The sequence below is a fragment of the Danio rerio genome, chromosome 4, assembly GCF_049306965.1.
Source record: "Danio rerio strain Tuebingen ecotype United States chromosome 4, GRCz12tu, whole genome shotgun sequence".
In the NCBI taxonomy this organism is placed as follows: domain Eukaryota; kingdom Metazoa; phylum Chordata; class Actinopteri; order Cypriniformes; family Danionidae; genus Danio; species Danio rerio.
Window position 1 is genome coordinate 37,281,582 of NC_133179.1, and position 72,089 is coordinate 37,353,670.

At 35.7% G+C, this 72,089-nt stretch overlaps 3 protein-coding genes and 3 long non-coding RNA genes across 17 annotated transcripts in view; 3 read left to right on the top strand and 3 right to left on the bottom strand.

The window, feature by feature from the left end:
• Positions 1-5,600: 5,600 nt before the first annotated feature.
• si:dkeyp-44b5.2 lies at positions 5,601-11,323 on the bottom strand. Of its 2 annotated transcripts, none has more exons than XR_012402329.1 (3): positions 11,294-11,323; positions 9,663-9,762; positions 5,601-6,079 (listed from the first exon to the last, which is right to left on the bottom strand). It is a non-coding gene; the product is annotated as a si:dkeyp-44b5.2 (long non-coding RNA). The 2 variants fall into 2 exon arrangements; XR_224185.6 differs by having other exon boundaries at positions 9,663-9,782.
• On the top strand, positions 9,717-27,061 carry LOC108183846 (uncharacterized). Of its 7 annotated transcripts, XM_073947645.1 has the most exons (18): positions 10,276-10,381; positions 10,478-10,503; positions 12,105-12,141; positions 12,384-12,444; positions 15,676-15,888; positions 16,003-16,093; positions 16,538-16,680; positions 16,756-16,812; positions 17,161-17,235; positions 19,021-19,104; positions 19,222-19,266; positions 22,455-22,511; positions 22,598-22,675; positions 22,763-22,813; positions 23,882-23,929; positions 24,022-24,224; positions 24,563-24,714; positions 26,855-27,061. In XM_073947645.1, the coding sequence occupies exons 5-17, from the start codon at positions 15,696-15,698 to the stop codon at positions 24,671-24,673; spliced, it is 1,236 nt and encodes a 411-aa protein (XP_073803746.1). In that variant the 5' UTR covers positions 10,276-10,381; positions 10,478-10,503; positions 12,105-12,141; positions 12,384-12,444; positions 15,676-15,695; the 3' UTR covers positions 24,674-24,714; positions 26,855-27,061. The 7 variants fall into 7 exon arrangements, with proteins under 7 accessions (XP_073803748.1, XP_073803746.1, XP_073803749.1 ...); XM_073947647.1 differs by lacking the exons at positions 10,276-10,381; positions 10,478-10,503 and adding an exon at positions 9,717-9,795; XM_073947649.1 differs by lacking the exon at positions 12,105-12,141 and having other exon boundaries at positions 10,290-10,381.
• LOC108183853 (uncharacterized) lies at positions 13,042-26,261 on the bottom strand. Of its 5 annotated transcripts, XR_012402293.1 has the most exons (10): positions 26,210-26,261; positions 25,492-25,677; positions 24,549-24,680; positions 24,012-24,153; positions 22,578-22,667; positions 19,186-19,314; positions 19,039-19,092; positions 15,989-16,074; positions 15,702-15,875; positions 13,042-13,250 (listed from the first exon to the last, which is right to left on the bottom strand). It is a non-coding gene; the product is annotated as an uncharacterized lncRNA (long non-coding RNA). The 5 variants fall into 5 exon arrangements; XR_012402294.1 differs by lacking the exon at positions 25,492-25,677 and having other exon boundaries at positions 24,549-24,657; XR_012402295.1 differs by lacking the exon at positions 25,492-25,677 and having other exon boundaries at positions 24,012-24,198; positions 24,549-24,657.
• Positions 27,062-30,617: 3,556 nt separating the features above from the next.
• Positions 30,618-32,243, bottom strand: LOC137491152 (uncharacterized). Its single transcript, XR_011011131.2, has 3 exons — positions 32,172-32,243; positions 30,813-30,918; positions 30,618-30,688 (listed from the first exon to the last, which is right to left on the bottom strand). It is a non-coding gene; the product is annotated as an uncharacterized lncRNA (long non-coding RNA).
• Positions 32,244-33,277: 1,034 nt separating this feature from the next.
• On the top strand, positions 33,278-47,753 carry LOC137491098 (uncharacterized). The gene is made up of 3 exons (XM_068220189.2): positions 33,278-33,320; positions 33,793-33,942; positions 42,421-47,753. The coding sequence occupies exons 2-3, from the start codon at positions 33,858-33,860 to the stop codon at positions 43,413-43,415; spliced, it is 1,080 nt and encodes a 359-aa protein (XP_068076290.1). The 5' UTR covers positions 33,278-33,320; positions 33,793-33,857; the 3' UTR covers positions 43,416-47,753.
• A 19,645-nt stretch (positions 47,754-67,398) lies between these two features.
• znf1034 (zinc finger protein 1034) overlaps positions 67,399-72,089 on the top strand; it is an 11,982-nt gene continuing 7,291 nt past the window's right edge. Inside the window, exons 1-3 of the mRNA XM_068220165.2 lie at positions 67,399-67,427; positions 67,878-68,027; positions 68,736-68,882. Coding sequence (XP_068076266.1) covers positions 67,943-68,027; positions 68,736-68,882 — 232 coding nt within the window. The 5' untranslated portion in view covers positions 67,399-67,427; positions 67,878-67,942. The remainder of the gene's footprint in view (positions 67,428-67,877; positions 68,028-68,735; positions 68,883-72,089) is intronic.

Genomic DNA, 72,089 nt, shown 5'->3' on the forward strand with positions numbered 1-72,089 from the left:
AAGCAGCACCTAAAAGCGAATTTATCCTCAAAACGTGGCATGAGAGCGATGCATGTCATGTGTCGCATATTGCCTTTTTTTCTGATCTTTTTGCATAAAGGTTTTAATCAAAAGACAGGTAATTTAATTACTTTCGATGTGCTAAAATATTTGTTAAATAAATGTTATTTCAAAAAAAGCATATGCAATGTGCTCTGACAGGTAAAATCCGATTCTTTCTCTCTTTCAAGTTCAAAGCAAATTTGAATGCCAACGGATTTTAGATATGCATATACAAGACTATGTAGTATATTAACATCAACAAATTAATAAAATAAGTAGCAAATGAGAAATAAATGACAGACAAGTTGATAAAAACAGACATTATCTCTAATTATCAAAGTTGCAAGATTAAAACAGCTAAAATATAGGCCTAAATAATCTAGAAAGCAACTACTGCGCGCTGATATTTATTCTTCTTTTTTTCCGAATAACGAACAATTTCAACCGCGGGGAGATACCGACAGCTTGATTTGCAGTATTTTCTAACATGTTAGAAGCGGGCAGCGGACATCAGCCAGCCGTAGAGACGGGCCGGCACAAAAAAAAACATGGCTGCCGGTGGAGAAGCGGCTGTGCCCTCAGCAGCTGATTGAGACGGAGCTGCATATCCTGAGTGCACTAAATACTCCGAGATCCGGGAGAAATTCTACCCGATAATCCAACACATACAAAACAACTTTGAGTCCCTGTCGAACAGAACCCATCTTACTGGGGGAGTGTGTGTGCTGCTGTGTGTTCACCCAACAATACCTGCTCCTGTCTCCAACACACAAATACTGGAACTCTTTATGTGGACTTACTTTTGATAATAGGCTACTATTAATACCTTTATTCTGTTTAATGTTATCAAAAATCTATTTTTATTTTTATTATTATATTTTTATTTTTTATTCTATTTTTATTTTTATTCATCATTTTTTATTATATGTTATTTTCATATTTGTTTGCACTACTGCCCTTTTTGCACTGTCTTGTTTGTGAGACGCGAACTGCTTTGGCAAAACGAATGTACAGTTACTTGTCATGCCAATAAAGCACCTCAAATGTGAAAATAGCCTAGGCAACAAATAACAAATAGTAGTTTAAATAACAAAAAATGCCCTTTTCATTTTCATACAATAGGCCTATGTGTGGGTTTTGACAATATGTGTTTAATTAAGCTATAAAGATCAGATGAAATGCATAGTGAAATATGAAATAAATGTCTCTTTCTATTTATTATTTTAAAAATCAACTCATTTTTGCCCAGAGAAAGAGGCGCGCGGCACTAGCGGACATGGGGTGCTTTTCCAAAAAAAAGACGTACAGTAACTTGCAGCTGAACTATGCACAGTTTGGGGGAAAAAAGGATATAGTGATGCATGTCCCCTAAAACCCCTAGTTTCTCTGTCGCAGATCCATCATTTGAATCAGGTTAGTTATAAGTAAAACGCACATAATGATAAAGCACACCATCATCACGAGGGCAATTAAATAGACAACCTAAACATATTTTTAATTGTTTATTTATGTAATGTGAGTTTTTATTACTTTGTTCTTTAAATTATTTATAACTTAGGCTATTCTATCGAGATGACACCATAAAAGGCCTTCAATGCACTGAAATAGGTAATAGGGATACAATGAAAAGCCGATTTCACTATTGACCCTGTTTTTATTCATTGACGGCTTCCCAACGCCGCATTTCTGTTGCGCGAAAAAAAGCTGCTGCAAATAAGCAAATTTATGACAAAACAATTTTAATAGTTTCATAGTAGCTGGTGTGCTTCATCTGCGTGATTCTGATTTGACATTCTTCCGCTAAACTTGCACTGTGTTGATGTGTAAATGGGCTATGATCTTTGCTATTGAGGCTAGACATCAAGGTGTAAATGAGCTATAGTTCTCTTTGCAACTTTCAATTTCGAGGTGGGGGAAGTGGGAAGAGGTAATTCAAATGTACCATCTCTAAAAAAAAAAAGGCCACTTACGAGGCATTTGTGTTTATTATTACCTTATTTTTATTTTATTATTAATAATTTATTCATTCATTCTTCATTCATTTTCTTTTCGGTTTAGTCCCTTTATTAGTCTGTGATCGCCACAGCGGAATGAACCGTCAACTTATCCAGCATATGTTTTACGCAGTGGATGGCAGGAGGGCCAGCTGGGGCTTCGGGACGGAGTGAAAGGAAAGGCGGAATTTGCCCCGAGTCTGGGAAAGATGGCTTGCCGTAATTACACTAGTTTTCCTATCGCACACATGCGCCAAACAAATAAACAAATAAATAAAAAAGGAAAAGAAAACATCTAGACTTATAGGCTGAGGTCTTTTTGCTTATAATCGCCCTTATGTTTCCGTTTTAAATGTAAGGCTGTTGCATAGAATAATACAATTTTAATTTATAAGTGATTTTGCTGCGTCCCCCTTGATGTTTCAATAACGCATAATAATCTACACACCATATTAAAGACACAGCAGACATAAAGGTTGTGTGTGAGAGACCGAGCAAAAGAGCGCTCTCTTCACAGCTCTGTGGATGCTGCTAGCGGCTTCTTTCTTTTTGTTATTTATTTTGCAGATAATACACCATATGAATACAACAGAAAGACATAACACTTTACAAATTACCTTTTGTAGACTCAAAACAAGTGTCATATCTTGATAAGCCTAAGCCACATTGAAATATAATTTAAAGAATTACATTATCGGATATAATAAAATCGCATTAAATAAATAAACCAATATAAAACAAGCAAAAGCAAGCTATAACAGTTTAGGTAGGCCTATACATAAATAAAACCGTTGAAGCCAAATCAAACTTTTATTTTACAAGATATTTTCTTTTAAAAGATTTTAGATATTTTCTAAAAACAATAAACACCAGAGAAGGTTTAGAATATTATTTATAAAGTATTTGGATATGATGATAATAATCAAATCGTGCAAACAGAGCATTTTTGGGAACACGTTTCAGGTCTCTCCAGTGCATTTGGGCTGAATGTTTGACTGTGTCTAAATGAGGATGTTATAAAATACATTTTCTACCGAGTTATTAACGGATGCACGATGCCAACAGTCGGTGGACGTTCTAGGGGCTGGGTTTGCGTTACGCGCTGCGAGCTATAGGCCGACAGTGGAAATGCGACATGACTTCGGTCTCACGATGTCCATTAACACCTGAAAGACAAGCTTTTGGTTATGAGATGGGGGAAGGGGTATGTCTCCTCCCTCAAGTGTTTTCCACAAACATGGTTACACAAAATCCAAAACTCCCGAGGACGGATGGCGTAACCGTAGCAAAACCTATGCGTTTTAAAACCAAACCGCATATGGGGCCTTATGAAAATGAATGTTTCTATGCACAACAACTTCTAGACTGAACTACTTGTTATTTAAAATATCTCTATTATGCTCTAGCATTCGCCAAAACGAATTTGTACATAAAACACCTAGCTGAATAGGGTGTTGCCTGCTGAGCCATGACAGCAGCAGACAATTCCGCACGACCATAAAGCCTTCACCCGACAGTTATTTTCTAATATTCACAACGCGAGCCACACCCAGATAGCACAGGTACGTCGCGGAGACGTCTTTGAAAGATCGTAACATCTGCTAAACATCGCATTCGATTGAACGTTTTTATTTGTTTATGAGCCGTCTTCCTTACCTCTATACGACGTCTATACGATGAATTTTAAACTCCTGAAATTACCGTGGCACGGAAAGCTCTGGTAAACAGACGTGACCCGCTTAAACTAGAACGAGGAGCTCTTTTCACTGTCAGAGATGTCGCAACGCATGGGGTGCAAGGCAATGTCACTGATAATGTATTTTGCATTCATGACGTTCAAAGTTTGTGCTTGATTATCTTTTATGACGGTTTTAATGAGTACATTTTATGCACACTATTTCTTTTTAGTTAAAATAATAGAAACTGTAGAAATATGCTCTAAAATTATAAAAACTTGAAAAAATTATATAATTTTCATAAGAAAAAACGTACAGCACGTACATGCAAACACACACACAAACACATTTTGGACCACATCATGCACTTTTTATTTGTATTTTTTTTAGATTATATGATCCTTCAATAGGTTAAACAAAACGTATGCAAAAAATAAATAACAGCAGTAATCTTACCTGCTTTATTGGTCGACGTTTACTGTCTGTTATTTTGCTAAAAGCATAATATACTGTATATACATCATTTTTGGTTGCTGCTATTTTAAGTCCAATATACAAGCTTGATCATTTGAGTAACAGTTCGGTTTATATCGAGGGGGATCCAAGGCTGTGTGTCATTTAGATTTGACCCATGCCATGGATTGAACTGGTATATTATACCTAACCCTTTATATGTTTTGTTCAAAATGATTAAACCTCAAATAAACAAGCCAAAACCGACAATTCCAAAAATAAACCTTGATAATATTACTGATTTAAGGAAAAGCCTATGGAGGAAATGCACTCTACAAATGTTAATTTAATTTACACTGCCTCACGAAATTGAGACTAACTTATGGCAGTTTATACATTGTTGCAAATGAAAAGATAATTTAAATTATCATGGTAAAAAACATTTTAAAGTGTTATTATTTACAAGAGAAAAAAATAGGCTCTTATAAAAGGATCCACAACACTGATCAGTGAGCACATACAATTTATGAACATGTACAGATGTATTTGGTGTCTGTATTGTATGTAGAGATGTGCCAAAAAATTTTAAATGATGAACATGACTTACAACACTTATTTAATGAAGCTTTTAAAAGGAAAAATCCTCCATTTAAGATACACTTTATGTTCAGATAATTGTTCATTTAGAATCACTGTTGTAAAAGCTGACCGCAATGAATCAAACATAAACATTTAAAATTAAGCAGAACAGTTTGTATACGTTGCTGACTGAATTTTGGCTTTTCCCATGCCATAACAAAATAAAACATGTTATGCGATCATAAGGCAAATAACTACAATAGAGTCTTATGCAAATTCAAGGGACTTAATTTTAACTCAATAAGATCATTGACCAAAAAAGAAAATTTCCCTCATCATTTACTCAAACTCAAGTAGTTCTAAAGTTCTGTTTCTTTTTTCTGTTGAACAAAACTAAAATATTCTAAAGAATGTTGGAGAGAAAAAAAAACAGCCACTGACATCTATGGGAATAAATAATAATAATAATAATGTGTGTATATGTTCTGGTTTTATAAACATACTGTATTTACTCATCTGAATATAACTATATAATTCATTAATAAATATAATAGCAATAATCTTACATGTAACAATTTTAGTAATTATACTTTTTACAGTTTCTGTTATTATAATCTCAACAAAACTATAAATTATAAAGTATAGATTTTAGTAAAATGTAGTTATTAGAATTACTGTGCTCCATTCTCTTCTTAACATCACATAAGAGCACAACCATCAAATACATAGAAGAGAAACTGGTTCCACACAACTGTCCAAGCATCAGACAGGGAAAACCACAAACTGCTTGATTATTTGGTGCATTGTCTATGCACAGTTCAAGTTCAAAAAATAAATAATTCCAAAAAGGTTTCAATTTAAACAACCCCATTTACTTTATGTATAAAAGCTGCAGTTGATACAACTTTGACATGGTCAGACCTTAACTGCACTGTTGTTATGTCAATTGTTATAAGAATTGTGTGGTAAGGAAGATGCAGTAATTATGCATAACAGTCACATTCTAAAATTGCTTGACATTAGTTGAAATGGTGTTGAATAACTTGTTTTTTTTACAATACATAAAATAACATGGCATTTCATACAATTTCAGTTTAAAATGTATTGTTGGAAATTAAAATAAATGGCTGCAGCCTAAAACAATTAACCATTCATATGTTACTATTTTAAAAGGTATGGTGGTGGAAAGGCCATCACTCAAAAATTGACCAATAATTTCCAATGCAGATGCACCAAAGGGTTGGGGTGAGATGGTGGCATTTAATCCTTCCTTGAGTGAATCCTTATCTTGTGGTCAATGGAAGTTTGCAGAGACCCCCTAGTAGTCACTGGACCCTGATAAAAAGAGACACAAAAACTTTTATAGTTGGACTGTAATACAATATACAGCTGAAGTCATAATTATTACCCCCCTTTGAATTTTTTTTTCTTTTTAAAATATTTCCCAAATTTTGTTTAACAGAGCAATCATTTTTTACAGTATGTCTGATAATATTTTTTCTTTTGCAGAAAGTCTTATTTGTTTTATTTCGTCAAGAATAAAAGCAGTTTTTAATGTTTTTTAACAGCCATTTTAAGGTCAAAATTATTAGACCCCTTAAGCAATATTACCTTCTGATTATTTACAGAAAAAAACATTATTATACAATAACTTGCCTAATTACCCTAACCTGCCTAGTTAACCCTTTAAAAGTCACTTCAAGCTGTATAGAAGTGTCTTGAAAAGAATCTAGTTTAAAAAAAAAAATAATAATAATAATTAAAAAAAAAAAAAAAAAAAGTATTTTTGGCTGGATTTTCTCTTTTTTTTGGGGGGGGGGGTAGAAAAACGGATAAACTACTTAAATTCATTATACACATATAGGCGGTGCTGAAACAGCCAATTTCCTTTGACTCAACCAAATCTGACCTCCTGATGCCCCCTAAAAACGATAGTCCTCTGAGTACCAGCACCCAGACTTTTAATTATTATTTAATTATATATATATATATATATAACTAAGTTTACATATTCTATTGTTTGATCAGTTAGCAGGCTTACATTCATTGCGTATGCATAAATGTAATAAAAAATGTAAATTAACAGTATTATCAGACATTTGTCATTAAAATCATAGTTCATGTCTTTAAAATCATCATAGTTCGCTGACAAAAAATAAAAATAATATATGCCTATAGTTCACCGCCAAACTTGTTGCGGTGCACCTGATGCTGAGCATAGCCATTTCCCAGCAGCACCAGGTTTGCTTGATTGGTGAACTATAGGCATATATTATTTTTATTTTTTTTGTCAGCAAACTATGATCTTATTTTAATGACAAATGTCTGATAATACTGTTAATATATATATCATTAAAAGTATGGGTGCTGGTACTCAGAGGACTATCGTTTTGAGGGGATATCAGGTGCTCAGATTTGGTTGACCAATCAGAGGAAATTTCTGCAAGTTTCAGCACTGCCTATATGTATATAATGAATTTTAAAAGTAGTTTATCCGTTTTGCTACCGTTTGCCTTTTGTATTGAATAGATGTATTAAAAACATTAATGCCATAGCCCCTTAAAATAAAATTTCCACAAAAATCTAAGAAAACAAACACGAGAACTGCTGAAATCTGCTGCTGTTTGCCTTGTGTTGCCTAGAATTCAGTCTCCACTGTTTGCCCTTCGGGTCAAAAATGGGTTTGCTTTACTAAACTTCTAAATTAATGCAGTTAAATTAAATTCAAGTCTTCAAATTCAAGTCATTTACAACAACAATATCTTCATCATAAACTGTAAATGTCTAGGTTTTCCCTCATCAGTGTGTAGTATTTCATCAGTGTTTACTCGGTGGGCAACACCTTTTTGATTACAGTAAAGAGTGGATTTTTAATGCTAAAGGTACCTATGCAAGTGTGACAGTTTTTAGCAAGACAGTATTCATAAAAGTTAAAACAGGAGATTTGGTAACACTTTAAAATAACTACACAATTCAGTGAATCATTTATTAAACATTAGCAAATAGTTAATTCATTATTTGTTGTATAAACATCAACTCTACATTAGATGTTAGTATCAGTTAATAAATACAGCTACAATGCTGTTTTTTTACTTATAAGCACACGTATAATCTGCTTAATGATTTTGTTTTCATGCTATGTTAATGATTAATTTTTTATTACTAAATTAAGTATTGCATTATTTACAAACCAGTTATATAAAATAGTTGGTATAGCTGCATAATTAAACAATTAATAAACTTGTGTGTGTGTGTGGGTGTATGTATGCATGTATATATATATATATATATATATATATATATATATATATATATATATATATATATATATATATATATATATATATATATATACATACATACATATGTGTGTGTGTGTGCTCTATATGTGTGCTCTTATAAATAACAATTAAAGGCATTGTATCAAATAAACAATAAATCATTTCAATTTTATTTAAAAAATAAAATGACTAAAGTTTAAACTTTACTAATTATCAGGGGTGTCCAAATATAACATAAAAATGGGCAAAACAACAACAATATAATGATTTAACAATATATTATGATAGAACATGTGAATGTTATTTAGCGATGTTTCAACAGTACCATGATTTTATTTTAGTTAAGACTGCAATTTCATTTGATACAGCTTCATTTGTGCATCTTCAAATTAATAGAAATGAATAAGTAGTTTATTTTTTCCTAAGAATATAACTGAGCTTTTAATTGTTGTTTATAAGGGACTTACAAAGCATAAATAGTACATATAATGGTTCATAGTGTGCAGTTATAAAGTGTTACTGCAGACTCTTATTGTGTGTGTTGGGAGTGTTCGTGTGTCAGTAGGTTTTGTGGTGTGAAAATTGTTTTATAGCTGATGGGTCAAAATTACTCCGAAGTACAACCGTTCTACATAAATGTGTATAACCTTAATGAAAACAGAAAATGAATAATCTTTTTTTAATGTTAAGGTAATTTTAAAAATAGATTACGGAAAAAATATTGTTTAGGGTATTTTAGCTTTTTTGCTGTTAAAATGGTGTTAGTGTCATTTTTTACCCTTAAGTCAAAAGGAGGGTTAAAGCAAAGAAGAAAAAAAAGATGTTAATCATTTATTTTAGCAAAAGAAAAAAACTGTTTCTGACAAATTTAAGCGTTACATTTAAGACAGAATTATTAGTGTGTAAGAACAGCTGTTTGGTGCGTTTTTGTGCCAAGATGATGGAGCAACATTTTAAGAAGTGCTGTTGGCAAATATTGCAGAGCTTTGTTGCTTGGCTACTTTTCTGCTGAGAATGGGCATTTTTAGATAATTTTTTTATTTATTTAATGAAAGTTATTTTGTATAAATGTATATATGATGTGCAATCTATTTACCAGCGTAAAGCAAAGATAGGTTATTGGATACTTTTTACTTGTGTACATGTTTGAGGCCATCTCTTTTCTTTCACTTGAGTACAAAAGTATAATCAGTACTTCAAATTTTACCTGTCATTTTAAACATGAGTACTTGTGCTTAAGGATGCATGCACTTTAGTCATATCTGATATCAACTATGAGCATATTAACCTAGAAAATGGAGCCATATAAATTTTTGGTTCAGGGTTTTTACATTTGATTCAACAAAAAAGGCACCAAAGTTTTTTTGTTTTTTTACAGTTATCTTTCATCCTAACTTAGCTTATATTTACTTTAACGAATTCCAAATGTTACATATAAAACAAACAAAACCATAAATAAATAAATATCTTTTTATATAACTTTGCAGCTCTAGTTCAAGTAATGTTCATAAACTGTCACACAGTTTAAGTCTTATAATGAACATTGAATATGGCATTATGCAATGAGTTATAATGTTATACTAAATCACATATTGAAAAATAAGATTAACATTGTTGGCCAAAAAAAAAAAAAGTACCTGATGGAAGTGGAAGAAGAGACAAATAGATCTTTATAGAGAACGGTGGATTCCATACAAAGACTGGTTGCTGAGGAGTGTCTGGATCAAGGGACCACAGCTAAACATCAGAAGAGAATTCTGCATAAGACAGGTGAGAATTTTATTGTAAATAATTTTATTGTAAATTATTTTTATTGTAGAAAAATAAATAGAAAAATAAATAAAGTATCTAGTACATGACCTCTCAATAAAAAATCTGTCCATTAATTTAATGTAGGAATTTAGTACATTTCATGCATTTTCACAACATTGGGGGAATGGGGGAAACATATTATACTTGTGAAAAAACTCTTTCAAAAACACCTGAAAAAATTACAATACAATTAACAAGTAATATTTTTCCAGAGATTTGTGCCCCTAAAAAACAACAATTAGTAAATAAATTTACAACATATGACAACAGAACAAACCTTATGCCAGTGTGATAGAAAGTAATTATTAATAGTAAAAAATAAAATAATGAATATTGTTAAATAAAAATAATAAATATATATAAAATTAACTAATTAATTAATTTCTTACAATTATAGACAATGACATTTCCATTAACCCTGTCTGAGTGACACGTCGTGAGGCCATTACGTCACATGATCAACGGCTGTTTGTCAACAGATGACATTGCACCCTCAACGTTTGTTTTTTTTATAATAGGTTGATATTTAGCTCAAGAATTATCTGTAAATACAAAATTTGTACATATAACAATCCTGTTCATTCGTAGTTATCTGTTTGTTTACATATTAACTTTTTTGTTGTTGTTTATTCGGTTTTAGGCTTAAGGTTAATTTGTCCGTTGTTGGTAAGTACCGTTATTCCATTAAATAACGTCAGCCTTGCAACATCGTAAGATTATTTATTAATTTAACGTTATTTGTTAAGTATGTGCTATCCAGTTAAGGACTTTTTACCGTAAAACCATGATTTTTGGCGCACTGAATAAAAATACACGTTACCTAAAATACTTAAAATATGTTTCTATTAGCAAAAATAGGTAAATCTATGATAACCATGGCACAACTATATTAACACACTTTTATTAAATATTTGTGTACTTATTTATCTATAGTAAAGCAGGGTTAATAACCGAAAGGGTTGACTGACGTGGTCAGGCACGCGTAGGGCGGGAAAAGTTATGTCGTAGATTAGTTTGGTCAAACAGCATTTAGAATAGTAACACGTGACCTATGGTCTATGCTTCAGTGACCTGTATGAAATCGAACTGATAGGTTTAATAAGCACGAAACTGGTTAAACAGGCTTTATTAACATACTATAATCATCAGACTCACTCGATCCTGAAGGACTACTGTCCAGAGTTTGCACAACCTCCAAACGCAACCATAAATGTTAGTTATGCCTAATAAAGTATGTGCCGGATTCAAAATGGTATTAAAAGTTTTTTATGTGGAAAAACAGTGGTCAGCACCAAATATAGATGAAAACGGATTATAATCCGTGTTAACAGTGACCATTTTTATGAACTTTTCTCGCAATACCGAATTCCCTGCTCTAATGCTATCCCGTGACTAAAACCACATAAACTATAGGAAAATAACACCATGTCATGAAACACAAAGTAAATTGTTTTACCTGTAGAGCCGTGAACCTCGTGTTGGTTGTGGTCATCGTATCGTTGTCTTCTTCTAGACATTGCCGTTTTGCATACAGATTTATTTATAAGCGTATTACTGCCACAGTGCCACCTATTAATTAGGACCTCTTTCAAAATCGGGATCACTAACTACCATTTAGCCCACTAAATTCTATCATATAAACCTTAAAAATATCAATAAAGATTTAAATCTATTATCCTCTAGTTCTTTTCCAAAAACAAATAAATCTCCTTACAATTTTTGTCAAGTTCAGAAAACAGAAACAAATCTTTAAATAGTATATAACCCACTTCTTGTTTCTTCTTGTTACTTTTTTAAACTTTATAAAAACCACCCTCATTTCATAATCCATATTTACAGTAGCATTAGCAACAGTTTAAATAAAAAAAATCAGCATGGTTTTAAATCCATAACTCTCCATAGTCCACTGTTTTGAAACCCCTCAACTTAAACCATAGTCGAAGAAAAAAAAACCTCAAATAAATATATAAATAAAATAATCCTTAGCCCTTAGTTTTTTAGTTTCACCTTAATTTTTTTCCAAATTTGTTCTCCTGAGATTAAAGGACAATTCAATCAAAAATGAAAATTCACTCAACATTTACTCTCCCTCAAGGGGTTTCAAACTTTTATGATTTTCTTTCGTTTGATGAATAAAATATAAGACATTTTGAAAAAACCTGAAAACCTGTAACCATAGACTTCCATAGTAGAAAAACAAATACTATAGAAGTCAGTGGTTACAGGTTTCCAGCTTTCTTCAAACTATCTTCTTTTGTGTTCAACAGAGAAAAGACAGCCAAACAGGTTTGGAACAAGTGAATGGTGAGTAAATGGTGATAGAATTGTCATTCTTAGACGAACTGTCCCTGTAATTTTGGGTAGGATAAAAAATACATTCAAAGGAGTAGCAGAATATAGGCATTCTTATGGGTTTAGTTCTAGTTCAATTAAACAAACATTTTATAAAAAGGAGTAATCATACATTTATTAAGCTTTTTATACTGTTTCTAGGCATGACAATGACAAAACTGACGTTACCTGTTTTATCTTTTCCCTAATTACAGAGTTCTCTACAGTCAACTGACAACTACATAACACTTACACATTCTGTCCCTCAAAAATAAGGTACGTGTAATTATTGTGACAGAACTACTGGTCATCAAGAAAGTGGTTCTAAAATTTCAAATCTTGGAGACTCATAACACTGCACATTCTGGATGTCTCCCATCTAATATGCACCAATTAGTTTACCAAGCTTCAGTTTTATAAAGTTCAATTAAATGTAAGCGTACATGTAAGCAGTGTGATGTAAAGCAGGTCGCACACCAGAAGCGCCGCGACACAGCGCGCACATGACAGTTTAAAGCATCACACACTAGATGCGCACATTCGAATGATATTTAACATTAAACTAATCAGATGCCGCTTTGTGGCGAGGCTGAAAAATGAACTTCGTCCTGTGCCGTGGCGCCGCCGACTTGCAGCACCTGTGTGTGTATTCTGATCGAAACCTATGTTTAGAATTCTAAAATGCATGGCGCTGCGTGGCGCGCTGCGGAGCGGCGCTTCTGGTGTGTGACCTGCTTAAGGGTCTTAAAGTACTGAATTTCAAAACCAATGCAGGCTTAGCATGTTAGGGCAATGCATTGTGTGTGTGTGTGTGTGTATTACGGATTGTAAAAAAAACAATCTTACTGGACACAACAGGAGAAAAGCCAAAGCCAAGGTGGACAAACAGCTTTAATCAATGCATGTGTTATAAGCATCACTATTGAGGGAACAGTATGGTGGCATTGACAAGCAGCACTGTTGAAGACGGCACTGACTTCTTGGACTGTTTGTCCCATGTTAATGAGACTGAATGCAGTATCATCCTGGCAAGTGCTTCATAAACGAGTCAATCTGACTAGTTCAAGTCCCCTCAATGATGACTTTGACAAGATGGGAAACAGAAAAAAAAAAAAAAATTAACACATGCATCACTAAATGAATTACTCATAATCATTCACAATTACAATCCGAGTCTGCCAAAAAATACAAGGACAATATTAGGTAAAGTGCGTTCAAAAAGAATAGCCTTCTTTTTGCACATGAGTTCTCTTTGAACGCACAGGACCAGTAATATACTTTTGGTTCAATGGCATCCATTTCAAGGGTCCTCTATGACATGTACATTTTAAGGAAGATACAAATTTTAAGTTCCAGGTGAGCATTGATGGTCTTCCTCTCTACAAGAGTTCATTTGCTCAATGCTGGCTCAGTCTAGTAGAAGTTTAAAACTTGGTGCAGGGGGAACATGTGCCAATAGATTTATTGTGGGCTGAAGGTACTGTAAAACTAGCTCCCTGAATGAGTATCTCGAAGACCTAATCTCTGAAATCAAAGAGTTAAAAAAAATGGCTTTGAATTTGAATGACTAAAGTTAACATTCAAGTTTTCTCTATGATCTGGGATGCACCTGCACATGCTTTTCTAAAATGGCCAAGCAGGTTACCATGGGTGTGAAACCTGTATTCAGGATGGTGTGCACCTGGAGAACAGGATGGCATTCCTCAGAAATGTACCTAGAGTGAGTATGCCCATATACTCTGAAACTGGACCAGGCAAACCATTTGTCTATATTGGCAGAAAGGTTGCAAAGCTGCAAAACATAATTTCAGAAAAGCATGGCATTTACATGGTCTACACTACCTTCAGCAAACATTAACTCCTTTTTGACTATCCCCACGCTTCCATCCTCCACACTTGGCATCTACCTACTGATGTCATCTCAGGACCAATTCATCTCTGCAAGATTGAAAATATTGAAATGAAAGCTTTTTTTAGTCCCTTGCAGAAATTATTTTGTTTCAGTTTAACCTTTACACACATAGTATCTATCTATTTCCACATTTTTGTTTTTTCACATATACTGTATAGTGCGAGTATAATTATTGTGCAAGTTGATATTCTGATCATATTTTTTCCTAGAGCATTTTGAAAATTGTAAACCTTAATCACTACCTGGGCTTGATATTGACTTTTTTTGATCACCAGTCACTGTGGCTTGTAGTTTCCAAGGTTACTAGCCACTTGCCTTTTTCACTAGCCACAATTTTGTTGTTGGGAAAATATATTTTATATGCAGAAAATTGACTTGCAAGCAAAAGAAAGCAGGTGAAAAACAAACCATGTGTGATAATGAAATATTAATCATGTGCACACAGTTAACATTAGGCACATTAATAATCTGTTCAAACAATGGTTAAAGTGGCAATCACTGCTGCTTACAAATACCTGTTTTTAAATCTAAAGCTCTTGAAAGCAGAAGGACTGTGGATGCACGAGAATTACTTTTGTCCAGTCTATTTCAAATAGAATCCATCACACCAGTTTCATTTCCAAGGAGGATTGCTACATGCAAGGACACGGTAGTGCACAAGTATTTTAAACACTCGGCTCTCAAAAACATCTCTCAGTGAGTAAGAATAGCCTGTGTCTCACAGTGTGTATGATCAAGCTCTCATTTGGTATTTATCTGCTATCTTTTGTTTTGCATAAACACAGTTGTTTTTGTCAATCATGCTGCTTCTTGATTCTAAAATCTAATTTGCTGTTCCACTCATTACTGTGTATACCACTAATTTTGAAAAAAATAAATATATAAATTTTTTTTTATCACATTTGCATGCATATTGATAAACGGTAAAAAACTGAAATTATAATATTTAGTGATAAGCCAGCACTGGCCTGGTCAGGACACTGACAATCCTGTCTACTGTCCCAAAAACTGGACCATCCTTATTGTTGAACCCTGCTTTTAAGAAAACTAAGATTAAAAAATTATTTTCAACCAGCCAAAGTGGCTAGTGGAAATGGCAGTCTTTACCCGCCACAGCTGAAATCTACCTGCATTTGGTGGTTTGGCGAGTATTAATGTCAAGCCCTAATTACAACTATAACCAATATGTAATATTATATGAAGGCAGAAAGTGAAAATAGCTCGATTCAAATGATCCAAAATAGTTGTCATTACTTTATTTTGCAATTTCTAGTATTGCCTTCTTTTCACCGTCATTTAATAATTTTGCAACTTTTCAGTCCAAGTTATATTTTTATCAGTAAAACACCTGAATTTAAAGCATTTTTTACTTTGAGTGTTGTCAGAAAATTATATATCAATAATGAATGATGAATACAAAAGTAGTAGTGGTTCTTAAGATTGATGTGGTCTGGAATTGGTAATATGTGCTTGGGAAAAAATTTCTCAATATTAACTTGCATCATTATTTTGCATGAAATGTATTTTGTGTATTTGAATCATGCACATAAACAACCAAAATTTAATATGTGTCTTTCAACACTATGGGGCTCTAGGTTCTTGCAGCTTAAAAAAAATGTACCTGATAGTGGAGTTCATTCACGAAGGGAGTACCGGACCTGTCGCAAAGTCTTGGTACTCAGAGGGTCACTCGTGGTGGCCTCCATACAAGGAGATAGACAGGGTGTTGAAGAGTGTCCGGTTGATGGAGGCACCACAACCAGATAAAGGTTGGACCAAGCATCAGGCCAGAATTCTACACGAGTCAGGTACACAGAAGTACATTGTAAATAAACAATATTAAACAAAGGATAAATTCAATAATATATGACATTCCATAGACTATTGCATTCATGAATTGTTACATACTTTATTTCTTTCAGCATCTTTTGACAAGATTTCAAAGAAATGGAAACAGGCATGCTACACATCTGACATCTCGGAATCTGAAATGCCTGCAAAAAGAATTCCGAAGTAAGTTGTCAAAACACACATTTTACTTTTAACAACAATATTCAGTCTTCTGAAGCTAAACAAAGTTCATGTGAGTAACAAAGGTAAATATATTTAATTATAATATCAAATTCAGCCGTAGTTTTTACATCTCAATCACACTTATCAGGTAAATCAGGTATATTTAGTTTTAAATGTATCATCAACTGTTTGTTTGCATTTTTTGCAACACGCAAATACACAATTATGCCAGATTTAAACAAGCAAAAGGTTTTGTTATTTTTACTATTATATTTTGGCCATTTCCTAACTTTCCTAAGAATGATGGAAAGAAAACTTTTACTAGAAAAATTATATTGAACTTATTTTTAAGTTTGTGTTTTTTTCTTCTTACATTTAAAAAACAAGACATTGTTATAATCCAATCATGCTTTGTATAATTAACTACCCTGATTGTGCTCATAGAAAGAAAATATACACATCAGATGATGAGCCTTGCGATACTCCCCACAAAAAAAAGAAACTAAATAAAGAAAAAAGTCTACCAACACCAAGGGTCCCACCTGCACCAAAAGCTCCAACACCCCCAAGACATATCAGGGCAAAAGGTAAAAATACACCACTTATATTACTGCCAGTCAAAAGTGTATGTATGATCACTGAGCAGTTTTTTTCTTTTTCAGGTCCCCTTGTACGACCTCAGCTAACATCATGTAAAACAATTAACAGTTTTTGCAATTGTAAGTTTTAATTAGTAAAACAGATATTTGATGTTTTAAGTACTTTGTGATATGCTCAAGAATGTTCCTTAATCACAGTAAATTAAATGTAATGCACAAGCTCTTGTGACATGTTGCTTTACCATAATTTTTTCAGCTGAATCCAGTAATATTGTTCTTTTAACATTTTGCAAAAAACTACTGTTATTACATTCATAAATTGAGTATTACATTTTAAGAGGCACAAATAACTTTTAATTGCTAATTAGAAGCAACAGCACTCTCAAGCTATAAAGATCTGTGCAGTACAATGTAATTTTTGTTTGTGAGACAGATATAACATCTGTTTCATCTGTAATGTTTCAACAGCATTTGTCCGCGACCAACAAAAAGCTACAGAAAAGCAACAGCAGGCCTGTTTTGAAACTCCCTCCACTAGTCAAGGTAACTCGCTTTACATGAATACTGTAACTACAAACTGTAAAAGCTGTAACTTCACAGCATCCATGACTCAAAAGGCTGACTCAATGACAGGCTGGTTCATGATTCTGATTGCTGAATAGACAACACTCACCTACAGTTTGTGCACAAATATAAATAAATGTAATATTCCGATCCTATTTTTAATAGAAGTACATTGTACCTCTATATATATATATATATATATATATATATATATATATATATATATATATATATATATATATATATATTTAGTTGAAGCAAAAGTGACTTGAATATATATACAGTTGAAGTCAGAATTATTAGCCCCCCTGAATTATTAGCCCCCCAGTTTATTTTTCCCCCAATTTCTGTTTAACAGAGAGCAGATTTTTAAAACATATTTCTAAACATAATAGTTTTAATGACTCATCTTTAATAATTGATTTATTTTATCTTTACCATGATGACAGTAAATAATATTTGACTAGATATTTTTCAAGATACTTCTATACAGCTTAAAGAGACATTTAAAGGCTTAACTAGGTTAATTAGGTTAACTAGTCAGGTTAGGTTAATTAGGCAAGTTATTGTACAATGATGGTTTATTTTGTAGACTATCAGAAAAAAATAAAGCTTAAAGGGGCTAATAATTTTTACCTTAAAATGGGTTTAAATAATTAAAAACTGATTTTATTCTAGCTGAAATAAAACAAATATATAGACATAAAAATATTATCAGACATACAGTGAAAATTTCTTTGCTCTGTTAAACATCATTTGAAAAATATATATAAAAAAAGAAAAACTAATTCAAAGGGGGGCTAATAATTCTGACTTCAACTGTATATTATATGGCTAGGAGAAAGTGCAACACAAGCTAATTTTTAAATTGAGTCCACTGGACAAAAAATGCTCATAGGGGAAACTGACATTATTTAAACATAAAGAGTCACAATCAACTGGCCGAGAAGAAAATAATATTATAAAATAGGTTTTCAGTAATTAAGGTGAATAGTTTAGGAAACCCAGTTTGCCAGAGCCAAAACAAGTACAATGTGTCAGATTCTGTGTCAAGAATAACACAATTTGACTCAATGTATCGATTGTACCCACTTAAGAATCACACGCAGAAATGTTGTAAAATGCCCAGAGACTTTTATAGGCATAGGTTGAAAGGACAAGCACCACTCCCTTTGTATTGGTTTAAAGAATTTATCTTCCAGAAGTTTTCAGTGTTCATTTCAAAATTAATTTCCTATACTGAAAGATTCATCCGGTTCATCATTGAAAGAGTTTGAAAGCATCAGGAACCCTTTAGTCACTGACAAGTACAATGTGTCAGCTTCTGTGTCAAAGAATGACACAATGGGATACAATGTCTCAAAATGTACCCACTCAAAAATAACCACAAGCTGAAATACTGAAATACACGGAGAACTTCATAGGCATAGGTTGAGAACTGGTCTAGAAGGACAGGACCACTTCCTCTTGTAACTGTTAAAAGATATTATCTTTCAGAATCTTGCAGTAAGTCATCAGAGTTTAAATCCTTCTCCTATCCTTAAATTTTCATTGTTACTAGCAGTTAAAACCATGACTCCCTTATCACAGTCAATATAACCAGATATCGACTTTCATAATAATTGTGCACAAATTGTATGTTTCATGATCTGCTTATTCTGCCAAAAGTTGAAAGCCTCTTTAAAGACTGAATCTTCTCTGAACCAGGTATTACAATTAAAAATGTCAAATAACATTTCATAATTGCAAAGAAAATAATTGCAGTTTCAGCTCCAGACGTACCTGTGAGGTTCTGCCAGGAAGTGGAGCACCAAGACACTTGGGATAAACCCCAACCTGAAAATCAAGGTAAAAAACAAAATAAATAATAACAGATTCATTGGTATTTGAAATAAGAACTGAAATAAGAAAATTGCTCCACATACTCACACTAGGTAACTCAACATTTTCTGTACAATCCAACAGAGGACACATTTTCTGTGCTGCGGCCTTTACAAGACAGAGCACCACGTAAGTTGTATGTCTCACTTCAGGTAATTACGGTCACATTTCATTTAGCTGTATTGTAAAAAAGAAAATGTTTGATTAAACAAGGCTGTAAAGCTAAGACTAAAATACAAAAAAGAGAACACAATTCATCTACAACAGTAGAAAGCTCAATAAAGACAGAGCTTCTCATATGCAGATCACCAATGCGATACCTGCCCATATTGAAATCTGTTGCATTTAAATTTATGCAAATTACATATATGCCATGCAAGTTCCTATTTGGATTTTACAAATAAAATATATTTTATTTATGCAATATACATTTTGAAATATTGCAAAAATGGCTGTGCTGCTTACAAATATTATCTTTCAACGATTGGAATAATATGTACAGATATGTTCACACACACGCACGCACACAGACACACAGACACACACACACACACACACACACACACAAACACACTCTGCTCAGCACATATGAGTACACCTCCTTTTGAATTGGAATATTGTCATCTATTTTTCAGTAAACAGAGATAATATTTTTGTTCATTTAAATAAAAGATGTTTATTAAACAGTTATGTGCACTAAAATACAAGTTTGGCCACATAACATCTTTAGGAATAAAAAAACAATTTAAATTTAAATTCAAATGAGTATTTGCACAAAAAAGTAAACTACAATTTTTTAAATTTATAATAATAATAATAAATGTAATATTATTTTAAGTTTCTCTTGATTTTTTCCTGTATTTTAGAGTTTTTTTGTATATATTTTTGAACCGTAATATAAATTTATTTAGCTAAATTATTTTGACTTTAGACTTTAGCTAACAGAGTTCAGATTCGATGTTTTGAAGTCTGTGTTTGAAATCACACTTTGTGCCCTTGTTCACTATTTCATACACTAGTTAACTAATATAGTTCACCTGACAGTTTTAATGAACACTAATGAGTGAATTCAGACACTGATGAACACCTGCTGTTAATAATTACAATTACTGAAGAAAATAAACAAGAAACACAAACAGTGACTTGAGTTACAACATTAAATAAAATCAAATAAAATAGCTTCAGTCTCAGCAGAGGATCATTAAACAACTCTACAAACAACAGCAGACACACTTATTACTGACTGATTTGACTTCCATACTATTCTCATTGAGATCCAACAGAAATTAAGGTGTTTTTTGTGTCACCGTAATGGAGTGAGGGGCTGATTTAGTTGGGTTCTTCACCCTTGAACTCATTTAATAAAACTTTCCAACTGCTGTAATACAGAGTTTATAAAACGTTTGTACTATAGCAATAAAGTTAGAAAGTCAATAAATAGAGAAATCTATTTGTCTGAAATTAGTTCTGATAAATGTTTTGGTATATATCTGGATGAAGGGCTTCATGCAATAGATTTTATGCTTAGTTGCAGGTATTAATTTAATTAATGAGAAGTGGAAACAGAAAAGATACCTCTGTAATTACTTAACAGTTAAGAAATAACATACAAAAACAGTTCAGTTATGATGAATACACACTCAGACCTCATGAATCTGACTTTGTATCTCAACAATGGTAACATCTCAAATGTTTCATGCTGCAATGCATGCTGGGAGTGGCACGGTACAAATATCCCAGCATGCATTGCGGTATAAATAAATGTTGTATAATGGTCTAACAGTTTTCTTTATTTGTGTTTGATTCTGCTGTTGTTTATGTTTAGACTTTCAGTTGCCTGTTTGTGAGTTAAACTGTTAATTTTGTTAGTTGTCACCATTATTGAGGTTCATACGCTGATTATTGATGTCTCTTTGAGTGCGATTGACACCATAGAGCAGTGTTATTGTCCAAGATATTCTTAAAAACTTTCAGAAATCATTGCCATATAATGTAAAACAATAGATTTCACATTGAATAGAAGCAGTAAATTTTATTATACTAAATGAGAACAGACTCTGCCATTTAATAGCAACATGAACATCACCAGATCTTATTTAGGTTTTTGGCTGGCTTGCCTCAACAAAGGAGCTTTTTAAACAAAGTTCTTAACAATTGCAGCAGCCACGATATATAAATGTTAAAAATGACAGGGCTAAGAGCCCAACTAAAGCAAACTCTGTTCTCCATGATGGTGACGTAAAACTTTCACTTTTTCTCAAGAAGAACTTTAGTAGATGTTATACAAAAATACATGTATTAAGTAATAAGTGTAGCTGGTGATGATGTTTGTAGAGTTGTTTAATCATCCGCTGATCATTTAAATTATTTAATCATTTGTTGTTCTTCAGGTTATTTCATTATAAAGCTGTGACTAAAGTTTTGTATGTTCTGTTCTTGTTTTCTCCCTTCAGTATTTCTTCATTTGTTCATTGTTAATCCTCAATTATCATTTAATTAGCCATTTAATTAATGAATTTACTTCAGCTTTGCTACATGTTTTTTGAACACTCAGTAGTGTGGACACTTCAATTAAAACTGAAGTATATGCTCTGGGGTTTAAAGGGTTAAAGGTGTGAGAGGTAAAAACACAGTGTAAAAATGTATTTTAACAGTAATATACTGTTCATTTACACAACGGAAGTAGACTGTAAAAAAACAGTATATTGCTGGCAACCACAGCTGCCAGTAGATTACTGTTAAATCAAGGAAAAAACAGTATTTTACTGTAAAACCTGAAGCTAATTTCTTCTGTCTGTCACCGTTGTGGAGGAGAGTAGAGCCAGTGTATGAGTTAAAGATGAACAATGAACTGCTGATGTTATTCTGCATGTTTCTCTATTTAAAGATAGCGGCTGTTTAGTGGCTGATGCAGTCAGAATCTCTCTGGTGATTCCAGATTTACATGTATGTGTGCTGTTGTGAAAAATAAGACATTAGAGTTAAAGCGAACTTTTCTAGTTAACTAAAATAAGTTATCATTATAAGTATGCTTCTAAGCATATATAGCACATTACTTCATAAACTCATTCAGCAGTTGACCAAGTTGAGGCAGTTGCTTTCAGTGAGCAAAATGAGTTCACTTGAGTATTGTGTAAATCAATGTAGTCCATGTATTTTTACAGCAACATACTGTAAAATAACAGTACATTGCTGGCAACTGCAGCTGCCAGTATTTTACTGTTTTTTAACGGGACAATTTTTAACAGTGTAAACACATTTATTGTAATTTTTTGCAACCTTTTTATACTTTTGTTTGTTTGTTTTTTATTATTTAGACAACACATACTCTGTCCAAGATCCAAAGCCATCAGCAGATCAAAGAAAAATGCAGAGTAAGTGTAAAAAATAAATAAATTATATACATTTTATGTAGTGTCATAGTAGCAAATGCAACTTACCAACTTGACCTTTTTCTCAGCACCAGTTTTTCCAATAAGCATGTCCCATGTAAATGAGCAAGAAGATGCTTGGGGGGACCACCCATCGAGCTATCGAGGTGCGAGAACATTCAAAAAAACATACACAGCAAATTAGTTTCTAATTATTAACATGGTAATGTTACATTGTCTGTACAATCACACAGAAGACACAACTTCTGAGCTGAGACCTTCAAGTACCCAGACAAGAGCGAAGAGTAAGTCATTTGTTTTTTTAATTGACAGTTACTTCTTATGAATTATTATTATTATTATGTTTTTTATACAGTATTTGTAGTTGTATTTATATACTGCTAACCAACATCTATTAATGTAGTTAAATCTTAACAAATTAATTAAATTTCTTGCAAATTAATTAACAATTTGCTAATGCTAAATGCATGATTCAGTGTGCAGTTGTTACGAAGTGTTACCCAAACTTTCTTCCTTCTTGCTGAACACAAATTAAGATATTTTGAAGAAAGTTGGAAACCTGTAACCATTTACTTCCATAGCATTTTCCTACTATAGAAGTCAATAATCACTGGCTTTTAGCTTTCTTCACAATACCTTCCTTGTGTTTAGCAGAACAAAAAAAAAACTCAAATGTTTATAACCACTTAATGGTGTGTAAACGTAAGTAAATGTACATCCTTTTAATTTATTTGTAAACATATTAATCAACACTGAATATGAAACTTGTTCAAAGCAACTAATCAATGAGCTTTTCCAATTTTCTGTGAAAATTTTCCATGGTTAATAAGCTGTTCGCAAAACATTATCTAATTATTTCCTTGTAACCTAATAAATACAACACTATACAACAACAAAAAACACTTCGTTAATTATAGTGACAGTAAAAAAACTCACTGTATTCAGAATATTAATGTATTAGAGTACAATATATAATTTATCATTACCTATAAATTAATGGTTTGAAAATTAATTTAAAGTGTTTTGTTAATTTATGCTTTCAATAACTTTGGGGAACTAACGATTTCGTATGCACAGAAAAATTCACATATAAACTATTTTACGTAAAAGCACAGACCAAGAGGGGGTTGGCTGCTGTCTGCTTTTTAAAATTCAGTTTTATTTCCTCTTAATTCAGTTTTGCTATTTTGCTTTTCTGAATTCTGTGAATAGTTTAAGTCATTTTAGCCATAGAAAAACAATGTGTAATCAGACGGATATAGTTTTTTTTTTATCGTTTAAGGTTTCAAGCATATTATTACAATATCCTCATAACATTTTTGTGAATCGTTCAAAAGTGATTTTGCTTGCAGATGCTTCTGGTATCAGCCGATGGAGCTGCATCTCCAGTCAATGCACACGTGAGTAAAATTTAAGTGCTAAGAATAATAATAATAATTAAAAAATATTTACGTATAGTTGAATAGAGATTAACCCACTTACTGTGTTGCAGCTGTGGAGAGGGCAATTTTGGAGAAGCTTAATGAGCTGGACATGAAGATTACCCATCTAACTTCAGTGGTCCAGTCCCTTGCCCCTCGGTCAAGTGGTCAAATGGTGGTGGACACTGAGGATGACACCTTTCCTATTGAAACAATGGAGGACCTTGAACAACTGGAAAGGCAATTAGCTGAAAAACCAATGATGGAGAAGATGGTACGAATATTTAAGATTTAAAGGTTTTACAGCTGTTGTTAAGTAAATCTTTATTATATGGCCAGTTTCACAGACAACACTTAAGGCTAGTCCCAAACTAAAAATGTATGTGTGAGCTGTGTGATGCCTTACAATATCTCATTGCCATTATTTTGTTACCAGATGCACGCTAGTATTGTGCTTATATTTTCTTTCACATGGATTTTTATAAAAGTAGTTTTATATCTAACATTAACTAAGACTTATAGTCCAGACTTAAGCTCATCCTTGTCTGTAAAACTGGGCCATAGTCCTTGCACTTTGTCTGTAAATATTTAATATTACCTTTTATTTTTAAGATGAAGAGGTTATCCATCAGAGGAGGACAAACTCTGAAAAAAACCATTTGGCGTGTAGCCTCCAAAGTGTTTGGTCCAGTGGCCAAACAGCTCAACTGGAAGAGGAGATAAAAGAGGCCTAAAAAACACAAATATTGGGACACTTGTGATAGGTATGTTCAATTGTCTTGCAATGAACGGTTTAGATAATACCTATAAGACAGAACTGCCAGTATATCTCTATAGCATGATTACCTTGTACACACATAATATGGTTATCAGTGTGCTATAAGCTTACGAGCTAGCATATGCTGTTCATATATTGTAAAATGATATTTAATACACAAGAGTGTTTTAGAAATAAAATTTAGATCATTATTTTAAGTGGAGAATTGTTCATTCTTGTATATTAGGGCAAGGAGATTAAACCTTAAATCAAAACCTTGATTGATTGAACACTTTACCTCCTTTTGAAATATTGAATCATTATATTATTTTCCAAGTAATTTTTTGTACTTAATCAATTTCCATTTATTCATTTACTAAACATTTCAGTTTTAGTGTTAAAAGAAAGTTTCCCTAAAAAAATATTTCCATGTCAAAAGTGGAAAATGACAAGTATCTTTAACAAGCATAACTTGTGTCTGGAAAATAGTAAATAATAAAGCAATGTGAAAAAGTACATAATGTGAACATTGCTGTTCACAATAATATTTTAAGTGCGTGTGTGTGCATGCTTCTCTTTACGAAAAGACAGCTTACATTGTATGTTCATTCATTCATTTTCTTTTTGGCTCAGCCCCTTTATTATTTCGGGGTCGCCACAGCAGAATGAACCGCCAACTTATCCAGCATTCGTTTTACGCAGCGGATGCCATTCCAGCTGCAACCCATCACTGGGAAACATACACACACACACTCATACACTATGGACCATTTTTTTAGCTTACCCAATTCACCCATACCTCGTCTTTGGACTTTGGAAATCGGAGCACCCGTAGGAAACCCAAGCGAACACGGGAAGAAATTGAAAACTCCACACAGAAATGCCAACTGACCCAGCCGAGGCTCGAACCAGCGACCTTCTTGCTGTGAGGCGATAGTGCTGATTACTGCACCTACCTTGTATGTGATAACTAGAAATAATAAAAACAAAACCTCAGTCGATTTGATTATGAATATACGCTAAAAAAAGTGAGTTATGCTTCACAAATTATAGGTCATATAATCAAAAAGAAAATCTGTCATGCCTCTGATTATTAATCACATTGCCTGCATTCGCTTGAGCTTTGCTGAAGCACATGTGGACAGTACATGCATTAAATCGCCACGTGGGGATATATGTCGGTTATGGATTTAGGTTTCGATTTTCGAATAATCTCCCAGCACTACAGTATAATGCATATGTACACTTTTACAGTATTCATTATTTAGCAGTCAATTTGTCGTATGATATTAATCTAATAAATTTAAAGAACAAATTTTCCCGAAATTTAAGTTAGCCCTAATCACCTTGAACTGCTGCTTGGTCAGTTGTCATCACAACGTGTTTAAACATAGCTTTATTCGTCTAAATAAAGTTATTACCTTGTTAAATTTACTACAAACAAAGTGGAATAAATATTTTACTGACCACACATATCAATAACAATGAATCAGACTGCTTACCTCAGTATTCCCGCGTGGACTGGTGTCTTCTACGTGCTGAGTGTGATGCTTTGAGGAAACATGCGCAATAGTGATGAAGTTTCGAACACAAAAGAGTCGATTCCTCGAATTTGACCACGTTGTCCAAGTGCATACTAATGCAAGTACACTTGTTTTTGTTGTTGTTATTTTTTCTTTATTCATTTTATGGCGGATTTAAGCTTTTGCACCTCTCGTTTCTATTTGACATCAATTTTTCAATAGCTTAATTTATTTGAGAGTAACATTTTAAAGAATATGATATTGATTACATGAGGACGGTGCATGATCGAATAGTAAAAATATTTCCAATCTAAGCCGTATTTCAACAACAAATGAACAGCAATCAAATAAAGGTAGGCTAAACTGATTTAAAAATGGTGTTAACGATCATTATCTAAAATAGACGATATGCCATAGCTAAACGAATTTCAAACAATCATATTATTTCTTCCACTCTATTATTATTATTATTATTATTATTATGTAGTCAAATGCAATAATTAACATGGTGTGTATTAATTTTGGTCAGATAAAAATAAAAGGCTCACAATAAAATAAAACACCCCCTGAGCCTTCTTAAAACCGCCTTATTTTATTTTCTTTATTTTTATTCTTTTTAAACAGGTGCAGCTATGAGGAACCCCGTGCTTCCGTCTCCAACAGAGGCAGAAGCAGAAAAATATTTGAAAGACTTTCTCCGCTTGGCCCCAGGAAGAATGGCCTCTTGAGCCAGTTGTTTTTATTTATTTATTTATTTGCTGCTATTTGGTTTTGTTTGCTTCAAAAAATATGAATTCTAATCAATTATAATATAATAAAATTCTACAAATAATTCTTCAGCCGTTGAGTTTTTCATTTTGAGTGGATATACTTGAGCTTATTATATATGTGAAGACGGATGTATAATCAGAGTACCTGTAACTGTTATTTATAGCAAAATGAATGAAGGAAATGTCTAAATAAACAAATAAAAAACGACGTCTATGCTACATAAATAAGATGTCTCACAGACCTAACATTCTAAAAATGAACATCTGTAATGCATCGCATAGACGTTGTTTGAATGTATGACAAGGACGTCTATGCGACGTTTTCCAGATGAGCAAACGCCCTGAATAAGACGTCTCCCAGATGAAAACGCGGATGTCCAGCAGACGTCTCTGCGACGCATGTGTGCTATCTGGGTACATGTTTTAGTTCTTCTAACTAGTCATGACTTATATATAGTTTTTCTCTGCGTTTGGACACTTTATCCTGTTAAAAATTAACAAAGCAATAAAAATGTAAAATGAATAAAACAATGAACAGAAAGAAAATAACTTCTCTTCTTCTTATATGAGAGTAATTAACAAAAAGAAATCAGATACGTCAGAGCAAGAAACAACAGCCACAAATTAGCTGATTAAAACTAGTACTCCATTTCTTATACATAGCCCAGATAGCAAAATACACTCGGGCCAGTTCCGGCTAGATTGTCGCCTGCCGGAGACTAACCCCTCGGCCCAACTTCGGCTGCCGGACTCGGGCCGGATGCCTGTGGACTCACTGCCCGATTCCGGCCCGAATCAAGCGGGCCAGATGCGGCGGCCGTAAGCGAGCCGATGCTGCGCATCCGCGCCGGAATCGGCGCGAGGGTAATGTGCGCTGCGGCCCAGAGCTGGCGCGATTCCGTATTTATACACCTTATAAAACCTTTTGGTATTACATTGGTACTTGATATATGGTATTACAACCATTTGAATTTATATAACAGCAAACACAGACTATAATGTAAACACAAAGTGTAAGCACTGCGTTTAACCTTTGAATAAAGTGCAAACTGCATACATATTCTGTAACGAAAATAATCAGACAAATGACAAAATAAATAAATGTTAAACGTTTATTGATTGCAAGAAAAAAAATAGTACTAAAATTTTATACATAATTTTGTAGTGCACAAGAATATCAATGTAAAAACAACAATAAAACAACACAATAAAGACACACAGAAAGATTTAAACAAAATATCTAAAAATTACACACTAACACAGATGTTTTTAAAACAACCCTGTTTTCCCAATAGACTTGAATTAAAAATTTGTACAAACAGCTAAATTTTATATAAACCTAAATATAGAAACCAATTTAAGATATTGCATGAAACATCTTAAAAATTCCAATGACAATCTGTAAAATATCCAAGTCAAACTTGTAAAAAGTACTGCAGAATTCTGAAGAAACATCTTGAAACATTTTTTAATCAAACATTAAAATAATAATAAACAAAGAAATATATATATATATATATATATAATTGCAGAAGTATAGTCAAACTTATTTTTAAATAAACTTGAACAAAATCAATTGCACAAACAGCAAGACATGAGTGAGATGATTATACATTTCATATATATACACGTCTTGTGCAATTTTATATTTATAATTTTATTTGTATTACGTTTATTAAAAATGTATCAAGATGTTTCTTCAGAATTTGGCGCACACACATACATACATACATACCATACATATATACACACACACATATATATATACATATACATATATATATATATATATATATATATATATATATATATATATATATATATAAATGCAAATGAAAGAAACAAATTGTTCAAGTATCAGGGAACATCCTAATACACTTAAAATGTTGTTTAAAAAATAAAACAAAATAGTGATGTAGACATTTGACACATTAGTTTTCTCTTCTTTCTTCCTCCATCCCTGTCAGGGGCAAGTTGTAGCTACCTTGTAATGCATTTTTCCACTTCTTTATCAGTGGCGTGTTATGGACATTTGTCCTCACTCCATCTGTGATTAAAAGATAAACAGATAATTAGTAGTGAACAAGTACTAATGTAAAAAAAAAGAAAAAATTAGGAAAAAAGTAGGCTACCTACGAAGCAAAAAAAAAAACAATAAAAAAAAACAAATAAACTTAAAACACTTTGAAATTAGCAAGAGCTTGAACTTACCAGTTTCTTCATTTGTTCGGGCTGCTCCTTTAGTTGATTTTCAAGCTTTTCCAAATCAAATTGGCCAAAGGAAGGTCAAATGTGTTTACATCTGGAATTTCATCACGTCTGTTTTGGTTTTGTGAGAATCAGGCCCAGCTGCTGCTTTATGACGTTGCATGATTTTAAAACTTCAGTCAGTCAAGCTAAAAAAGAAAAATAACAGATTAGTATAAATCAACCTGTAGCTTATTCTCATACAACCTCTGTAAATACAACAGTGGGTTAGACACTGCTGATATTCTCTAGTTGATCTTTACTTTCTAGCTGCATTAAACCTTAACAAATTTAGTGATGTCTTCAATTCTTACAAAGACATCACGAGATGCAATAAGTTCTGTCTTGATCTCAAACTGCACTAGAACAAAGACTGTAAATGTTCATAGGTGTACCGAGGGCCAGATGCAAAAAAACAAACGTTGTCGCGGGCTAAATTTTACATGCATCACACAGACACGTGTGTGTGTGTGTGTGTGTGTGTGTGTGTGTGTATATATATATATATATATATATATATATATATATATATATATATATATATACATACAGTTGAAGTAAGAATTGTTAGCCCCCCTAAATTATTAGCCACCGTTTATTTTTTCCCCAATTTCTGTTTAACGGAGAGTAAAACATTTTTTCCCACACATGTCTAAACATATTAGTTTTAGTAACTCATTTCTAATAACTGATTTATTTTATCTTTGCCATGATGACAGTAAATAATATTTGACTAGATATTTTTAAGACACTTCTATACAGCTTAAAGTGACATTTAAAGGCTTAACTAGGTTAATCAAGTTAACTAGTCAAGTTAAGGTAATTAGGCAAGTTATTTTATAACAATGGTTTGTTCTGAAGACTTAAGGGGCTAATAATTTTGACCTTAAAATGGTTCATAAAAAAATTTTAACCGCTTTTTATTCTAGCCGAAATAAAACATATAGTCTTTCTCCAAAAGAAAAAATATTATCAGACATACTGTAAAAATGTTCTTAAACATTTAAAATATTTAAAAAAGAAGAAATAAATCAATGAGGGGCTAATAATTCAGACTTCAACTGTGTGTAGATAGATAGATAGACAGACAGACAGACAGATAGATATATAGATCATAACAAGAACTGCTGCTTAATTGAATGCATGTAATAGCGAAACCCGGTGGTTATTTATTGAATTCATTCATTTTTGTATAGCGGGCCAGATTCTATTGATATTTATAAAAAGCCTCGCGGGCCGTAGTTTGGACACGCCTGGTGTACTGGAATGTACAGTATCTGTGCATCTTGATGGTGGTCTTAAGATTTCTGCCATAGTCATTGATGGTGATGGTACTTGTGGTGCTGCCTTGATTTCTGAAATCTTCATATCTGCCTTTTATCCAGCCTCTTTGTTCCAAGTAATTTTTCTTCATCACGGTATAGATGTGTCTATACTGTCCCTTAATCAGATACATTTACAAAACAAAACATCACTTTAGTATAGTGCCAGGGCAAAACTCACAGGTTGTAATAGATCAATGACATAATGTTGACAGTATGTGTTTAAAATAATTGCAAACAAACCTGTTCTGTCTTTAGATGTATGACAGGCGATCATCATCCTCATCTGTCTACCAGTCAGAAATCACAGTTGCGTGTGGATGTTTGAGTCGAGCTTCCTCATATGCATCTATAATAAAACATCACATTGTTGTTAACCTCCCGTAAAGAAAAGTTCAAATCCTGAAATACTATCAAAGTTAATTAATGCATATAATACCTATAGTGTAAATAATCAGTACACAGAAGGTTGCACAAGATTTATTCGGAGATTCATGCAGAGTGACAGCCTTATGAATCTGAGACATAGATTTGTAAGATGGTCAAGCACATGCATTATTCTGTACCCATGAAGATTAACCTACCATTGTGAAAAATGTTTGATGATGATGATGATAGCCAATAACAATAAACCATTTCAGCTGTTTGTGAACCAATTAGTAATGTAATGTCTGAAAAGCTCAATCTATGTTAAAAATATATCAGCAGTTTACAGCTTATAATGGACTTTTAGCACACAACTATAACATGCCTATTCACGTTCAAAAGAGTGTGCCATTGACTTCTTTGGTCGTGATGTGCTGCAAAATGATCTCACTAACCTTTGTTAAACAAGAACAATGACACTTAACCAACAAATATTGTAACCCATTCATTTAAATCAGAATTTATCACTGTCAATAACATAAAAAACAAAAAAAAAAAACATCAAAATCTGCTTTAAGACGTTCAGTTTTACATTAACTGATCATTACAGCTTGAACAAAAGATATAATTGATTCACATAGGCTAACACATATGAATTAAAGTGCACACTAATATATTTCTCTTGGATAATTTAAAGAGAATAGTAAACAGTCGAGTTTCGATCATTTTCGTGACTAACTGCATAAACAAGATAAACAATATTTTATTAATCCAAAACGATTAGTTTTTATTTACACATAATCACAGAATTAATACTGTTGGATAAGTATACGCCTGTACAATGATTTTTTTCAACATCCACGGTACTTTATAATGTTAAATCAGGAAAAAAACACGTTTTGCCAAGTTAGTTAATGGATTCGTCTACAGAAACTTTCTTTAACGCAAAGTTAGCATACACACAAATTCGTTTCATGTTTCTTTAAAATAATTAAAATAGTTTTCAGTTACTACACACATTACAATCTAACATTGTGTAAAAGGAAAAGGAACTTTCAGACGTGTTTGTAACTGTTAGCGTTAGCATACATTAGCTCCAGTCGTGTTTCTTAAAGCAAGTTACATTTCGTATCAAACTGTTTTAAATTACTAAACGCTGTTAAAACCAAACACCGTGGAAATGTTTTAAGCTCTAAATTCGCTAATTATACAGAACACAAGCAGTAAAAAGCTTACCTTTCTGACCGGAATCCACGTGAAGTCTTTGAAAAACCAAACTTTTTCTTCTTGTGATCTTCGTGCCATGGTGGTTGACAACCAGCTTTTTGGAGCATTACCGCCACCGTCTGGATTGGAGTGTGGATCATGAGTTTAGTAACGCATGTGTTTATTATGAAACCAACTTCTGCTTTAAAAAAAACAGTCAGCACAGGAGCGTGCTATCTCAAAAATAAGAGAATTTTACATAGTTTTTCTCTAGATGACATGTATAATCTATTTATAAATAATATTGTTTTGTTTGCGTCTAAACATTGCGACCATCCACACTAAATATTCTTTTTTTTTTTTTTTTTGCTATCGTACCATGAATATTTTCTCAAATTATCATTAAACGTGGAGCTAACAGATTACTAGATAAAATAAGAACTTAATCGGTTGCCATCAGCCGAGTCCTTGCCAGAAGCGGCCAGGATATGGTTGACCGGAATCGGGCCAGTGCTTTACAGCCGCATCACAACCGCATGTGCGCGAGCGAGCTGCGGGCCGCACTCGGCCCAGGTAACATTTGCCGATGCCGAGTCGGAGCCGGAGGCGCCGGGGGGCAGCCGAGCTCGGGCCGATTACTGCCTGCTATCTGGGTCTTTTAGATGTTTTCTTTCTGAGGTAAAGAAATTGGCTCAAAGCCTCAAATATTTCAGAAACCAAAGTAAAATAACTGAAGCTCTCTGTACTTAATTTTCATAATATTTATTGTTAGTATATTTAGTTTGTCCTTTGATGTAGATCTTTTGTACTGCTCCTTGCTCCTTGTTGCAGTTGTAACAATTTTAATTTATTTTATATATTTGTAATGGTAAATATGCCTTGCGATGTTGATTGTTCCGTTTTGTGATGTAAACATTTTGCAACAATAATAATAAAAAAAACACTTATACTTAGTAGATTAAACAAGTTTTTGATCAACTTCAAATACTGAATGTCTATGTATTTGAAAGAGAGAGAGCAGATATGTTATGTGAGATGTGAAAAGGAGTGTGAAATTTATCATGTCCTGACTGCAACAGTAAGTGGCAAAAAAGCTGAACAAAAAAGACTTTTATTTTGGCGTGTTGTGTGACGTCATAAGGCTGCGCCGCTTCCGCGCTGCGGTTCAACTGGAGGAAGGTTTGTTTCACAACTTTACACAAATATAAACCGATTGATTAAAGTTTCAGGTTTTCCTTTCGATATTATATACCTGCGGTTGACTATTATTTTAATCCTTTATACAACGAATTACTATTTAATAACAGTAATCGAGGGCTATTGTTTGAACAACAGAAATGTGTGTTTTAATGAAGGTTTTATTTGTTTACTAGCATAATGTCATTCTAATATAAGTATACAATATTCTATATATATACATATATATATATATATATATATATATATATATATATATATATATATATATATATATATATATATAAAAGAAATGGAGGACTAGTTTTTATCAGGTTGTTTTTGTGGCTATTGTTTCTTGCTCAGACTTACCTGATTTATTTTTGTCAATCACTCTCATATAAAGAAACTGTTGAAGCAAGTGTTGAAGAGAAGTTATTTTGTTTCTGTTCATTGTTTTGTTCATTTTAAACAGAATAAAGTGTCCAAACACCGAGAAAAACTCCTGCTGAAGCGACTGATCTCCACACTGTTATAAAGATGGCGTTTATTAAAGAGGAGAGTGAAGATGTGAAGATTGAAGAAACATTCACAGTCAAACAGGAAGATCAGCAGGAACAAACAAGTTAGTTTTCATTCAGATATATTTTAATAATAATAATACTAAATTAAATCCATTATGCAGCCCTGAGTGTGCTGCCTAGTTCTCCTAAATGCACATAAACACTCATTGAAAGACAGGAATGAGTTTCTTTCGTTACTTCTTCTCATGTCTTTTGTCATTCATTTGATGTATTATTAGTCTCCCATTTTCTCTACCTTCTTAAGGTTATTGCTTTTCTTGTTCTCCTACTGTGTGTAAAGCGTCCTTGAGCACTGTCGCTATATAAAATAAATAAAAACAATAAATTAATAAAAAGTTAAACTGAGCTGACGATATTTGACCTACAGTATTCTCATAAAAGATATCTGCCATTACAGTGATAGTGTTGGCTTGGTACTTTCCATTTGCATATGTCAGGTTGATCACAATTCCCTTTTTTTCATCGACTTCTTTATAGGTTTAAATTTGTTTCTAGTAGTTGTTACTAGTTCTCACAGATAGTATCAGAGTTAGAATTAAATCTTTATTATAATAACTAATTATCAGGGCTATTGTATTTAAACAGGGTTTCTGCGGAGACTTAAAATGTCTTAAATTCCAAAATCTAAAATTTGGCCCTAAAAAGTCTTAAATTTACTGAAACGTTATGCTGTAGGTCTTAAAGCTTTTTTAAACAAGTCTTCATTTCCCTGTGTTCATGTTTTGTTACCCAATTTGGTCAAAACCCATACAATCACCAACAATCCATCTCAATAAAACTTTCAACTTTTATTTAAAAAAGGTCATTTTAACTCTATTTATCATAATGGTAAAGACTGCTGAGGATATCCACCTGGACAGATTGTTGTGAATGGATTTAGTTTATTATAGTTTTTAAAACTTTTAAAACATTTGTTAATTAGTTTTTTTATTTTAAAGAAAGTTTATTTTGGAAAAAAAAGTGTGTGGATCCAAGTCGAGCTCTCTTGTTTTTACACAATATTTAAGATATTTTGCTAAGAAATATCTAAAATATTTTAATGTTATTATTAGTTTTGATTTATTATTGTATTATTAAATATTTTATATAAAAAATATTTTTTGATAGGACAAATAAAATCCCTTTCTTCTGGGCCATTTGAAAAATTCCTTGGTCTAAAATTTCATTCATAATGGTCTTAAAAATGTCTTTAAAAGTCTTAAATTTTACTTGGTGACACCTGTAGAAACCCTAATTTAAAGTATGTCAGAAAATGTGGATGACTCTAATTTTAAATATGCTGAATGAAATGGACACTAAAATAATTAATTATTATAAAACATTGTATAGTTTTCTAAATTATATGATGTTGCTGTGGGACAACATGACGCAAAATAAACAAATTATAGTAGAACAATAACGTTTAGCATTGCACTGACTACAACTGGCCAACAAACTAGTCTAAAAATGACTTTTGCTGCGTAAGAAATGGATTACAGCATGCTGATAATATGCAAACGTTTGAGTGTGAAGTTCATCAGTATTGACCATATTCTTCACGTACCAGCAGGTGCCGCTATTGGAATCTTTTTGCTTTTTAAAGAATAAATTTTTAGATCCTTAAAACAGTGTAATGCTGCTTGTCTTTGATCTTGTGGGTGAAACCGGAGCACCCAGAGAAAACCCACGCCAGCTCGGGGAGTACATGCAAACTCCACTCAGAAATGCCAACTGAGCCAGCCGAGGCTCGAACCAGCAACCTTATTGCTGTGAGGCGACAGCACCACCTACTGTGCCTCCTCGTCGCCCGACAACACTGATTTATTTGCATATTTTTTATGCGATATTCCAGTTTTGCAAATAAATTTAATTGGCATTTTTGGATGGAAACATAGCTGTAAGGTTTGGAGCTTACACTGCTATTCTGAACCAATAATCAGAAACAGAAAGCAGTTGAAGGATGGCGTGTTTAAATCCATTATTTATCTGACTCCATCAAAGTTGTTATTATCATTGATAAAGAGAAAGAATCTCAAACTTAAAGCAGGTAAAGTTGTTTATTAAGTTACATGTTTGAATATACAGACAGTAGAATGAAACAAACTAGCATACAGTATAAAGAAATTAGCTGTACGTGCACTGCTGAGCAACAATAACAGTGAAACTGTCTTTGTTAGCATATGAGGCTACGCAGCCGTGTGCAGGAGATGCAGAGTAAAAGCCATTCTCCCAGATCAACACTTACCTTTACGTATTATACCCTGAGCAAAGCATTGTTAAAGATGAGTGAAAATCAACCCACAAAACCAGCTGAACATAAGAGAGCACAGTTGAGGAGATAAAGTGGGTGAGAAGAACATTAACATACTCTCCTCAGGCCATGACTCAACAATAGTAAATATATTGTATATTTAAATACAAGCAATCAATGTCTCTGTTGATTTTAGCACTACAACGCTTAAGTCATAAACTGTCAAATGACACCAAACATGATAAAGCTATTTGAAGGAAGATCACAAGCAGAAGAATTGTGTATGGTGAAAAGCACATGGTTACTGCAAGCAAATGGCAGAGATGTGTACTGGAGCTGTGATCAACTCTGCCAAGCCAGGAGGACCTATCCCATGCTTGCAATGTCTCAGAAGTCCTTGATTAGCATAGAAGGAATATATAATAGAAGAATATATAATTTTTTCTCATCCTGCTTACCCATTACCTACATTTTAGTCACACAAAGAACAAAGTCACGTACGAGAAAGGCTTGTTCTTCTCTAATTAATAACTATCTTAAATTCACAGACTTTCAACAGAGACATCTACTGTAAGTAGATTAATTGGATTATTACACTTCTTAAAACTATGTTTTAGTACTTCTTACTTTCTTATTATTCAACTATTTAATTGATTTTTCCAAAGTCTTTAATTTTTAAACAACACACATATTGAACAACAAATTAACATGGTACATAGTTACAGACATACACCCCATAAATAACAAGGGTGAAAGATAAAAATAAATGAATTAATAAAAATAGATCAAATAAATTAGGAAACTAGTGATAAACTCTCACCAAGGATATAATAACCTCTGAGCGTTCAATGTAGGAGAGGAAAGGCTGCCAAACCTCTAAGACTTTTTTGTAGAGTCTCGGATGATGTACTTTAGGTGCTCGAGTTTAAGATGTGATAACAATTCTAATCTCCAATGTTTGTGGGATGGTGGGTTTGTTTTTTCATCTTAGGAGAATCAGACGTCTGGCCAATAAAGAAGAAAAGGCAATGATCTCTATTACATATAGATGAAAATGATCTAAAAATATTGGCCCAAAATTTATGTAATCTAGGGCATCGCCAGAACATCAGATCTGCTGGCTCCAAACCACATCTGGGGCAAGATGAATCTGACCCTGGATACATTTTTGCCAGATTGCTCCTAGATAGGTGAAGCCTAAGAAGCACCTTAATCTGTAGAAGACCATGTCTAATACAAACAGGGGATGAGTGTACCAGTTCTATAGCATATTGCCAAGCTGTATCTGCTATTTCTAGTACCAGTCTGTCTTCCCATTTTAGCTTTATACAATTGAGGCAAGGGGGGGCAGTTCTTTAGACCACTTCATATAACATGGACATCATACCCCTTTGATATGAGTCCATATTTACCAATTCATCTATCCAACATGCTTATAGTTGGTTTTGTGAAGAAGACAAGTGTTTTTTAACGAAACTATGGACTTGAAAGTACCTTAAAAAGCCCATATTATACACAAAATAGGGTCATATCTTGGTTGTAAGGGTCTCAAACAACAGTCTAATATGCATGCAAGGTCAAAAAACACTTTCAGGGTCTTATAATCTGCATTTATTTTTACCTAATTATCCCAGCGACTCCTGTATGAATCGTCCAGTGATTCATTTGTTCTCAAACCCCTCTTTAGCGTGAAGCTAATCTGCGCTGATTGGACCAATGACAGCCTGTTGCGATTGGTCGACTGCCTTCAGTGAGAGAGTGAAATGCCCAACAGCTAATCAGCAATATAAAAGTAATCGCAGTTCATACACGTTCGATAGTGTAGGCGTGGATTTTAGCTGCCTGTGGGTCAATGTAAATACAGACGGTGGACTTGAAAATTCCGACGACTAACTATTTTATTGTGCAAAAACAGTTGAGGAGAGCTTCTAGCTTGTCTCACTGCTCTTTTCACAGACACACACACAAACACATATTGCCCTCGTCCTAACACACACACACAAACACTTAACCCTGCTCCGGACGACAACGCGCACACACACACCTCCGGATGACAGCGCGCGTACACGCACACACACAAACACTACCCGCCTCCACGGACCTCATTAAACAAAGCAGCATGCGTCACGTTTTTAACGTTACTTTGCACCCAATATGAGAATAAAGCGAGTTAACCTCATACAATACACGCGGTTACAAGTGACAAATCACAACTAAATACATTTGCAAGCTAGAGTAAACGAGGCAACTTTAATCGCCTGTGCTTGCACTTGAGAAATGGAGGAAGAAACCCATCCTGACATGTCCAGCAGTAAGTTACTCTTTACTGATCCTTCCTTTAACAAACGCTGATGAAGTATTCTTTGTAGCATGTAGTTTCCAGAAGTTTCCAACTGCTTGGCTATAATGCCGAGGTTTCATCTTTGGGTAGAGACTCAATAATATCCATCTGCAGTGTGACTCCAATCGACCGGCATGTTTGCGTGTGTGTGTGTCTGGGTTTCTGTGTTAGAGGGCGGGGCCACAGGTTTCAAATCTCCCAGGTTTGCGCGGGCACGTAAATAACAGAGAGAAAAGTCTATGGCTTGGGTGCCTGGAGTCACTGATTATTCACTTGGCTTTTCTCATGCACCGCCTGGTGTAGATGTCGTGGTGGGAGGGAAGCTCACCTCCTACTACGCGTCCAGCAGTTCACACAATCCTATTTAGGCCTTTGCGATTGCTGCTGGTGCTATTTACATACCAGGTGGTGATACAGCCACACAGGATGCTCCCCACAGTGCAGGTGTAGAATGAGCGGAGGATGTGAGTGCTGACTCTCTTCACTGGTGTCCCGTTGATGGTGATGGGGGTGTGTTCTCTATTCTCTTTCCTGAAATCCACCACCAGCTCCTTGGTTTTGCTGATGTTGAGTGAGAGGTGGTTTTCCTCACACCACTGCGTCAGAGTGTGCACCTCCTCTCTGTTGGCCGTCTCATTATTATCTGTGATTAGGCCCACCTCTGTTGTGTCATCAGCAAATTTAACAATGACGTTGGAGATGTGTTTGGCTGTACAGTCATGTGTGTACAGGGAGTAGAGGAGTGGACTGAGAACACAGCCCTGTGGATCACCAGTGTTGAGGATCAGTGTGGATAAGGATATGTTGTTCATTCTGACCACCTGGCGTCTGTTTGACAGGAAGTCCAGAATTCAGTTGCACAGAGAGCTGTGTAGACCCAGAGCTTGGTGCTTCACCACTAGTTTGGCAGGCAATGTAGTGTTGAATACTGAGCTGTAGTCCACAAACAGCATTCTCACATATGTGCTTTTATTTTCCAGGTGAGACAGAGCAGTGTGCAAAGTGAAAGCAATTGCATCATCAGTGGAGCGATTATTCCTGTAAGCAAATTGCAGAGGGTCAGTGTGAGCTGGCGGTACAGAGCAGATGAGCTTTTTAATCAGCTTGTCAAAGCACTTGCTGAAGATGGGTGTCAAAGCAACTGGACGCCAGTCATTTAAGCATGTGGTTTTAGATTATGTCGGTATGGGCACAATAGTAGCTGTCTTAAAGCATGTGCAAACCACAGGCCGAGAGAGCGAGAGGTTAACGATGTCCGTGAAAACCCCCGCTAGCTGGTGTGCGCATGCTTTAAGTACACGTCCAGGGATGCCATCTGGGCCGTAGCTTTCCGAATGCTCTTGTGACGCAAATATCTCGTTACGTCCACTACAGAAACAGAGTGTGCTGGCGGTTTTGATATCGACCGCGGGAGCGCACAGTGTGTGGGTGCTGTCCTGGGCTTTAAAGCAGGTGTACAACAAGTTGAGCTCGTCCAGGAGAGATGCAGAAATGTTTACAGTGGCGGGTTTGTTACTTTTAAAGTCTGTGATGTAATTAAGTCCCTGCCACATACTTCTTCCCTCTACCTTGTACCTCTGTATTGATGTTTTGCTGTTTTGATAGTTTACCTGATGTTGTAGTTTGCTTGTTTTTGTTCCTCAGCATTTCTGGATTTATAGGCGGAGGTTCACACTGATAGGGCTGTTCGAACTTCGCCATTAATCCATGGTTTTGGGTTGGGGTAGTTACGGACAGTTTTTGTTGGGACCATGTCTTCTATACACTTTCTGATGAAGCATGTAACGGTGTCTTGAGTAAACTTTAGGTCGTACTCACACTAGGTACAGTTGCCTCAAACTGGGCCAAACCACGCTTGTCCCCCCTCCCGTCTCCCCCGACGGCCCGCACTCACACCACAAATGGGCCTCGGCACGCTTTCGTCATCGCTGCTGCGCTGTTCAGTGAAAAGCAGTTTCACTCACTCAGCAGCATCGTGGAGATTTCTCTAGTTATATCGTTTCAGTCGTTTGATATGCAGTGACATTCATTATATATTTCACCAAACAGTCCTTAGGGATGCATTTACACGCAGTCAGATATTTCGCCAAACAGATCCGCCACTTTTGGCGCTTATAAACAATCATAAAGCCCTCGTGCTGCAGGAATGAGGAGGTTTGCTGAAGGCACGCAACTGTTGTGCAGTGAGATGTCTGCGTCTTTAATAAATTACGGCAGTTTGCGTTCACTGAACAGTAAGAATGATTAATAAATCCATATGAAACAATCCCTTAAAGTCACGTCTCTCTTTCAGTTTCGGGCTTTGGCACGTTTTGCACTCACACAACAAATGTACCGGCCAAGTGAACCGCGCTCAGGCCCTTCTCTTCCAACCGGGCTAGGGCCAGCCAAGTGAACTGTGCTTGAGCCCGATTCAGCTAAGGGTCTTCTCAACGATCCGGGAAACTCACACTTCTCAAACGATCCGGGAAACGGGCCTGGGCACGGTACGGATGGCATAGTGTGAGTAGGCCCTTAATGTCGTCATCAGAAGCTGCCCGGAACATCTCCCAGTCCACATGATCAAAACATTCTTGAAGTATAGAATCCGATTGGTCCGTCCAGCATTGAAACGTCTTGAGGGTGGGTGGTTCCCGTTTCAGTTTCTGCCTGTAAGCAGGCAAGAGCAGAACAGAAGAGTCATCTGATTTGCCAAACGGTGGGCGGGGGAGGGATTTGTTGGCGTCCCGGAACAGAGAATAGCAGTGGTCCAAAATACGGTCACCACGCATGTTTGTGGTGATATGGTGATAGTATTTTGGAGCGATTGTCCAGAGATTGGCATTGTTAAAGTCCCCTGTAACAATAAACGCTGCCTCTGGGTGTGTGGTTTCCTGCTCGCTTATGCTCCCATTCAGTTTCCCAAGCGCCTGCTCTGTGTTGGCTTGAGGGTGGATGTAGACAGCTGTAATTATAACAGCTGTGAACTCTCTTGGTGGCCAGTGTGGTCGGCACCAAAGCATAAGGTATTCCAGATCAGGAGAACAAAATAATCTAACTGGATGTATGTTTCTCAACCATAAGTTGTTAATAAATAAAAAACACCTCCTTCTTTGCTTTCCCCTGTCAGTTCTTTCATTCTATCCACAGTTTCTTATCCATAGTATTCTATCCATAGTATTCCCTGTCTGCTAAACAAATTTTAGAGAAACATTTTGTTGTAATTATGAATATATACAAATAAAAATAGGCCATTGTTACGACCCCCTCGTTCAAGTTGCAACATAAAAGAGCTCAGACAACAAAAAAATTATATATGTAACTTATTTATTATATACAACTAATAAAGCAACAAATCAAGAAACAAACAAATGTCTAGGGGAAAATGAAGAAAATAACTAACTTTAACTACACATAAATAATGCCAAACAAAACCATAAGGTTGCCAAAATAAAGAGATGGTCTTGATGCGAGGACGGCCAGTAGCCACACTATCCTACAGAAGCTAGCTCACTCTCGCATTTATATGCTTTGAACCAATTGGGGAGCAACCATGGCACCTAATCCGGATCTGCCACATCCAAAGCCACATCCAAACTAGAATACTGGGGTGGTCACACCATTTACACCTTTCGAATCTGTGTCTTATCAATGTGACCAAAATTTCTTTTATGATGTATTATGTAAGAAACTCTAAAAACTGGACTGACACCGTTTCAATTTATTATAAGTTCTATGTTAAGCGGCTTTGACAGTTTACATTGTAAAAGCACTAGATAAATAAAGATGAATTGAATAGAATCTGCTTAAACGTGTACACGTTAATGGACCAAACACAATATAATCTGATTTATTTCACATTTAATGTGCATCAGAAATACAATGTGTGTAGCCAATGTTTCCAGTGTCTTTTCACTTTTCAGCTTTTGATGAGTTTTTTAGACTTAATGAAAACTTTTTTTTTTTCAGACCTAATTAAAGAGAGTGAGGGGAGTAAAGAGGAGGAACACCATGTTAAAATTGAGGACAAAACTCATTTACAGACTGATGGTATTTTGAAAAGGAGAGACAAGAATCGTTTCACCTGTACTCAGTGTGGAAAGAGTTTTGGAGGAAATGGCAATCTTAAGATTCACATGATAATCCACACCGGAAAGAAACCATTCACATGCACTCAGTGTGGGAAGAGTTTCAGCCAATCATCACACCTTAATGACCACATGATGATCCACACTGGAGAGAAACCATTCACATGCACTCAGTGTGGGAAGAGTTTCATCCGGTTATCATTGCTTAATCAACACATGATGATTCACACTGGAGAGAAACCATTCACATGCACTCAGTGTGGGAAGAGTTTCAGGCAATCATCATACCTTAATGAACACATGAAGATCCACACCGGAGAGAAACCATTCACATGCACTCAGTGTTGGAAGAGTTTCAGCCGCTCATCAGAACTTAATCAACACATGAGGATCCACACTGAAGAGAAACCATTCACATGCACTCAGTGTGGGAAGAGTTTCAGCTGCTCATCATCCCTTAATAAACACATAAGGATCCACACTGGAGAGAAACCATTCACATGCACTCAGTGTGGAAAGAGTTTCGGCCGCTCGTCATACCTTAATCAACACATGAGGATCCACACTGGAGAAAAACCATTCACATGCACTCAGTGTGGGAAGATTTTCGGCCGCTCATCATACCTTAATCAACACATGAGGATCCACACTGGAGAGAAACTATTCACATGCACTCAGTGTGGGAAGAGTTTCGGCCGCTCATCACACCTTAATCAACACATGAGGATCCACACTGGAGAGAAACCATTCACATGCACTCAGTGTGGAAAGAGTTTTAGACAACCATCACTCCTTTATCTACACACGATAAGCCACAACGGAGAGAAACCCACAGCTTCGGTGTGGGATGAGTTTCAGCAACTCCTTAGACCTTAATAAACACATGATGACCCACACTGTAGATAAACCATTCACAAGCACTCTGTTTGGGAAGAGTATCAACCAATCAGTAAACCCTAATGAACACATTAAGATCCACACTGGTGTGAAAGAGTATTTGTGCTTTGAGTGTGAGAAGACTTTTATTACAGCTCTAAAATTAAAACTGCACCAGACGTTTCACACTGGACAGTAGTGATAGAAAGTTCATATCATTTTACTTATTCAGATATTTGAGTCTCGTTCATCAAGATGACAGAATCTTTTTTCGGAGTCACATGACGGTAATGGCGGAGTAGCAGCTCAACATTTGATCTCCGCAGCTCAGTGGTATATTTTTAGTATATAAAATAAGATATATAATGGCATATACTTTAAGACCTTGTGAATGGACATACGATCATGCCCACTACCCAGAAGAAGTTGAATCTGTCGGCAAAAACCTCAGAAGATGCAATGTGCGGGTCGTCGGTCTTCCAGAGGGATGCGAGGGCAGTAATCCGATCTCTTTTTTCAAATCCTGGTTACCAGAGCTGCTACAGGTCAGTTTCAAAGGTGAGCATGTTAAACTGGATCGATGCCACCGCGCCCTCACTCGCCGCCCACCGCCTGGCCAGCGACCCCGAGCAGTTATCGTAAAGTTTCACAACTTTCAGGATAAATTTCGGATCATGCAAGCGGCGAGACAAACGTGCGTGCTGTCCTACAACGGTGCTTCAATTATGATATTCGAGGACTTTTCTGCGGCGGTGATGAGAAAAAGGCAGGAATTCCACCATGTTAAACAGCAGCTTAAAGAGAAGGGAATTGTCTTTGCCATGTTGTATCCAGCAGTTCTCAGGGTCAAGGTGAACGTTCAGGAGAGGTCTTTCAAGGACCCAAAGGATGTCACAGCATTTCTGGCGTCTGCCCCACTACAGAGTGGCTCACCTGACCGCACTGCTACTGACTGAGCATCCTTTCCCCATCCCAGTAGGGTTTTAGAGGGTTTAGCTGTTGAGATCGGACATTTCGTTTGAGGTCTACATTTTATTATAACAATTTATTATCGAAAATTTAGTATGGTTTCTTTAATACTGACAGATCCATATGTGATTACTTTTTCATTGCCATTTATGTCGCAATATTTGACTGAGCTGCAGTCCGGAAGTTTTTCTGTTACCTAAAGGTAGCTTATCGAAGCCTTAGAAAGGTTTTTTTTTTATTTATCTTTTTGCTTGTTTTTCGTGTGCTGGTCCTGCACCTTCTCTATAACTAGAGGGAAGCTAGCTGACGCCCAAAATGGGCGTAACAGACCAAAGTCTGACTCCTTTTCGTTTCGTTAATAGCTCTTTTTTTGTTCCAATTTTTTTGATGTACATAGTTTTTACTTGATTCTTCTAAAATTGTGCAAAGAACGATTTTACCCCTGCATTTTTTTCTTGTTTTTTTTCTTCTTTTTTTCCCTGCTTTTTCTCTCATTTTGTGGCTCCTTTTGTATTTTATTTTTTGACACATACAGTGAGAGTAAAAAGTATTTGATCCCTTGCTTATTTTGTTGGTTTGCCCACTAATAAAGACATAATCATTCTGTACTTTTAATGGTAGATGTGTTCTAACATGGAGAGACAGAATATCAAAAAGAAAATCCAGAAAATAACTTTAAAGAAAATATTTTAATTCATTTGTATTTAATTGAGGGAAATAAGTATTTGATCCCTCTAGCCAAAAGCACCTAATACTTGGTGGCACAGCCTTTGTTTGCAAGCACAGCGGACAGACGTTTGTTGTACTTAACCACAAGGTTAGCACACATATCAGGGGGAATTTTGGCCCACTCTTCTTTGCAGATCCTCTCTAAATCATTAAGGTTGGTGGGCTGTCGCTTGGCAACTCGGACCTTCAGCTCCCTCCATAGATTTTCGATTGGATTGAGGTCCGGAGACTGGCTGGGCCACTCCATGACCTTAATGTGGTTCTTCTTGAGCCACTCTTTTGTTGCCTTTGCTGTATGCTTCGGGTCGTTGTCATGTTGGAAGACACAACCACGGCCCATTTTCAACTTCCTGGCAGAGGGGAGGAGGTTGTCCCCCAGGACTGCACAGTACATGGCTCCATCCATCTTCCCACTGATGCGGTGAAGTAGCCCTGTGCCCTTGGCAGAGAAACAACCCCAAAACATAATGCTTCCACCTCCATGCTTGACGGTGGGTACAGTGTTCCTGGGGTCATAGGCAGCATTTTTCTTCCTCCACACATGACGAGTAGAGTTTAGGCCAAATAGTTCAATTTTGGTCTCATCTGACCACAGAACCTTCTCCCAATCACTTTGTACATCTTTGAGGTTATCATTGGCATACTTTAGGCGGGCCTTCACATGTGCCTTCTTAAGCAGGGGTACCTTTCGGGCACTGCAGGATTTTAATCCATTGCGGCGCAAAGTGTAGGCAATTGTTTTCCTGGTGACTGTGGTCCCAGCTGCCTTGAGGTCATTCACTAACTCCTGCTGTGTGGTTGCAGCCGATTTCTCACAGTTCTCATGATCATTGCCACCCCACGAGGTGAAATCTTTTGTGGAGCACCAGACCGAGGTCTATTGATGGTCAGGTTATACTTCTTAAATTTTCTCACAATTGCACCAATGGTTGTTGTTACTTTAATACCCAGATTTCCAGATTTGTGCAGGTCAACAATCCTGTCTCTGAGGTCCTGAGAGAGTTCTTTGGTCTTAACCATGTTGGAGAGTTTGGAATCTGTCTGATTGTCTGATTCTGTGAACACGTGTCTTTCACACAGGTGTTTAGTTAGAACAGGTGTCTTCAATTCAGGTAACAAGTTGATTGGGAGTGTCTAACTGGTCTGTGAAAGCCAGAACTCCTAATGCATACTAGGGGATCAAATACTTATTTCCCTCAATGAAATACAAATCAATTAATATATATTCTTTAAAGTTATTTTCTGGATTTTCTTTTTTATATTCTGTCTCTCCATGTTAGAATACATCTACCATTAAAAGTACAGAATGATCAGGTCTTTATTAGTGGGCAAACCAACAAAAGCAGCAAAGGATCAAATACTTTTTACTCTCACTGTAATGTCTAGTAACTCAACGTTAAAAATTTGTAGTTGGAATGTGAGAGGGATACACAATCCTATTAAGAGAAAGAAAATTCTTAGCTTTCTAAAGAATGAACAGGTCCATATAGCCCTTCTACAAGAAACCTATTTATCGTCTGCTGAGCACGCTAAGTTAAAACGTGACTGGGACGGACAGGTGTTTAGCTCTTCTTTTACTACCAAAAGCAGAGGTGTTGCCGTCCTAATTAATAAATGTTTACCCTTACTTGAAGTTAAAACGGTCTCAAACAAATCGAGAAGATATATTATGTTAAGAGGCTCTCTTTATGGGCAAGACATTTCAGTTTTAAATATATATTTTCCACCTATTCAGACCACAGATTTTATTTCTAAGGTTTTTTCAAAATTTGCGGATTGGCTTTGTGACAACACAGTTATAGCAGTTGATTTTAATTGTTTTTTTCTCCTCAGTAGTAGATAACACACAAAACAACACAAAATCATGGTCAGATGTCGAATAGAGCCAAAGCTGTTTTGGATACCTGCAAAGAACTTGATCTGGTTGATACTTGGAGGGTGTTACACCCTAATGATAAGGAGTTTAAATATTATTCAGCCGTTTATAAAACCAGTAGTAGAATTGACTTGATCTTTACCCCCAAAATTTCTTTTAGTAAAGTTGAGTATTGTAATATTGGGGATATTTTGATATCCGATCATGCACCTGTCTGTATAGGCATACATTTCAGTAACTTGACACTCCCTAATAAACAATGGAGGTATAATTCATACCTAAATTTTGACCCTAATTTTAAAGTTTTTTTAACAAAACAGATGAATCACTTTTTTGTAGAAAACAAAACTCCGGGTGTTTCCCCAGGGTTACTTTGGGATACAGCAAAAGCATATGCTCGAGGTTTAATTATATCATATTCAGCTGGGCTTAGGAAAAAAGTAGAAGAGAACAGAGAAACTTAGAGCTCAAACTACATGATCTACAGGCCAGATATAATTTATCTCCCTCAGATGAACTAAGATGTGACATATGTAACAGGGTTATATTGTATCTCTCCACTTGCATACATTAAAAGACTAATGAGAAGGAAGGGGTTAACATTTATTCATTGTTTTATATGTAGAGCGCCCCCCCTGTTACCTAAAAAGAAAGGAAATTCATTGTAGTATGTAGGAGGAAGCCATTGCACGAGGCTGGTAGATTAGATCTGCGCTCATTTTTCTGTTCTAACTGTTTTCACAACAATAAAATCGATAAAAGATATATCAGAGTGAATATTTATTTACACAACGCAGAAGAGACGCAAAAGACTAGTTACATTGGTGCCGTGATCGGTCTTCTAAGCGATTTCAGAGGCCCAGCGGGACGCGGACAATCGAGTGGTGGTGCTCGGCGGACTTCGGAGGCCCAGCGGGACGCGGACAATTGAGTGGCGGTGCTCGGCGGCTTCGGAGGCCCGGCGGGACGCGGACATTCGAGCGGCGGTGCTCGGCGGATTTCGGAGGCCCGGCGGGACGCGGACAATTGAGTGGCGGTGCTCGGCGGCTTCGGAGGCCCGGCGGGACGCGGACATTCGAGCGGCGGTGCTCGGCGGATTTCGGAGGCCCGGCGGGACGCGGACATTCGAGCGGCGGTGCTCGGCGGACTTCGAAGGCCCAGCGGGACGCGGACATTCAAGTGGCGGTGCTCGGCGGACTTCGGAGGCCCAGTGGGACGCGGACAATCGAGTGGCGGTGCTCGGCGGATTTCGGAGGCCCATCGGGACGCGGACAATCGAGTGGCGGTGCTCGGCGGAATTCGGAGGCCCAGCGGGACGCGGACATTCGAGTGGCGGTGCTCGGAGTGACGCGGACACTTGAGTTTTGGTCCCTGCAGACTTCAAATCGTCGCCGCTAAGCTTAGAAGAGAAAGGTGGTTGTTTACATTTTGCACGCATTTTTATAGGCTAACATTACGAACACTGAACTGAGTTATGTGATTAAATGAGTGTAGACTGATTTACTATATCATTTAAGGTGATTTTGACATTATTTTTTTTTCATATTTCATGGTTTGGTTTCATTACTTTAACAACTGACTTTTACAGGGGATGGAAAAATTTAATACTACTGGTTTGGGGCGAGGGAGAGGGGTGTGTCAAACAAATTCAACGTTTTCCATGGGTAGGGGTTTTCCTACACACCCTTTAACTTCCACGCCGCGGGTACGCTCTAGTTCTTGTGAAGTAAATTCACTTAATGGACCTGATGAAAATGAATGGAGGTCCCCAGCTGTTGAGAGAAGTATTCCTGTTGATTTGTTAACTACAGTGGTAAAAGAAATAGGTAAATCTATAAGTGAGAATATAGTTTCTTGTCTGGAATTGAGGACAACAGGTTGTGGGGACGGATCAAGAGTGGGACACACTGGCACTGGAGCGTCATTTGATGCTCAAAATTTGAAACTGATGTTGCAATCTGATGTAAAAGAGCCAGAATACTATCGTGGGGACGGCTCAGATAAATGCACTATACATGAATGGGTGGAATTAATGTCTGGATATTTGCGCAAGCGTGAGTATAGTCAGGAATGTCAGGCTGAGGAAGTTTTGGGTAGGTTAATGGGGAGAGCACGTGATGTTGTTAAAATTGCTCTCCGCAACTACCTGAAAACTGATTTGAGTACTGGTCCAGGACCTATTTATGACATCTTGAAGCAGCATTTCAGTGAAGCGGCATACTCTGCTATGCCATTAGCTGATTTTTACGCCACATTGCCTCAAAAGGGAGAAAGCCCGTTTGATTATTGGATCAGGCTAAATAGGGCAATGGATGTTGCAGAAGACTGTTTGAAAGCTCAAGGAAAAAAACTTGATAATTCGTCTCAAGAGGTGTCAGTAATGTTTGTTAGATACTGCCCGGACCCTCAATTACAGCTTGTGTTCAAATGCAAACCTCAACAACAGTGGACAGCTGCTGAAATTCAAGAAAGGTTGGATGAATTTCAGAGAGAAGCCAAATATACTCAAAATCAATTGTTATTTTTGGCTCAGAAACAGGAAGCTGTCAGACCACCTTTGCATTATGATCATAATGAAGCAAGTAGTCTCGAATCGTCAATCGTTAAAGCCAGCATTCCACAAGTTCAGCAGTCTTCTGTTCACAATTCTGTTGAATCCTTAGAACGCCTGATCTCGCGTCTAGAACGAGTATTGGAAAAGGTTCCTGGTGAAGGGGCAAAATCTGCAGAGATACCTGTGCGTACGAGGGTCAAAACTAGAGCAGATGGGAGGGGGGAGTGTAAAGTATGTAGGGACGTTAATCACACAACCTCCCACCATTGTCGAGCAGATGGACTCTGTTTTATATGCTATGCCCCAAATCACACACGTTTTGAGTGCCCGAATGCTGTTGATAAGGGGCGTGTCAAATCACAGTCGACAGCATATCCTTCTGGTCAGCAGGGAAACTAAGTGGCCCGCATACAGTGGGGAGGGATGCAGGGCCTGATAAAATTCCCCAGTCAATTGACAATGTGGATCTGGAATCCTTATATTCTGCTGTCCGGGAGGATACTGATCAAAACGTGACTGTAATTCTTCAAAATACACACAAACTATCAATGCATGAGGACTTGTTCTATACAGATGTCGTCTTGGAGAACACACTGACTGTTCGGGGTATGATTGATTGTGGCTCAATGGCCTGCACTTTGAGTCCTGTCGCTTTGTCTAAACTACAGGAAGCTGGGGTAGTTTTAATGACGTCAGATGGGGTGACCAAACCGTCAGATGTAGTACTAGTTGGCTGTGGTGGATTGAGAACGCAACCAAGTAGTATGGTCGATATAAAAATGACTGTTTGTGGATGTACGGTTTTGGTTCCGACTTTAGTTGTAGACGGCCAAATTGATGATCTCATTGTGGGCAGTAATGTGATAAAATATCTGATCAGTGAGTTGAAACAAACAGGAAATATGGTTGAAGAGTTGTCATTTGACGCGAGCAACAATTCAGACCATAACAAACTAATTCAGTTGCTTTCAAACGTCGAGAGATGGAAGGGATCGAGTGTTCCGGACAAGGTTGGGACAGTCAGACTGAAAGGGTCAGTAACACTTGAGCCTTTGCGGGAGCATTTAGTGTGGGCTAAACTTACTGAATTGAAAAACCTGTCAGCGGGTAGTGCGATTATAGCGGAGCCTTGCAGGGCCCGCTCAAGACCTAGAAATGTTCTGATTGGCCGTACAGTGGCAACGTTGTGGGCAGATGGATGGGTACCTGTTAAGGTAATAAATCCCTCTACTGTTCCTATTACTTTGAGACGTAATGCAAAGTTGGCTGACATTTATCCTTGTTTGGCATTGGAGGATTTTGAGGATGATTTGACGGTTGATAAGGAAGTGTCATACTCAGTGGGACAAAATGTTAACTATGCAAAGCGGCATGACAATTCAAGTGTCAACAGTTTGTCAGATACCAATGTGACAGAGGTAGACTGTGAGTTTGGAGAAAAGTTAACTGCATTGGGTCTTGCAGATATTGATCTAGGCTCCTGTCAGTTGTCTACTGAATGGAAGGCAAAACTCGTTGATCTGATTGCACGGTATGAGTGTATCTTTTCGAGGCACAGACTCGATTGCGGTAAAGCAGAGGGTTATGTGCATCGAATAAGACTGAGTGATGAGAGACCATTTAGACTACCATGTAGAAGGCTTCCGCCTAATCAGTACGACAAGCTTAGGCAAGCTTTGAATGAGATGGAAGACAGGGAGATTATTAGGAAGTCATGTAGTGAGTATGCCTCCCCGCTTGTTATTGTTTGGAAGAGAAACGGAGATTTAAGACTCTGTACCGATTTTAGGTGCCTCAATGCTCGGACGATTAAAGATGCACATCCGTTGCCACATCAGGCTGATGCTTTAGCTGCACTGGGTGGGAATGTTTTTTTCTCCACTATGGACTTGACATCTGGGTATTACAATGTTGAAGTGCATGAGGAAGACAGGAAGTACACTGCTTTCACATCTCCCTTTGGGTTTTATGAGTATAACCGTCTTCCTCAGGGACTTTGTAATAGCCCAGCGACGTTTATGCGAATGATGCTCGGAATTTTTGGTGATCAAAATTTCTTAAGCCTTCTCTGTTATTTGGATGATGTGCTTGTTTTTGCTCCGAACGAAGAGTTGGGCTTAAAGAGATTAGAGTTGGTTTTTGAGCGTCTGAAAACACATAACTTGAAATTGGCACCAAAGAAATGTCACTTTATGCAAAGATCTGTAAAGTTCCTTGGTCATCTAGTTAGTGAGGCAGGTGTAGCTTCAGATCCAGATAAAATAAAAGTGATTACGGAAATGACTGAGTCGGATCTCATGGATGATAAGACTGGGGCACCATCTCAACAAAAGATACGTTCTTTTCTTGGGATGGTAGTGTATTATCAGCAGTTTATAGAGCAGTGTTCGGTGATTGCGAGGCCTCTGTTTCAGTTGACTGCTGGTCCGAAGGGTCATAAATGCAAAAAGAGTAAGGGGAAGATTGCTTGGAAGAGAACGCTTACTGCAGATGATTGGACTGATGATTGTAGACGGGCATTTGGTCAGCTCAAGCAGGCCTTGATTGATTGTGTTTTGTTGGCTCACCCAGATTTTAACAGGCCGTTTCTGGTATCAGTTGATGCTTCCAGTGGTGGCCTGGGAGCTGTGCTTTCGCAGGTTCCGGAAAATGGGGGAGTCGCAAGGCCAGTTTGTTTCGCCAGTAAGTCACTTTCCTTTGCTCAGTCAAAATACCCAGCACATCGGCTGGAATTTTTTGCATTGAAGTGGGCTATATGTGACAAATTTAGTCACTGGTTGAGAGGTCGGCCCTTTACGGTCTGGACCGATAATAACCCGCTTACATATATACTAACAAAACCGAAATTGGATGCTTGTGAGCACCGGTGGGTGGCTAGGTTGGCTCCGTATCAGTTCAGTATTAGGTATATACCTGGTTCGAGGAATGTCGTAGCTGATGCTCTTAGTAGGGAGCCGTTTGTGAAGCAGAGTGCTTTGCATCGCCTTACCAGAGTGCCTTATGACTCCCTGTTGAAAGAAGCATCGGCAGTTCAGGGAGAACGGGTGCAGGATGTTTTCAGATGGTCTGCGCATCCTTTTGTTCCTGGTACTGAGCTTGGTATTGGGTCAACTCCTGGCATGCTGGTTGTGAACTCTCAATCATCAGTAAGTAGGTTGGCAGGTGAATGTTCAGCATTGGAAGTGTCTGCTGTAATGGAAGCGAAGAGATTTGACTCATTTACACCACATTGTGACCTTTTGCTGCCTCAGTTGATTCAGCAAATTATGCCCACCAATCAGACAGGATCGATGAGTTTGTCCCATGAGGAGTTGGCAGAGATGCAGCAGACTGACAGTGTATTGGCCAGAGTGATTTCGTTTGTGGAGAAGGGTAAGAAGCCATCTAGCCGTGAATGTAAACAGGAACCTATAGAAGTGAGGAGGCTACTTAGATCCTGGAAAAAGTTTGAGATGAGAGCTGGGGTGCTTTATAGAGTAGCGAGGGAGGTTGTATCTAAGAAAAAGTCATTTCAGTATGTAGTTCCAAAATCATTGGTGGGGACAGTCTTAAAAGGTGTGCACGATGATGCTGGCCATCAAGGTCAACAGAGGACTTTGTATCTGGTGAGACAGCGTTTTTTTTTGGCATAAACTTGAGAGGGATGTCAGAGATTATGTCAAATGCTGCGAGAGGTGTGTCTATGGCAAATCTCCAGAACCAGAGGCGAGGGCTCCTCTTGAAAATATTGTTACGTCTGAGCCTTTGGAGCTTGTGTGCGTTGACTTTTGGTCAGCTGAGGACAGTAAAAACAAATCAGTGGACATTCTTGTGGTCACTGATCATTTTACGAAGATGGCGCATGCTTTTCCCTGCCCTAATCAGTCAGCCAAATCTGTTGCAAAACAGCTATGGAACAACTTTTTTTGTATATATGGATTCCCTAAACGAATTCACTCCGATCAGGGAGCAAACTTTGAAAGCATGTTGATTTCTGAGTTATTGTCTGTTGCTGGAGTGGAAAAGTCGCACACAACTCCATATCACCCTATGGGTAATGGGGTTGTGGAGCGATTTAATAGAACTCTTGGGAACATGATTCGGGCTCTTCCTATTGCAGCAAAACGACGGTGGCCTAGTTTGTTGAAATCTTTGACATTTGCATATAATTGTACGATACATGAAACCACTGGATATGCACCTTTTCAACTGATGTTCGGCAGAACTCCGAGACTTCCTGTGGATGTAGTTTTTGGGTCAGTTTTGCGAGACAGTGCTGTTACGGATTATGACGAGTATGTTAAGGTTTTGTTAAGTGACCTCAAACATGCTGTGACAATTGCGAGTGAGACTGCTGGTAAGCAACTGAAAAGACACACCGATTTGTATAACAGAAAACTTAAGGGTGCTCCGGTGGATGTTGGGGACAGGGTTCTGTTAGCGAATAAAGGTGAGCGAGGAAAACGTAAATTGTCTGACCGTTGGGAGAGCAGTCTATACATTGTGATTGGAAAGAACTCAGAAACCAATACTTTTAAGATTGAGAATTCTTCCACGGGTCAAGTGAAAACTGTTCATAGAAACCTGATCATGCCTGTGAATTTCCTGCCTCTTCCAGATGATTTGGTAGAGGGACTAGAAAGTGTGGAGGAGTGTGTTGGGACTGTGGAAGCTCGAGCATTGGAACTTTTGCCTCAACCTGCAGTTGATCAGAGAACTGTGGTATGGGTTTCAGGGCTCGAGTCTTCAGAAAGTTGTGATGAGGTAGCCAACACAATGGAGGACAGAATGACTTGTCAAAACATGACCGAGAATTATGACTCTCTCAGTGATTCAGTGAGATTGGTTGGGTTAGGAGAGCCGGTTTCGGAGGACACTGATCGAGTCATAGACACAAATTCAAACTTGTTTGGGTATGTTCAGCCGCTAACAGATTCTGCCAGTCTAAGTGATGTAGTTACTGTGGCCTCAGTTCAATCTAATGATCTATATGATCCAGGGTTAGAGTTGTTGACGTCTGTGAGATCGAAGGCTGGGAGAATCATTAAACCGGTGGTACGGCTTATAGAAACTATGCAATTGCAACGTGTAGATAACTGTGTTAAGTTGCCTGTATGGGTTTAATATGATGATTTTTTTTTTGCTGTTGTTTTTTTTACCCTATTTTGGGTATATTTCTAATTGCATTTAGGATTTTTGAATGTATTGGACAATACATTTAGACCACTTGAAATGGTAATATGGGATGGTGGTATGCTGACTGAGGGTATTGAACATGTAACAGGCATGTTTTTCTATGGGTTTAAAAGGGCTTAGCTAACCCTTCTTTTCTCTAATTCTTCAAAAGAATGGTATATGTACTGAGATGCTCATCAGCATTATTTTATTTTTGAGATAAACATTCCAGGGTTTGCATTTATTTTTTTGTTTTGTTTTTATGTTTTGTTTTGATGATTGGAGTAATTTTGTTATAAATTTGAATACATTTCTATGTATTTTATTTTATTTAATTATTTATTTTTTGTTAAAGTTGTTGAATCTGACTGTTGTTAGTAATAAGTGATCTTTGCTGCTTTGAATTTGTAATTGTTTAATGAGCAAGTGGAGTTCAGCGGGGGAGAATGTAACAGGGTTATATTGTATCTCTCCACTTGCATACATTAAAAGACTAATGAGAAGGAAGGGGTTAACATTTATTCATTGTTTTATATGTAGAGCGCCCCCCCTGTTACCTAAAAAGAAAGGAAATTCATTGTAGTATGTAGGAGGAAGCCATTGCACGAGGCTGGTAGATTAGATCTGCGCTCATTTTTCTGTTCTAACTGTTTTCACAACAATAAAATCGATAAAAGATATATCAGAGTGAATATTTATTTACACAACGCAGAAGAGACGCAAAAGACTAGTTACACATACAAATAACAAAAACTGCATTGGAAGCGATACTTACGAAAAAGGCGGAGAAATCAATGTTCTTTGTAAAGCAAAGAATGTACGAATAAACATAATCGCTATTTGGCTAATCTTTTGCGGGTTAGGACATCTACTCAAAATATACCTTGTATTAAAGATTTGAATGGTTCTTTGAATTATAATAATAAGGAAATTAATAATAGTTTTAGAATCTTTTTTGAGCAATTGTACACATCTCAATTTAATTATAGTGCGGAAATTAATATGGAAGCTTTTTTTACAAACCTATCTCTTCCTCAAATTTCAAATGACCAGAGAAAGATATTAGACGCTCCATTAACTCTCAGTGAATTTAAGAATTGTATTAAATCTTTCCCTAATAACAAGGCACCAGGTCCTGATGGTCTCAGTGCAGAGTTTTTTAAAAAGTTTGTCAGTATTTTATCTGGCCCATTACATGAGATGATTCTTCACTCATTTGAAAACGGGGTCCTTCCCCCTTCAATGATGGAAGCTAATATTTCCTTGGTTCATAAAAAAAGTAAACCAGCTGATGAATGCTCCTCTTATAGGCCCATATCTATTTTAAATATAGATTCTAAGCTTCTTGCCAAAGTACTGGCTTCTTCACAGCAAATTCATTGGTGTTAAATTTCAAGTGCTGTGGTAATTCAGAGTAAAGTGTTAAAATTCTAGAGTTATATAAAGGTAAAATAACCCTCTCTGCGTTAGAAGCTCATTTGCCTCCTTGTCATACAGAGTAACGTATCTACTTTTGTAGAAAACCCTTGTATTTGAGAAACTAATCAGAGTGTCTGAAATCTCACCACACCCTCATTCACCTGGCCCTTAAATTAGTCAATTAGTTTAGTCCACTAGACAGAGGGAATGACCACAAATAAGTGAATTCAGACACCTGCTGTTGAACACCTGCTGTTAACAAGCACAATCACTGAAGGAATAAGAAATTGAAGGAAGAAATAAATCTACAGACACAGCCTCACACCAAACCAACTGAATTAAAACAGAGGATTAAACAACTCCATTAAATAATAGTATAAGCAGCTTCACTGATTACAGTTTGACTTCATTTCTGTAAGAATATTTTTTATTAAAAATATTTCATTTGACCTCACCATCATAGAGATAAGAGGCTGCTTATTTGAGCTCTTGAAGCTTTACTCTTGTATCCTAATGTTTCTCTGACTGCTACAGCTGTGTTTTTAAAACTCATTAGCTATAGCAAGAAAGGTCAAAAGAAACTATACTGTTTATGCTTAATTGTTTTTAATTTCAGGTGTTTATTAAGTTGATTCATAAAGATATGCAAGTATAATTGTATTAAAGCTGCATGGGACATTAATATTGGCAGTCTGCTGCTCTTCATAGAAAATTCAACAAACAATTAGGATGCAATTAATAATTAGAGTGTCATGCACTAAACATTCAAGCTCCAGCTTGCTCTTTATGACACACAGGCATCAAGAATCAGGACATGAACCTCAACCGCGGTTGCTAAAAAAAAAAAAAAAGCTGCATAGTTCATGCCGCAATGCATGCTGGGTGCCAGCATAGTACAAAGCTCCCAGCATGCATTGCAGCATGAATAAATTATGCAGCTTTATGTTCTTACAATCTCTTTCTTTTCCTTTATTTTGTGTTGTTTTTGGGAGGTGATATTTCCGTAGTGTTTTTTTTTTTACTTGATTTTAATTTTTTGTTTGTCACCATTATTGAGATTCAAAGACTAATTATTGATGTCTGTGCGTTTTTGAGGTTTGCCATAGATCAAACATTCTCATTGTAAATATTGTTTTTATTTTATTGGAGCTTCAGTGGTTTCATTTATGTATATTATTTATTTCTCATACACAACTAATATGAGACTGAATTAAAAAAAAAGCAGGAAAGGATGGCTATGATATCATTAAAAATCTCTTCAGACTGACACTTAATTTTCTTCTGGCTTTCCATGCTATATTTATAATTAATGTTATTAACACTATCTATAGCAGCCTAAATAAAAGACATTTATAGTAAGAAGTTGAAGAGCCTGACTAAAGCAGACTCTGTCCTCTATCATGGTGACTTCAAATGAACAACGGAAATTTTATTAAGAGCTTTTGTTCACATGACAGAAATCAAGTCAAAGGTCACACTGTTAAAAATTGTCCCGTTAAAAAACAGTAAAATACTGGCAGCTGCAGTTGCCAGCAATGTACTGTTATTTTACAGTATGTTGCTGTAAAAATACATGGACTACATTGATTTACACAATACTCAAGTTAAATCATTTTGCTCACTGAAAGCAATTGCCTCAAATTGGTCAACGGCTGAATGAGTTTATAAAGTAATGTACTATACATGCTTATAAGTATACTTATAATAATAACTTATTTTAGTTAATTAGAAAAGTTTGGTTTAACTCTAATGTCTTTTATTTCACATCAGCAAACATACATGTAAATCTGGAATTACCAGAGAGATTCTGACTGCATCAGCAACTAAACAGCCGCTGTCTTTAAATAAATAAACATGCAGAATATTATCAGCAGCTCATCGTTCATCTTTAACTCATACACTGGCTCTACTCTCCTCCACAGCGGTGACACACAGAAGAAATTAGCTTCAGGTTTTACAGTAAAATACTGTTTTTCCTTGATTTAACAGTAATCTACTGGCAGTTGTGGTTGCCAGCAATATACTGTTTTTTTACAGTCGATTTCCGTAGTGTAAATTAACAGTATATTACTGTTAAAATACATTTTTACACTGTGTTTTTACCTCTCACACCTTTAACCCTTTAAACCCCAGAGCATATACTTCAGTTTTAATTGAAGTGTCCACACTACTGAGTGTTCAAGAAACATGTAGCAAAGCTGAAGTAAATTCATTAATTAACTGACTAATTAAATGATAATTGAGGATTAACAATGAACAAATGAAGAAATACTGAAGGGAAAAAACAAGAACAGAACATACAAAACTTTAGTGACAGCTTTATAATGAAATAACCTGAAGAACAACAAATGATTAAATCATTTAAATGATCAGCGGATGATTAAACAACTCTACAAACATCATCACCAGCTACACTTATTACTTAATACATGCATTTTTGTATAACATCTACTAAAGTTCTTCTTGCGAAAAAAAGTTAAAGTTTTACGTCACCATCATGGAGAACAGAGTTTGCTTTAGTTGGGCTCTTAGCCCGGTCATTTTTAACATTTATATATCTTGGCTGCTGCAATTGTTAAGAACTTTGTTTGAAAAGCTCCTTTGTTGTGGCAAGCCAGCCAAAAACCTAAATAAGATCTGGTGATGTTCATGTTGCTATTAAACGGCAGAGTATGTTCTCATTTAGTATAATAAAATGTACTGCTCCTATTCAATGTTAAATCTATTGTTTTACATTATATGTCTATATATGGCAATGATTTCTGGAAGTTTTTAAGAATATCTTGGACAATAACACTGCTCTATGGTGTAAATTGCACTCAAAGACACATCAATAATCAGCGTATGAACCTCAATAATGGTGACAACTAACAAAATTAACAGTTTAACTCACAAACAGGCAACTGAAAGTCTAAACATAAACAACAGCAGAATAAAACACAAATAAAGAAAACTGTTAGACCATTATACAACATTTATTTATACCGCAATGCATGCTGGGAAATTTGTACCATGCCACTCCCAGCATGCATTGCAGCATGAAACATTTGAGATGTTACCATTGTTGAGATACAAGGTCAGATTCATGAGGTCTGAGTGTGTAGTTGTCATAACTGAACAGTTTTTGTATGTTATTTCTTAACTGTTAAGTAATTACGTAGGTATCTTTTCTGTTTCCACTTCTCATTAATTAAATTAATACCTGCAACTAAGCATAAAATCTATTGCATGAGGCTCTTCTTCCAGATTTATACCAAAACATTTATCAGAACTAATTTCAGACAAATAGATTTCTCTATTTATTGACTTTCCAACTTCATAGCTATAACACAAGCATTTTGTTAACACTTTATTATAGTAATTGGAGAGTGTGAATTCATAAGTTCAAGGGTGAAGAGCCCAACTAAATCAGCCCCTCACTCCATTACGGTGACACAAAAAACACCTTAATTTCTGTTGGATCTCAATGAGAATAGTATGGAAGTCAAATCAGTCAGTAATAAGTGTGTGTCTGCTGTTGTTTGTGGAGTTGTTTAATGATCCTCTGCTGAGACTGAAGCTGTTTTATTTGATTTGATTTTATTTAATGTTGTAACTCAAGTCACTGTTTGTGTTTCTTGTTTATTTTCTTCAGTAATTGTGATTATTAACAGCAGGTGTTCATCAGTGTCTGAATTCACTCATTAGTGTTCATTAAAACTGTCAGGTGAACTATATTAGTTAACTAGTGTATGAAATAGTGAACAAGGACACAAAGCGTGATTTCAAACACAGACTTCAAAACATCGAATCTGAACTCTGTTAGCTCACAGTTTTCTGCAGTTGGTTACTTTCTCGAAAACAAAAATGTTACCCAGAAAGCACTGTTTTTAACAGAATATTACTGTTTTAGTGATAAAACATTATTTTACCGTAGAATCTGACCGTTTTTTAACAGCAATTTTTTAAAGTGCAGTAATAGGTGAAGCTCCATGATAAGTTGTTTAATTTGATGAGTTTTTTTTAAAGATGTTGAAAAATAACATTTTTTATTGTGTAATTTGTTTTATTTTTATTGATTATTATTTTATTTAGAGTTTTTTTTTCTCAGTTGATTTTATCTTTGGTTTTGGCTTGTGTTTTTCTGTCCTTCAGTGATTCTGCTTGTTAACAGTTGTTCATCAACAATTCTCAATCCTCCTTTAATTAGACAATTAATTGTCTCATTAACTTCATCACTGTCTGAGTGTTCAGCCCTCTGTAGTGAGGACACTAGTGAGGATTTTGCTCTGGAATTTAAGGCTTACGTGTGTTCGAATGAAAAATACAGACTATGGGATTTGTTTTTAACAGAAATATTCTGGAAACTGAATTTACAAATGTAAAATGTTGAAAACGGCAGATTACTGGCAACCACTGCTGGCAGTATTTTGACATACATTTAACAGATATTTTACACAATAAGAGTTTGCTAATTAACACTCTCTTGGTGTTGACAATGTTAACACTTTCAAAAGTGTTATTTTTAACACTTATAGTGGTTCCCATATAAACTCTGAGGGAGTGTTAATTTTAACTCCAAGGTAGTTAAATCTACTATCTAAAATTTGCTGTGTAGTCTTACGTTACGGGGTTGAATTGTTAAGCTTGACCGCATCCTTCCTAACTATAATAGAATCAAAAAATGTAAATAAATGAAAATATAGCTTCTTTTGCACCATGCTGAGAAAGAGTCATATAAGAGTAGACTCTGAATTGCTGTAGGTGGAGAATTGCTGGTGTGACAGGGTTGAGTTTATATTGAGGGACATAACTTTGTAGCCTGTTTTTTATTAAAAAAAATCTTATTTTTTATTTTTCATTTATCACAAGTAAATAACACAAATAAATAGTTGTAATACTAAAAAAAAATTAAACACTGTGTCTACATGCAATTTCAAAGAAGTGCCTCGGGGGCATGACAAATAGCTTGGTTTGTGACAGACACATTATATTTTTTATGCTAAAACTGCATTTAATGTATTTTTTTATTCATTAAAATGTACAAAGTAGATCAATGAAAAATGCTTTTAACATGTAATCTTAGTTGACAACCACTATAAAAAAATATGGGGGACTGACTGAAATATTACAGGATGCCAGGAATGACTTAATCATATATGAGATAATTTTGTAAAACAATATGTTTTGTTAAATGTATAATGTATAAATAGTTCCATCACATCAGCTGAAGCAAAAAGCAATAATGCAGCCATTACTTCTTGTAGTGTTGATGTGGCTGTTTTGAAAGAATTCGCATGAAAGGCATCAGGAACTTCTGGGAACTGCACAACTCTGTGTAATGTTTTCACACTTGCATGTGTCGATTTTATTTCTCAATCATTTTTACATTCATTAACTTTATCAATATTCATTGTGATAATTTTCTCTTTATTGGTTATACCTCACAATCACAAACACTCACAACTGGTTCCATTCTTTTGAATTGTGTGGGTTATTGAGCCAGGCCTCCATTCGATTCCTGATTTTGCTCCGCGAGCAAAGGGCAGGAGTGGGCGTGTCCAGCAGGGGAGAAGGAGGGCAGTGAACAACTGTTGTCAGTTAGCTCACAGAATGAAACGCGTGATTTTATAGTTTATAAAGTTAAAATGCAAAGAAATAAACAGTAATGTAATGCCCTGCTACATTTGTTATTCGTAATTTCATATACACATAACCACAATTTATATCATTATAAAGATAATCATGTTCATATAAACTCTATAATTGAAGACTTTTCCCTTAATCCCCTTGTCTGAACCATAGGTCTGAATCAAGTGTGCCGCAAGCCTACGTTTGAGTGAAGGTTTCGGCCGTTAGATCGCCCCCTGGGGGCTGGCTGCTGTATAAGTCATAAAGCCCGCCTCCTCCGTGTTAATGAAGGAGACTTGAGCCCAAATAAAAAAAAATATTACACTTGCAATAAAATGTCCCGAAAGATAGTTCTGGTCGATTAAGGCACTGGTTATTGTGCTGAAATAGGTGCAGATCTTCATTTTTGTAAACAGTTTGTTTTTAGCAGTAATTTAATGCTGGGCGTGTCATCGTGATTGACAGCTGTGATTGACAGTTTCTCAAAGCGCAGCGTCTGAGCTTCGGCAGGAGACTGAAGTAGACTGAAATGTTATTATTCGATTTCTGTGTTATTTTACCATGACAAAATGAGTTCAGCAGTAAACTATAGTTTCTGACATACATGATCCTGGTGGAACACTGTTTATTCGCTAAGTTCAGGGCTTTTTTCGGGCTTTATTAGTTTGCTGATACACGCCTAACCACCCAGATAGCAAAACACAGTTCCGGCTAGATTCTCGCCTGCCGGAGACTTATCTCTTAGAGCTCAGACTGACTAATGTTACCTCTGCTGGACCTACTCCGGATGCCTGGACTCACTACCCGATTCCAGTCCGAGTCAATCGAGCCAGATGCGGCGGCCGAGCGAGCAGGCGCTGCCGCATGCGAGCCGGAATCAGCCCGCGACGCCGCGAGTAAGTTATGCGCTGCGGCCTGGAGCTGGCGCGATTGAATATATAAAACCCTCATATTTGTTAACGTTATTACATCCATTTGTGTTGATATGACAGCAAACGCATGCTGAGAAGTTCGGGGGGCGTAGTTGATTTTACATAAAGCGTTTGATTGGAAGCTCGACTCTGCTCATTTTCGCGGCTCCTCCTCTGGCTCCATCAGACAGTCCTTCTGCGCATGTCTGGCTCCAATTTCAGCAGTCTTTTGCGACAGTTTGTGCCCGTCAAGCAGGCGTTTTGCCCTCAAGGCGTTCAATGGGAAAAAGGGCTGTCGCGTCGTCCATATTTTTTACAGTCATTGGTCTGAATGCAGGCTCAGTGCAGCAGGTCTCTTGCCCTGTCTATTTCAACCATTAGCCCTGTTGGTAATCTAGACGATTTAGGCGAACACAACAGCACGGCGATGTGTCTAAATGTGAACAAACTCCTGATAAAAGACAATGTCCGCCATTCTCCAATTCTCGTACTGCTCTTCCGTCAAAAATGCTTGCTGCACACACACAGCTTTGCTGTATTGGCCCTGACAGGATCTTAGGGAAAAACATGCAACAAACACTGTGGATCATGATAACAAACACATACGAGCCTTCATGAACAGCTAAATACTGTGTGCTGTGGGTCTGTGGACGCGGTCTCACCCATCAATGTAGGATCTCACAGCTTCGCACTGGCAGGTCTGTCTTGCCTTCGGAAGGCATGTAGCACATATTGCGCTACGTCGCCGATTTTGATCCCGCCTCAAAAATCTTTAAAAAATTTTGTCAGCTGAAATTAGCGGTTTTTTTAAATAATAAAAAAAAAACTAAAAAAAAAACATAAAAGTTAATTTTTTTTTTTAAAAAGTGGGGGGGGGGGTTTGTTGTCGCTCGCGTACTGAAGAGTGATGTTGTCGCGCGCGTTCTGATCAGCTGTGTTGTCGCGCACGTTCTGATCAGCTGTGTTGTCGCGCGCGTTCTGATCAGCTGTGTTGTCGCGCGCGTACTGTAAAGCGGGGAAGGGGGGGTTGAGCGCCCATACTCAAGATCAGTGTTGTCGTGCGCCTACTGAAGGGCGGGACGAACGGTGTGTCGCGTCGCGGGGGCACTTTTGATCATTTTGGAAGGGCACTTTCTATCCAAGACTAAAAAGGGCTTGTGCACTGCACAGGTTGAGCCCTATGTGTGCACGTGCCTGAGTATGACTGAATCAAGGCAAATAGTAATATGTGTGGCACATAATAAATGGACTTGAGTTTCTGTGGTGTCGAGCGCCATCTGCTGGTTGATATCGGTAGCGGAAAGTGTTGCTTTCAATTTCACTTTCATTTGGAAATAAACAGCGTTAAAGGGTTGTGCTAATAGTTTAGATATTTCCATCAAGGGTAATACCCTGTAAGCACAATTTTTTGTAAACTGATTTGATAAATGTAACAATTTTTTCTGTTAAAGAATATAGTTTTGTTTGTATAGCTGCTCATTCATGATGGCTGATTTCAATTCAATTCAATTCAATTCAGCTTTATTTGTATAGCGCTTTTACAATGTAGATTGTGTCAAAGCAGCTTCACATAAATGGTCATAGTAACTGGAACAGTGTGGTTCAGGTTTTAGTGTTTAAGTTCAGTTCAGTTCAGTTTAGCTCAGTTCAGTGTGATTTAATCATTACTGAGAGTTCAAACACCGAAGAGCAAATTCATCGATGCGTAGCTCTACCAATCCTGAACCATGCGAGGCAGTGGCGACAGCGGAGAGGGAAAAAAAACTTCACCTGATGGGAGTGAAGAAAAAAAACCTTGAGAGAACCAGACTCAGTTGGGCACGACCATTTTAATTTCTCCGCTGGCCAAAAGTCTTGTGCAGAACTTCATTCGCTGTGGTTTATGCTGGAAGATGGCCTCAATGAAGAGAGAACATTATTTCATCAGGAGAACATTATGATGTGATAAAACACACTGTACAAGATTTATATGAGAGAGTCAAAGAGATTTATTTCATTTTCACTGTTTTACAAAAAAGAATCAGGACCAAAAAAAGACAGATCTTCAAACTGCATCTGTGGTTCTTTATGCTTTTATGTTGCTGACTGAACAGTCAGGCAGCCAGTGTTAGTGAGGCCAGTACAAACTGTTTTCTTTATAATTGTCATTTTAAATGTCTTTTATTCTTGTGATTCAAAGCTGCATTTTCAGCATGGAGATCTGCTGTTTTTCTATGATCTGATGTTATTGGTACAAAATCACTAACAATGATTCTTACAATAATTAAAAAGAAAGTTCAAAGTAATAATTTGTATAACATTGCAAGATTCTTTTTTAACATTGTACATGTATTTATGTTTAAAGTATTGCAAATTATTTAGAAAATTATTATTTTAAACTTTAATTTTTATCAAAGTTTCACAAAACACAGATGAAGATTTAAAATTTAATGTAAAAGATTTACCAAACAACTTTATTACAGAAAGTAAATTAAATAAATTACAGTAAAAACAACTTACTGAATTGTTCATTTAAACTGATTTTAATTCATTGAAAATCCTTGATGATATAATTAGAAATAGAAAGATTATTTAGAATGATGGAGTAACAGCCACCTTTATTTTAAGCAGAAAATTTATTCTCAGTTCATCTAAAACCAGTAAAGCTTGGCCATTAATTAAATTGACTTGAAGCTCTTTAGTTGACTAAGAAGTTCTACAGTGAACTACTGAATACACCTTTTTAAGTTCACAGCTGTCACAGTGAGACCAGGTACTCCACCCTTCCTGATTCCTCATCTGGTCATCGTCCTGTTCGTCTTTCTGTTCCAAGAACCACCACTGCAACGAAAAATAACCCACCACTGCACCCACAATAATCCACCACTGCAGGGGGTAGCACTGTAAAACAGCATGGTTGTCTTGCACCCATTTGTTCAAGACTTTAAAACTCTTGGAAACACATGGTGTATATAGTGAACAGTTAGTAGATTGTGTGAAAGGAAGTGTATTGTCATCTGATAATCTAGGTGCTCATTCCATTTGCAGGATTACAGGAGAGTTCCACTGATAACACACACATGTCGATTTTTAATTGTCAGGAGGTGTGAAATCCAGGAAAAGGGGGTCCAGTCAGGATCATTCCAATTAAAAACTAAAGAGGAACATGCCAGGCAAATTGCTGAAGTGGTACATGATGATGATTTTAGTGAACAGTTGGGGAAAAGTATGTTAGAAAAAAATAAAGACTGTGGAATGTATTTTCAACAAAAATAATTCTGTAAACTGAATTTACATATACAAAATGTTAAAAACAGCACATTACTGGCAACCACAGCTGCCTGTATTTTTCTGTAAAATCAAGAAAGGAAAAATAAAACAGCAAAACGTTTTTTGTGTCACCATTGTGGAGGAAAGTAGCGTCTGTGTTCAATGCCAAGATGACCTAAAAGTATTTGATGTTATGCTGCATCTTCTTTTGTTTAAAGGTAACTGTAGTTACTAATGCAGTCAAAATCTGGTCGCTAGTTGCAATCACACATGAACATATTAATATATCTAATGACATTTTTGTGCACTAAGCTATGATTTTGTAAACTGAACATTGTATCAGTTCATGAAATATGGTTATTTTTTGTAAATGTATACAGAAAGATTCTGGCAACCACAGCTGCTGGTATTTTTACTAAATTTAACAGATATTTTACACAATAACAGTTTGCTAATTAACACTCTCTTGGTGTTGATAATGTTAACACTTTCAAAACGGTTATTTTTAACACTTTTATAGTGGTTCCCAAATAAACTCTGAGGGAGTGTTAATTTTAACTCCAAGGTAGTTAAATCTACTATCTAAAATTTGCAGTGTGTCTACTAAAATGCACAACATATTAGTTTGTTTATTGTCAACATTCTAATGTTTGAGGGAAATACATTTATTTTGAACTTTGATCAAAACTGTCTGGAATTACCTGGCCCCAATAATTCAATCACATGTGAACAGTTTGCCCATGTGAATTGCACTGACCCCAAAAAGGCCACAAAAGATCTACTAGTAGCCGTGTTTGGAAGCAACACCCTTGGTACACACTGCTACACTGGCAAATGTTCAAATGCCTTCAGAGGCAAAGCAGCTAAGCCACGACTGGACTCTGAAAAAGTCTCTGACATCATCTGTAAGTTATTTCCTAAAAAAATATTTTGGAAATATTGTCATATTTTAAGATATTAAAAATTGTATTATTACACTCAGGATTTTGCTATCTACTTTAAAAACTATGTCAGGGCTTGAGATTTAGCATTAAAATAAATTTGTCAATTATTTATCAGGGTATTATTCACTTGGCAGATAGAAAAAAATATAAAAGAAATTTCAAATAAAATAAGTCTACATAAATGATATTAATTAAGTATTAATTATGGTCAGACAATTATACATTTATAAATCTTTAAATCTGTGTGTTATGTGGAGTCAGGTTTAATTTTTGCTTTACGAGTTAGTAGTTTTGTTAAAAAGTTTATATTCATCTCTTAAATCAAATATAATGACCCTGTGTTAATGACCCTAAAAACGTTTTTCAAATTGCCCTAAATGTGTTAAAGTTTTTTTTTTAACTTCAAATAATGAATATCTGTGTCTCTGTGTGTGTGAGAGAGCAAGTGTAAAGAAGAAAACGAGATAAATATCATTAAGTCATGACTGCAATAGTAAGTGGCAAAAAAAGCTAAACAAAATAAAAGACTTTTATTTTGGCGTGACGTATGACGTCATAAGGCTGCGCCACTCTTGCGCTGGATTTAACTGGACAAAGGTTTGTGTTTTAAAACGTTTACTTAAATATAAAGCGATTGATTAAAGTTTCAGGTTTTCATCCGATGCTTAATCATGTACCTGCTGTTGACATTATTATTTTGACCCTTTATACAACGAAGAATTATTTTACTCACAGTAATGAGAGCTATTGTTTGAATAAGTAAACAGAGATGTGTGTAATTATTTTAATGAAGATTTAATTTATTAAACTGCATGTTATTCCATTCTAAGTATACATCACTTCATATAAGAGATAATGTACTGGTTTTAATCAGCTCATTTGTGGCTTTTGTTTCTTGCTCGGACTTAACTGATTTATTTTTGTTAATAACTCTTATATAAAAAAAAAACTGTTGAAGCAAGTGTTGAAGAGAAGTTATTTTGTTTCTGTTCATTGTTTTATTTATTTTAAACAGAACATTTTTATTGTTTTGATAATTTTAAACAGAATAAAGTGTTCACACGCAGAGAAAAACTCCTGCTGAAGCGACTGATCTCCACACTGTTATAAAGATGGCGTTTATTAAAGAGGAGAGTGAAGATGTGGAGATTGAAGAAACATTCACAGTCAAACAGGAAGATCTGCAGGAACAAACAGGTTAATTTTCATTCTCAAAGACCAACTCAGTCATCTGATCCTCATTCAGATATATTTTTATAATAAGAATACTAAATTAAATCCATCTTGCAGCCCTGAGTTTGCTGCCTAGTTCTCCTAAATGCACATATATTTTAACCCTTTATACAACGTTACTATTTTACATAGAGGTAAAGTTGGTTTTATATTCGCACATTCTGACTTCCACTTAATATAATTTCCTAAAAGTATTATTTGCAAACTCTAAATAGTGAAATCATATTAGCAGCAAATGACTATCAAAGTACAACATTGTTCAGAGTCAAATAAACAGTGTTAATGTTGTTTTTAATTCACACTTGCATGGAATATTCAAAGTAACATGGTAAATAATATAGAGACTTCTAAATGAACGAGTGTGTAAATATAAAACTAACTTTATGGTTTATATTACCTATATTGTTTGAATAAAGCAACAGAAAAGTGTGTAATAAGTGTCTTAATGATGAAGGTTTACTTGATTCAATAGCGTAATATCACTCCATTCTAAGTATACATCACTATATATAATAAACGGAGTACTACTTTTAATCAGCTCATTGTTTCTTGCTCGGACTCACTCTTTTACTTAATTTCTTTTTAATTACGCTCATATAAAGAAACTGTTGCAGCAAGTGTTGAAGATAAGTTATTTTTGTATCTGTTCATTGTTTTATTCATTTTAAACAGGAAGTGTCCGAACACAGAGAAAAACTCCTGCTGAAGCGACTGATCTTCACACTGTTATAAAGATGGCGTTTATTAAAGAGGAGAGTGAAGATGTGGAGATTGAAGAAACATTCACAGTCAAACAGGAAGATCTGCAGGAACAAACAGGTTGGTTTTCATTCTCAAAGACCAACTCAGTCATTTGATCCTCATTTAGATATATTTTAATAATAAGAATACTAAATTAAATCCATCTTGTAGCCCTGAGTGTGCTGCCTAGTTCTCCTAAATGCACATAAGCACTTATTGAAAGACAGTAACAAGTTTCTTTTGTTACTTGTTCTCATGTCTTTTGTCATTCTTTTATGTATTATTAGTCTCCCATTTTCTCTACCTTCTTAAGGTTATTGCTTTTCTTGTTCTACTGTTTGTAAAGAGTTCTTGAGAGCACAGGCGCTATACAAAATTAATTAAAAATAATAAATTAAAGTTTAACTGAGCTGACGATATTTGACCTACAGTATTCTCATAAAAGATATCTGCTATTACGGTGATAGTGTTGGCTTAGTATTTCCATTTGCATATGTCACGTTGATCACAATTCCCTTTTCCCCCCTCAACTTCTTTATGGGTTTAAACTTGTTTCTAGTAGTTGTTACTAGTTCTTACAGATTTTATCTGAGTTAGAACACACGAGACTCACACATGAACATTTACTCAAAGGAGAAGAACCACCAAAATGCCTTTATTGCAACAGAAACCAAACAGTTAAACATATTCTGGTGGAATGCCCATCAGACAACAATATTTATCTGGAGAGACTTTAAAGGAAATATTTTTAAACGTGAATCCATCTAAAGTTGGAGAATTTTTATCAAAAGGAAATCTTAAAAAACTGTTTTAGATTTTTATCTTATATATTATCATTATTATTTATATGTTTTACCTTGTACATTATTTATTGCTGTTGATGACTTTTAATTGTTAGAATATTTTTACTTGATCTATTTTCCTTTTGCCATGACATAGCCATAGACGCTGAAATGGCAATAAAATTAAAACTCTCTCTCTCTCTCTGAGTTAGAACTAAATTAATGTTATAAAAACTAATTACCAGGGCTATTGTGTTTAAACGGGGTTTATGCGGGGTTGTAAATTACAAAATCAAAATTTTAGGCCTTAAAGTCTTAAATTTACTGAAATGTTGTATTGTAGGTCTTAAATCTTTTTTAAACAAGTCTTCATTTTCCTTTGTTCATTTTTTGCTGCTCAATCTGGTCAAACCCCATACAATCACCAACAATCCATCTCAATAAAACAGTAAACTTTTTATTCAAAAAGGTCATTTTAACTCTATTTATCATAATGCTTTAATTGTTTTCCTTACAATAACATATGTTTAAACATGCTCCATGTATTTACTGCTGAGGACAGACTGTTGTGCATATTTTTTTTTTTTTTTTTTTTAAACTTGTAATGCACTTGTTAATTGTTTTTTGTTTTTTTTTAAGAAAATTTATGTTGGAAAAAAGTGAAGTAGAGCTTGCTTGTTTTTACACAATATTTAAGATCTTTTGCTAAGAAATATCTAAAATATTAAATGTTTTATTATTCATTTATTATTGTATAATTAAATGTATAAAATTATTATTATTTATTTTTTGATAGGGAAAATAAAATCCTTTCTATCTGGGCCATTTGAAAAAATCTTTAGCCCTTTATGAGTCTAAAATTTCATTCATAATGGTCTTAAAAATGTCTTAAATTTAATTTGGTGAAACCTGCAGAAACTCTGGTTTAAAGTATGTCAGAAAACGTGGATGCCCCAAATATTAAATATGCTAAATGAAATGGACACTAAAATAATTAATTATTATAAAACATTGCACAGTATTCTAAACTATATGATGTTGCTGTGGAATGACATGAGACAAAACAAACACTGGCCAAACTAGTCTAAAACTAGTCTAAAAATGACTTTTGCTGTTTAAGAAATTGATTACAGCATGCTGATGATATGCAAACATTTGAGCGTAAAGTTTGTCAGTATTGACCAAATTCTCCATGTACCAGCAGGCGCAGCCATTGAAATCTTTTTGCTTGAGACTTTTTTTTTTAAAGGATGAATTTTTAGATCCTAAAAACCATGTCATGCTGCTTAGGCAAGGGACAGTTTACAAGGTATACCTCGGTTTGAGAAAAGTCAAGGTTTTAAAACCGCCAATATTTTCTGCTGTATTGTTCCTACAGTATATACTTTTTAAAAATGTTTTATTTTAAGTTTTTTAGGACAACAGTATCTCCAGGAGAAAATGTATCCAAATTATGAGGTTTTAAATTGTAAATAAATCTGTATTTTTAAAACAAATGAAGACAGCAGTTGTCAATTATTAATTTGAATGATTTTTCCAGACATGTTTACTGCTCCAAGATATTGTAAAAGTTTCTCCAATGAAAATATTTTGTTCAACGGGAAAAAGTACAGTTAAACCATGATATTTTTATTCAAGCTTATCATACCGTCAGAATCTTATACTGGCCCATGCCTAACGCTGCTTGATGTTGCAAAGTCATATTTTCTTATTTTATTGTTTTTGTATGTATAGTCATGAACACATTTGTTTGTGGAGCAAGTTTATTAATCCTGGTCATTTCTCCAATAGGCAATTGAAGTTCTAAAACAATAGCATTTGAGTTCAGGGCCCTGTTTCAGAATGGAGGTCAAGTAAAAACTCAGAGTATTTTAATCCTGAAATGAGAGAAAGTCTGGGTTATCATTTCAAAATGGCAGGTTTGTCAAACTTGAGAAAGCAGGGTAAGCCAGTTTCTGAAAGAGATCTAACTTTAACTGCGAGTCAGTTACCGTGGTAACTTACTCTGTGAACCTACCTGGTCAGTAGCAGGTTTTATTCTCTAAACTCGTGAGTTTTTGTCAGTCTCCTTTCCTTTTTCTCGCTTAGCCATACGTTTCCAGCCACCTATTTTTAAGTGCATTTTGGATGGGCTATGAGCATAAAAAAATTGGTTGATGGAAATGTCATGATGCACATAACTTTTGAAATATTGGCATAAAAACATGCGCATAACTGAGTAGGATAAACTTTTTATTTTATAAGAAAAGATAAACTTACGTAAACTACGCAAGCACCTTTACTGAACAAATTCCAGTTTGTGCATTAAAAAGGGTTGGTTATAAGAGATTATATGATGATACAAATGTGTGTGAATGCACAAACCAGCAGGCTGAGCACACTGCAGAACATCTAAAATGTTGTTTTGGTCATTCTAAAACACCTGAACCATTTCAGTATTCATGTTATTATATTATTAATGATCTCCAGAGCGTCTGGAGTGTGTCAAGAGTAGGGGATCAAC

Excerpts from the sequence above, each read along its gene's own strand:
- LOC108183846 (XM_073947644.1), top strand. The coding sequence starts at position 15,621 with ATGCACATAAACAACCAAAATTTAATATGTGTCTTTCAACACTATGGG. Across the intron at positions 16,813-17,160 it reads AATTAACAGTTTTTGCAATT|CATTTGTCCGCGACCAACAA; the intron begins GTAAGTTTTAAT and ends ATGTTTCAACAG. Across the intron at positions 19,267-22,454 it reads TTTACAAGACAGAGCACCAC|ACAACACATACTCTGTCCAA; the intron begins GTAAGTTGTATG and ends TTTATTATTTAG.
- LOC137491098 (XM_068220189.2), top strand. The coding sequence starts at position 33,858 with ATGGCGTTTATTAAAGAGGAGAGTGAAGATGTGAAGATTGAAGAAACA. Across the intron at positions 33,943-42,420 it reads AGATCAGCAGGAACAAACAA|ACCTAATTAAAGAGAGTGAG; the intron begins GTTAGTTTTCAT and ends TTTTTTTTTCAG.